Here is a 72,089-nt window from a genome sequence, read left to right as displayed (position 1 = left end):
TGCAATCACAATCCAACATTCATATAATCAATTAATTACTCACAGCTATTAATACTATTTGCAGTTATTCAGTAAACCTTGTTGGCATTCCTAAATTAAAATCATTTTAAACCCCTACCTCGATGTCGCATTAACCACACAAAATCGGAAATGCAGCAACCCTCCATGTTCTAACGCGAGGATAACAGCATCAACCACAACTCTAATAGCAGCAACAGCAACTTTGGGGGGAAAATTAATAATGGCTGTAGCAAGTGCAAGGGCAAAACAGAACAGATTATCAAAGGAGTAATAACCAGAAAAATGTTTGTAGAACAGAACCAACCGTACCAAGAAAAGACAGGAATGGAGCAACAGCTTTGGTGCTCAGAATAACAGGAACCAGAGACCAGAGCATTGTCCTAGCGGCCACAGCATCAATTCGGTCAGTTAGGACAGTAGGGACACCAACGAGATTGGAACAGCGGAACAAAATAGAAGTGGGACAGAATCAACGAAGGAAGAAGCGGGGTTACCGGTGAATCTGTCCCGGTTTTGGCATCGACAACAAGGAAAGAACACAGGTCTTCTCCCTTCTCGCGTTTCGTTCAACGGCACTCTCACTTCCTTTTCCCCTTGACAGCGGCAAAAGCAGCAAGGACGGGCTCCTCCCCCTTTTGTGTTAATGACAGCAGAGGTATTCTCCTCTTGTAGTGACTTGAATGGCAGCGACGATCCCAAACAGAACCAGCGGCGTCGTCTCCCCTTCTCTCCATGCGCAGCAGCTCTGATTGATGATGGTAGCAGCGACGGATGCACGAGGATGACAAAGTCGAGGCCTTCTTGATCATCCCAGCGTCTTCCTCCTTTTCCTTTACTCCCCGACTCCCGAGCTCTCCATCTCCCCCTCTCGATCTCTCTTCTTCCCCCTTCGAGCTCCCCCTTCTCTCCTCTATTTCCCCCCTCCTTTCCTTCTGTATGTATGTACGTTTAGGGATTTAGGTAGCAATTAGGGATTCAGGAATTTTATGATATTAGGGTAATATTATATATATAAGGGGAATATAGCAATTTTACAAAATATCTAAGATAGTATGATAACTTAGGATTCAAATATAATCTTGTAAAAATTAATTTTAGAACACATAACTTTATTAATTTATCAATAAGTTTAAATAATAATTATTTTTAATTTAAATCATAAAATGAACATACTAATCTCATTTTATAAAATACAGCTTGAACCTGAGAATATCAATTATTCAGATTATATGATATAATTTTTCATTACATTTTTATTACCAAAACTTTAATTCCAATTTATATAAACTAACTAATTATACATTACATAAATCTTAATTAATTTAAACACACAATATTTATAAAAATCAATTTAATCATTTTCCAGTAAATTAATCTCTAAAAGCTTAAACTAATAAAATAAATCATAATTTATTCATAATAAAAATTTCTTAAATTTAATTATATAACACTTTCATTACTGAATTCTAATTTGAAATTATATAAAATAACCAATTATAAAATTTATACAAAAATATTAATTAACTTAACTCCAAATATTAATAAAACTAATTTAATTATTCTTAATTGATTTATAAAATAAAATATCAAATTAATAAAATAAATCGTAACCTTTTCAGAATAAAAGTTACTTGAATTAAATTATACAATCCTTTCTAATTTTTCAATTACTAAAATTCTACAAAATACTCCATTATAGAAAATTACTTAAGAATCTTATTTGATTTAAAACGAAATTATCTCCGAATCTATTTAATTATCTCTAATAAAATAATTTCTAAAATTATAAAGTTTAAACTTAATAAAATAAAATCACAATTTATTCATAATTAGATTTTCAAAAATGCAGGATGTTACAAAGCCCAAAGGGCATCCTCCTGTATGCAAAGACTCCGAATGGACATGTAAAGGCAGTCTTTTCTTGGTCCTTGGGGTCCACCACGATTTGATTATACCCAGAATATCCGTCCAAAAAGCAATAATAGGCATAGCCGGCCAATCTTTCCAACATCTGATCAATGAATGGAAGAGGAAAATGATCTTTCCTGGTGGCATCATTCAATCTTCTATAGTCTATGCACATCCTCCACCCCGTCACTGTTCTAGTAGGGATTAACTCATTCTTCTCATTGGTGATGACCGTCATTCCTCCTTTCTTTGGTACAATTTGGACCGGGCTTACCCATGAGCTGTCAGATATTGGGAAGATTATCCCTGCATTTCACAACTTCATTACTTCCTTCTGGACAACTTCCTTCATCGTGGGATTTAGCCTTCTTTGAGGTTGAACCACTGGCTTGGAGTTGTCTTCCAAGAGGATCTTATGCATACACACTGCAGGGCTGATGCCTTTCAGGTTGTCAATGGTCCATCCTAAAGCATCTTTGTGAGCTTTGAGTACATCAAGAAGTTCTCCTTCTTCCTTTTTTGTTAAGGACGAATTGATGATCACTGGGAAGCTCTCTGATGCACCCAGGAATGCATATTTGATATGGGTGGGTAATGGCTTCAGTTCTTGTTTTCGTACTTCTCCCTTTTTTGTCTTGTTTTTCCTCTTGCTCAATAGACATCTCGGCTACTTGTTCCTCTGTTGTCTCTTGATTTTCTTCTTGCTCTTGAGGGTTATCTTCCAACATTTCTTCCACCAAACTCTCTATCATATCCACTCTCATGTAATCCTCTTGCTCAGAAATGTGTTGCATTGACTTGAAAACGTTTATGACCATTTGTTCATTGTGGACCCTGAAGATCATCTCTCCTTTTTCTACATCAATGATGGCTCTTGCTGTGGCTAAAAATGGCCTTCCTAAAATGATTGAATTGTTTCCTTCCTCTTCAGTATCCAAAATCACAAAATCTGTTGGGAAAATAAACTCCCCAACCTTCACCAACAGGTTTTCCACAATTTCATTGGGTGTTTTGATTGATCTGTCAGCCATGACCAATGACATCCTAGTGGGTTTAAGCTCTTCTATGGCAAGCTTTCTCATCATTAAGAGAGGCATTAGGTTGATACTGGCACCAAGGTCATAGAGAGCTTTGTTGAGAACCATTCTGCCAATAGTGCATGAGACTACAAAGCTTCCTGGATCCTTGAGTTTTGGTGGAATGCCTCTTTGAATCACAACACTGCATTCCTCGGTGAGTAACACAGTTTCCTTCTCAAGCCAGCTCCTCTTTTTGTTGATAAGCTCCTTCAAAAACTTGGCATACAGAGGCATTTGCTCAAGTGCTTCAGCCAAGGGAATGTTGATCTCCAACTTCTTGAAAGTCTCAAGGAACTTATGAAAATGTTGGTCCTTAGTTTCTTTGCTGAACCTCTGGGGATATGGCAGTGGAGGTGTGATGCTCTTTCCCACTTGCTGTTGTCCCTGAATCACTTTTTTTGAACTGTGTGGCTGGTTGTTCTTCTCTTTGAGTTTCTTAGTGTGCTTGTTTGGCGTCACAACTTGATCCTCGGCTTCATCTGCCTTTGTTGGCTTTTCATCTTCTATTGGTCTTTTGCTGCTCTCCATTTGCTTCTTTGTAGTGTCATTGTTGCTCATCAATATTCTCCCACTCCTTAATTGTATCGCCTTGCATTCTTCCTTAGGATTTGGGATTGTGTCACTCGGCAGGGAACTTGATGGTCTTTCTGTTGCAAGGTGTTTAGAGAGCTGGCCAATTTGCCTCTCCATATTCTTCATGGAGGCTTCCTGGTTCCGTGTTGTCAATTCTTGGTGCTTCATCATCTTCTCCATTAACATTTCTAAGTTGGTGATCCTCTGAGAGTCATGTGAAGTTGTTTGGTTATGGGGTGTTAATGGTTGATGGTAAGTGTTTTGGTTAGTGGGTTGGTTATTGGATGGAAAATGGTTAGAGTTGGGGAAGTTGTTTTGGGGTTTTCTGTAAGAGTTTTGGTTAGTTTGCTGCTGGTTGTGGTTTTGGTTGTTTCTTGAAGTGTTTTGGTTTGAGTTTCTTTGCCATGGTTGTTGGTTCTGGTTGTGATTATCCCCCCATCTGAGGTTTGGGTGGTTCTTCCAGGATGGATTGTAGGTGTCACCATACACCTCATTTGATCCTTGGTTGTGCATATACTGCACTTGATCTTATTGTTGTTCTTCTTGGTTTTCCTCATTCTGTCCCTAAGGAGTTATTGGGTGGCTTGTATTGACTGCTGTAACTTGGAGATTATCAATCCTCTTGGCCATTTGTTCAAATTGTTGCTGAATCTGCTGCTGCATCATTTTGTTTTGAGCTAGAATTGAATCCACTCCTTCCAGCTCCATTACTCCTGTTCTTTGTGATGGTTGGCGTTGCCTTTGATGAGCAAAGAAATACTGGTTATTAGCCACCATGTCAATGAGGTTTTGAGCCTCTTCTGTAGTTTTCATCAGTTGCAATGATCCTCCAGCTGAGTGATCAAGTGCCTCTTGAGCCTTTAGAGTGAGCCCTTCATAAAAGTTCTGCAGCTTGTCCCACTCAGTGAACATCTCTGGTGGACATTTCCTCAGCAGCGCCTTATATCTTTCCCATGCCTCATATAGATTTTCAGCATACAATTGTGTGAATGTCTGCACCTCTGTCTTCAACCTAATGATCCTTTGAGGGGGGTAAAACTTGGAAAGAAACTTGCTCACCAAATCATCCCAAGTGTTGATGCTTTCCTTCGGGAATGTTTCTAGCCATTGAGCGGCCTTGTCCCTAAGAGAGAATGGGAACAGCAGAAGTTTGTAAGTTTCAGGATTCACACCATTGGATTTGACAGTGTCGCAAATCCTCAAAAAGGTGGATAGGTGCTGGTTTGGATCCTCCAGTGGACTTCCTCCATAGGAACAATTGTTCTGGACGAGTGTAATAAGTTGTGGATTCAACTCAAAGTTGTTCGCATTGACATTGGGAGTGAGAATGCTGCTCCCACAATGTCTAGCATTTGCAAAAGTATAGGAGGCCAGTACTCTCCTCTGTTGTGGATTATTGTTAACTCCTCCGCCTGGATGATTGGGATTAGATGGATCTCCTTCCATCTCGTGATATTCTTCCTCAGATTCTTCCTCTCTAACAATGCCTTTCCCTCTTTCGGCTCTTCCTAATCTCCTGAGAGTTCTTTGGTCAGCTTCAGATAAAACAGGAGTAACTCTCCCTGTACTTGACATACAAACCACACAAAAGAAACACAACCAGTGACACTTCAATCTATTGCTAGAATAAAGTTTTAGTTAGCTTAAGCAAAAATTCAAACAGTTAGTGTGTTAGTCAGAAATTCAAGAAACAGAAAAGAAAAAGTGCTTGATCTAGATCTCCACTTCACTTAATCATTGTCAATCTATTTCAATCCCCGGCAACGGCGCCAAAAACTTGATGGTAAATTTTGGAAAATGAATTTCCAATCACCAAAAGACTCACCGGCAAGTGTACCGGGTCGCATCAAGTAATAAAACTCACGGGAGTGAGGTCGATCCCACAGGGATTGAAGGATTGAGCAATTTTAGTTTAGTGGTTGATTTAGTCAAGCGGATCAAGTATTGGTTGAGTTGTTTGTAGTTGACAGTAACTAAATTGCATGGAATGTAAAAGGGAATGGGTAATTTGCATGAAATTGAAGAGAACTGAAATTAAAGTGCTGAATCTTAAAGACAGGTAAAATAAATGGCAGAAACTTAAAGTGCAAGAAATGTAAATTGCAGAAACTTAAATTGCAAGAAATGTAAATTGCTTGAATTATAAAGGGAATTGGGAATTTGATTTGCAGAAATTAAACAAGGAAAAGTAAAATTCAACAAACGGAAAGGTAAAAGATGGATTCAAATACACCGGATCTCAAACAGAAATGTAAATAAACTTGGTGAAGCAATTAAACAAGGAAATTAAAATGGAAACCAATAGATCTCAGGACCCAAGAGACTAGATAACTAAGTCTAGATCTCAATGCCTTCCTAGATCCAAATTCAGAGAGCAATTGCAAAATTTAAGAAGATCAAGCAGTAGAAGAAAAGAAGTAAAATCGCAAATTCTCAATGATGCAGTAAATCAAAACAGAAAGAGATCTCAAGGTGAGATTGAGACAGAATTTCCCCAATTCTCAACACCCAAGACTCAAGACAAGTGTAATTGAAATTGAAAACAAGAAAACTAAGAGGAAGAGAATTCAATTCTCCTTCCCCAAGACTCAGAATCTCCAAATAACTCAAAACCAAAAGCTCTCCAAAACTACTCAGCAAAAACTAAAAGCTAAGCTCCCGAAGAACTTAAATTCTAAGCTATTTATACACTTTCTTCAAATGGTCCTCAAGCCTTGAATTGGGCCTTTGTTCTTGATGGAATTGGGTTGAAAAAGGCCTTTGTTGATTGCTCTTGGAGTTGAAGAGAAACCCATTGTGAACCGGGCCATGAATCACAAAAGCTTGAGTCAAAGTTTGAGGTAAACTTTGGCTCAAGCTTTTCATATCAGCTAAACCCCCCTTACTGTCATCCACGTTTGAGCTAAAGTTTGAGGTCAAACTTTAAGCCAAACGTGGATCCCCTTGTGTGCTTTGTGGTGCCAACGTTTGCCAAAAAGCTTGAGGCAAACGTTGGCGCAAGCTTTTGTTCCTCCAGGGTGTTGGTGTGTGGCGCCAACGTTTTCCAAAAAGCTTGAGGCAAACGTTGGCGCAAGCTTTTGCCTCATCCATGGTGAATTCAACTCTTCCAAAAGTTTGAGCTAAAGTTTGAGGCAAGCTTTTGCTCAAGCTTTTTGTTCTCTCTTGCTCCTTGCCCTTTCTTCTTTCTCTAACCTTCTTCAAAGCTCTTTTCACCTGTCATCAATCAACCAAACACATCAAAGCTATGCTCAAAATCATGAGTTTGTTATTCTTTCATAATATATGACAATCATAGCACAAAATCTCATGAAATTGCATTAATTCGTCCATGGTTGATTGAATCAAAGGAAACATGAAATTCTACCCAATTGGCTTGCTTATAGCTCAAGAAAGTGCATAAAATCAATTGAAAACGAAAGAAAAAGACTAGTGAAACTAGGCTAACATGACTCGTCATCACAATGTCAATCCAAGTCCATAAGTCCTAGTTCTCCACCAATTCAATTAGTGATATCTAAGGTCAATGGCTCCCAATCATCAATCACTTGGACATTAGCAACTCGAGAGTTCCTAAGTTACCTTCCCAAGCCAAGAGCATAAAATTCTACTCTAAAACCCAACCAAGCATTTTGTCAAACACTTGGTGGGTACAAATGGAAAGCATAATAAATGGCAGGAATTAGTGAAATCTAACAACTACCAACTGCAAGGAAGGTAAAATCTCAACTCAAATCAACAATAAAAGAACATCAAACATTAGATTGCATTAAAGAAAAGGTCCAAATCCAACAAGAGTTCATCATCACAAAAGATAGCAAAAAGGGAAATTAACATGAAAACTAAGAGGATTCAATAATAGAAACATGAAATTGTAGAGAAAACAAGATGAGAACATGAAATTGGAACTAGATTTAAGATGAAATTAACCTAATCTACCCTAATTCTAGAGAGAAGAGGGAGCTTCTCTCTCTAGACATTACACTACATGATGCTAATGCTACAACCAATTACTCCCCCATTTGTTTGGGCTTCAATTCTGCATGAAATACACTCAGAAATAGGTTGGAATTGGGCCTGGGCTGCTCAGAAATCGCCCCCAGCGTTTTGCCATTAAGTGAGTCACGTGCGAGTATCGGCACGTACGCGCCATGTGCGCGTTCGCGTCAATTGGCTATTTCTTCATCCGCGCGGATGTGTCATGAACGCGTGCGCGTCTCTATGTGAAATCAATTTTTCGCGTGCGCGCCTTGTACGCGTGCGCGCCCATCGATGCATTCCCAATTCTTATTTCCTCATGCATTCTCCACTTTGCATGCTTTTCTCCTCACGTCTTCCATCCAATACTTGCCTTATGAATATGAAATCACTCAGCAAACATATCAAGGCATCGAATGAAATTAAAGTGAATTAAATTTAGCTATTTTAAGGCCTAAAAAGCATGTTTTCACATTTAAGCGCAAATCAAGGGAGAATTGCAAAACCATGCTATTTCATTGAATAAATGTGGGAAATGTGATAAAATCTCCTAAATTAGGCACAAAATAAACCACGAAATCGGGGTTTATCAAATCTCCCCACACTTAAACTAAGCATGTCCTCATGCTAAAATCAAGAAAGAAGCAAAGGGGTATTAACATTTATTCAATGCAAACTACCTAAATGCAACCTATCTACATGCAATATATCTAAATGAATGCAACTACTTGGTCAAAATAGGTCAACTTCCAAGAACACATATATGAGTACAAGGGCTAAAGCCATAGCAGTCAAATCAAACCCACAATTGCATTGAATTATTGAAAGATTTTACAAACTTGCAAGAAAAGATGATCATGGGTGGAGACATGTAATAGAGCGATCGAACCCTCACCGGATGTGTATCCGCTCTAGGCACTCAAGTGTATGGGGTTGATTCACTCAATTCTCCCCTAACCATGCTTTCCAAGATTTGTTTTTCATCTAACAATCAACAATTATTTCATGCATGCATACAAATATCAAGAGGTCTTCGCATAGGTTGTAATGGGGTTAGGGTCAAGGTAGGATGCATATGGTCAAGTGGACTAGAATTTGAATCTTTGATTAACCTAAGCTTCCCACCTAACCTATGACAACCTATACAATTCAAAGCTAACCTAACTACCCATTCTTCACTTTTTCACACACTCATGCATTCCATTTTTGGTCACCACACATATGCATTAATTTTTATTGAACTTCACTTTGGGGCATTTTGTCCCCTTTTTATTGCTTTTCTTTTTTCTTTCTTTTCTATATATTTTTTTTGTTTTTCTCATTTTTTCTTCTTTTCAAACTAAAATATATACAAGAACATCAATGTATATGGTTTGCACATGATTAATACATGAGTATGTACCCAATTCCCAAAATTTTGACCAAAACACAAAAATACACTTTCATCCCAACCAATGTTTCCAACTCTCCCAAACTTGAGTGATAAGCACTCTCACTAGCCTAAGCTAATCAAAGATCCAAACAAGGGACATTTATTATTTTTCGCTTCAGACTTGTAATGTGCTAAGATTAAGAACAAGTGGGTTTAGCGTAGGCTCAAAGTTGGTTAACAATAGAAGATAAAAGGTAGGCTATATGGGTAAGTGAGCAATTTGAAACAATGGCCTCAATTATATAAGTGCATGTATACATAAAATAATGGACATATAGAATCAGACAAATCAAAGATCACAATCATAGAGAGAGAATAATGCACACAAGAATGAAAATAAGTGGTTATATGATGTAACCACACAATTAGGTTCAAATCTCACATGCTTGTTTCTTAGCTCAAGAACATGATCCACAATTGTATAATTCAAGTAAGTTCTAAAATTTTTTTTTTCAATCAATTGGGGTGCCCTATAGATAAAATCCTTGAAAAATATCATGATTTTGACTAAGCTTAATATATACATATGCAAAATAAGAAAATGCAACTAAAAATCCTAAAATGAAATGCAAAAGTGATGGGATTAGAAACTTGTCACCCAAAAATGCCAAGTAGTCAGATGACCTCCCCACACTTAAAAGTTTGCACCGTCCTCGGTGCATCCAAAGATGAGCAAGGGGGTACGGCGACTTTCCTAGTTGCTACCTTCAGCTGGTAAGACAACCGGTTGCCGCGTGTTCTTCCTCCCGCTTCCATTGTTGCTTATGATGACTTATCCTGAAAATAGAAAACAGGAGATAATAAGACAAGTAAATACACAAGCAAAGAAGCATGCATTGTTGGAATGAGGTAATTCACTAGAATTGAGTGGGTGAATTGGTGTGACATTAATGAGAGATAGGTGTGTGGGTTCTAAAATTGCGCACGATTTAGAATACACACACACTAGTACAAAAAGTTATGTCACAATTACACAAAAAAAAAACATGCACTTCACTCATTCTAGTGTGCTTGAGATACTTTAAAAGACTTGTAGGTTAAGGCAACCAAACAAGTAGTGAAGAACCATAAAAGCATTCAAGCAAAAATCTAGCAATTGTGAAATTGGATAATGCATGGACATTGATTGATGTGCAAGTAATTTAGTGAAAAAAATGGTATATGAAACTTACACGACAATCAATGACACATATTGAAGTTGTTGCAACACCTAAGTGACATAGAGGTGAAACACATGGGTGCTATGGAACTTAGGAAAAGAAGATAGAAGTGGAAATCAATCACATAGCAAGCATGGTCCACAAAGCTTTACAAAACTCAAAAATATATCACTAGGTAAGCTTTCGATCTAATTTCACAACTCTACAATCTCAATGCATGAAATAAGTGATGTGAATAAGGGTAAACCATAAACAAGCATCACCTAAAAAAATGCAATGATAATATACAATTACCTAACAATAGATGACGAATGCATGGTGGCCAAAACATGCATTTCAAAAGAGTTCAGAAGCTTAAACGCAATGTAACATGTACTTGGTGTTCACAAATGTTAAGCATGGAAAGTTCTAAACCAAGTAACCAAATATAACCTCAACAAAGAAATCCAACAATGACAATTAACAACAATGATGTTAAGATAACATCCTATTAATAATGATCAGCAATAAACAGTAGACAAGATTAGTAATCCAACACTTATAATGGAAACAAAAATTAAACTAACTAACTAACTAAAAGAAGTGGTGTTACATGATATTTGGTACTATTGGATGATGTTTGAAGGGTGGAAAGAAAAGAAGAGAAGAGAGAAGAAGGGAAGAAATGGAAAGAAAAGAAGACAAGAAGGTGGGTGAAACAGGGCAATCCACGCATGCGCATCATGTACGCGTAAGCGTGGATTGATGAAATGGAAGCGACGCGTACGCGTTACGCACGCATGCGCATGATGAGTTATTTGGAGCGGCGACGCGTACGCGTGATGTACGCGTGCGCGTGCCTTGGGGCACGCGTACACGTGGGTGACGCGTACGCGTGGGTTGGTGCTCTATTTTTCAAAATTTTTCTAGATTTTTGTACCAAACCAAGCATTCCAAACTTCCGAACAACTACCAAAACATCATAAAACCTTATTTAACATACTAAACTCCCAAATAAATATATCTAACCAAACAAAACATAAAATTAAACTAATTATTAGCAATATTTACAAAAAGAAAAAAGGAAAGATGTTACCATGGTGGGGTGTCTCCCACCTAGCACTTTTGTTTATTGTCCTTAAGTTGGACTTATGGGGAACTCTTATCAAGGTGGCTTGTGCTTGAATCCATCCTTGAACATCCACCAATGCTTCGACTTCCATTGTGCTTCATCATTCAAAGTTACTATCTCCAAGCTTTGATGGAGTTCTTCACAAACCATGGGCTCCCAAAGTTGATTCTCCTTGTGTGATCCGGGATCCCACACTTTGTTTTCACACCCGTCCTTGAGTTAATCATGGTGATTTTCTTTGGGTGGCAAGAGGGATGAATTCTCATGGAAGCACCAAACTACCCTCCTAGACCCATCCAATTGAGCACTAGTCCAACCCTTGCTCCTTGAAGCTTTAACCATAATGAGCCTAGACTTACAACGCCAACCACTAAACATCCTCCTCTTACGCTTAATTCCACAAAGCGCCCTAAGTTGGCCATCTGTCTCAAGCAAACCATGTTCAAGTGGGATAATAAAGCTAAGAGTTAAAAGTTTTACCCACTCAAATGAAAGATTAGATGACACCTAGGGCAGGGGTTCCCAACAGTCTTGATAAAGCATGTTCCACTCCCGTCCATCTCTTTCCAAAGTCTTCCACCACTTGGCAAGGTTCTTCAAGCTTCACCCCTTGCCAAGCTTCCTCAAGTTCCCATTCTTCTTCACCAATGTCCTCTAGCTCTTTCCCATCACTCAAATCATACATGGGAGGTTGAGTGAAATCTACCTCATCATCAATTCCAAGTATAATGGGAAAGGACTCTTCAAACTCAAAAGGATCATATGTTGATGCGGAATCATCATAAATAGAAGGACCTATTTCTTGGGTCACTTCTTCCAATTCTTCAATCACATTGTTCCTTGGAGGTTGTGCACTCTCCTCCTCAACATCAACTTCAAATTCCAGGGAAGAATGCTCTTCAACTTGTGATTCCTCTATGTACTCAACATATCCTAAGGTGCCAACCACTACTTTCTTTGGTTCAATCATCTCTACCTTCTCCTCTTGTTGCACTTCTTGCTTTGACTCCTCTTCTTCACCTTGGAGCTTCAAGTTCACTCCCTCACTAAGCTCTTTAGGTGCTTCTCCACATTCAACAATGGGAGTGCTTTGATCGCATAGGCTTAGGCGGGATGAGACTATGTTGCCAATGGCTTCTACCATGATAACCATTTTTGCTCTTAACTCCGCAAACTTCTTTTCATCTTTCTCTTGTCGCCTTAAGATATGAGATTCAAGATCTCTTAGTTCTAGCATGAGGGCTTCATCGGGAGGCGGTGGTGGAAGAGAGGATTCATTGTTCGAGGGAAGGTTGTTGTAATTGGAAGGTGGTTCATATTGGTGAAATTCTTGAGGTGGTGTATATGGATTTTGTGGTTCATGGGAGTATGGGTGTTGGAATGGTGGTGGTTCTAGATATATTTCATATGGTAGTTGGTATGGTGGATATGGGTTGGGATCATACAGAGGTGAATGGTGGTATGAGGCTTGTGAGTATGGTGAAGGGCTATATTGAGGAAGGGGTTTATATGCATATGATGATTGTGGTTGACAACCACAATGAGGGTCATCACATACATTAGATTGGTATGAATCAAGATTTGAATTGTACCCATAAGAAACCGGAGGAGGTTGTTGCCAAGAAGATTGCCCATAAGTTTGGGGATCCTCCCACCTTTGATCTCTAAATCCTTGATGCATGTTATCATTGTAAATTTCATCTCCTACAACATAGTTTGAACCACACTCATAGCCAAAGTCGTGAGAATTCATAGTGAAAGAGAAAATAAAAAACAAAAGCTAACAAGAAATAAAGAGAACAAATCCTAAAACTAACAAAACTAACAAACAAACCAAAAATCAAGCTATTCACAATATATACAATAGCCAATAACATAGCACCATTGCGCTCCCCGGCAACGGCGTCATTTTGATGAACAAATTCTTCACGATTTAGAATTTATCTGATGGAGTCTCGTTGTAAAGTATAGTTTCCAAACCAATCAATAATCCTTTCATACAAAAATTTTGGTTGTCACAAGTAACAATCCCCAAATGAAAATTAACCGGAGTATTTGGACTCCGGGTCGTCTCACAAGGATTGCAATGAAGTGGTCATTTATTGGCTATGAAGGGATATTTTGGGGTTTTTTTGGAATAAGAGACATGAAAAGTAAATGATAAGGAAATTCAAATAACAAAAAGGCCTTGGCAAGGGTTGGTGGTCAAGGATCTCTATCAAATTCTACTCTAAAACCCAACCAAGCATTTTGTCAAACACTTGGTGGGTACAAATGGAAAGCATAATAAATGGCAGGAATTAGTGAAATCTAACAACTACCAACTGCAAGGAAGGTAAAATCTCAACTCAAATCAACAATAAAAGAACATCAAACATTAGATTGCATTAAAGAAAAGGTCCAAATCCAACAAGAGTTCATCATCACAAAAGATAGCAAAAAGGGGAATTAACATGAAAATTAAGAGGATTCAATAATAGAAACATAAAATTGTAGAGAAAACAAGATGAGAACATGAAATTGGAACTAGATTTAAGATGAAATTAACCTAATCTACCCTAATTCTAGAGAGAAAAGGGAGCTTCTCTCTCTAGAAACTACACTACATGATGCTAATACTTCAACCAATTGCTCCCCCATTTGCTTGGGCTTCAATTTTGCATGAAATACACTCAAAAATAGGTTGGAATTGGGCCTGGGCTGCTCAGAAATCGCCCCCAGCGTTTTGCCATTAAGTGAGTCACGTGCGAGTATCGGCGCGTACGCGCCATGTGCGCGTGCGCGTCGATTGGCTATTTCTTCATCCGCGCGGATGTGTCATGTACGCGTGCGCGTCTCTATGTGAAATCACTTTTGCGCGTGCGCGCCTTGTACGCGTGCGCGTCCATCGATGCATTACCAATTCTTGTTTTCTCATGCATTCTCCACTTTGCATGCTTTTCTCCTCACTTCTTCCATCCAATACTTGCCTTATGAACCTGAAATCACTCAACAAATATATCAAGGCATCGAATGGAATTAAAGTGAATTGAATTTAGCTATTTTAAGGCCTAAAAAGCATGCTTTCACATTTAAGCACAAATCAAGGGAGAATTGCAAAACCATGCTATTTCATTGAATAAATGCGGGAAAAGGTGATAAAATCTCCCAAATTAAGCACAAAATAAACCACGAAATCGGGGTTTATCACCTTTCTACCATGCTCAGGATATAGTGCCAGTCACACTCTTTCTTGGTGCATCCTAGTGTATAATATCCAGCACTTTTTCTTGCACCCCCTGGATATAATTCCAGGAACACTCTTTCGGGTTATAGTGCCAGGAGACTACCACAACCCCTATGTCGGCTTACCGAATTTCAGTATATCATTAATATATATAATCCGTCTCGGCATTCCAGGTCTCAAACTCATCAAAATCATCAATTCATATTCTCACTCTATTCCTAACTTTTCATCAATGTACTACTTCACAACTCAACTCTCACTAATTTCATCCACCCGTCTCCCAAAACCAAAGTCGCTGATTCTAAACTCATAACTAATTCCCTTTTTAATTCACTTGTGTTCTCCTTTATTTCAAAGCCTAAATGCTAGCTAAGAGGTCTTAAACAAGCGTCAAGGAAGTTTACAAACTTTTCGGGAAGGTAAAACAGGTAAAGACAGATATTTTTGTGAAAACAGGATTTGTGTGTACGCATGGAGTGGGTGCGTATGCACGCACCAGAAGGCTTTATCAACCTGTGTGCACGCATGATGTTGAGCGTATGCACAACTTGCAAATTTCTCAGCGTGTGCGTGCGCACACTCTCTCGTGTGTACGTACGAGTTGCAACACTCTCTTTGTTCTGTGTGTGCGCACAAGCACACAAATCAGAGATTCAAATTTTCTACAACTTAACCAAATCAGTTTTTTGCACCTAACTTCCGACGTCCATAACTTCCTCTAAAAAATTTCAATTTCCTAAATCTTTAAACCGTTTTAAAGCTCTTAAAAGTATCTTTAATTTGAAATAAATTTTACTCAAATCCAAAATCTGAGGCTCAAGTTATGATCCGTCGAAATTGGTTAAAAACAAGAATTTACCCAATTTGTCAAATCCAACCTTCCAAGACAAATCCACCACACATAATACACATACACACATTCAATCAACCACAACATACAATCAAGTCCTATCATAAAGGCCACTAGCCTAAGTTTCACGGAACATTACATATTACCTAAAGAAAATCAAAACCATACCTTGATCGATTCTCAACACACTCAAAACACAGAAACAAGGCCACCAAGCTTAATCCAAAAGCTCTAAACTCAATCTCAATGCTCCAAGTAGCCAAAATAACTCCAATAATCACCAAAACTAAATCTAACATCATATAAAATACCAAAATCAACACTAGGAGTAACTAAAATATCAAACCACAAGGGTTTCAAAGAGACTTACCTTACCTACTAGTATTATGGGCAAAATCCAACAATATTCTAATGCTAGATCACCCTTAAACAACCAAAATCACAAAATTTATTCAAAAACCAAACCTAAAAACACAAAACTTTTAGGGAAGAAAACTGGAGCATGGATTTCAAGATTCTTACCATTTTATTTTGATAGAATCGAGGAGCTCGGCGAGAGCTTCTCATGGCCGCAAACGGCACGCAAATCGGAGCACCGTAACTTAAGTTATGAGCAATTGAAGGAGGAGGATGAATAGTAGAAAGGGTTTTCTTCTCTTTACAAGTTCCGCGCCCCTTTCTTTATATGTGTGTGTTACTAGCTGAATGCTCATTAAGTTAGTGTATTTATATGTTGGGTTTGGACCCAATTTGTCTAATCCGTCAGTGTTTTAGATTTGTTTAGTCCAACTTCGAGTCAAAATCTTTAGAATTAGAACCCGATTTTCAATTCTAAATATTTTCCTAAGCTTATCTATTGTTTTATTTTTCTCTCACGCAGTAGCAGACAAACATAAACCGGTACTACCGCCTAAATCACCGGTATGTATTTTTACGTAATTTTTTGCAAAAAATTACATTTTTCCACTCAAAAAAATCTACTGAATACAAATCTCACTGTTAAATTTTCTAATTAATATTTCTAGAATTTTAAATCTATTTCGAACAGTTATATTATTATTTTAAACCGGTATTAACATTCGGTTCTTACAGTATACATAGCTTTGTGGGGGTAAGTACTTCTACTACCATTTTTAAAAAGTGTTAAAAAATATATATGTATATATATTTATGTCCCATTATAAAATTGTATTTTTCCCCATATAAAGTTAAAAATGATCTTATTAACTTTTGTTTAAAAAAAATATTTTTTTAAATTTAATCTCACACAATAATAAGTTTTTCAATAAATTTTATCTTAAAGTACAATATATATTAAATTAATTTAATAAAAATAGAATATTATAATACTATTTAATTAAAAGATTTATTTAGTTAAAATTTATATTCCTGATTTTTTTTTTACTAAATATTAATATTTACTAGTAAATTGAAGAATTTTGCACTACATTTATATTTTGATAATTTATTCTCAAATATAAATTAGATTGAAAATTATTTAAAAATGAGTTAAAATAATAAAACATTTAGTACTATCTATCTATCTATTCGACTAATTTTGTTGTTGCCGTCGTTTTTTTTGTTGTCATTATTATTATTATTATTATTAGAGTTTAATTTTAATACATTGATAATGTTAAATATTTAAAAGTAGTCTTATTTTTTAAATGATATTTATAAAAAATTACATCAAAATCTAATCGTTTTAAAAATTATATATTTAACTTTGAATATTTTTATCATATTTTAAAATATTTTGAGAATATTTTTGTAGTTAATAAAAGTGGAAGTCATTTTTATCTACATTTTGAAAATTCGGATATGGAATTAGTGATTTAACCTTCGTATCTATTATTTATTATTAATTTTATAACTAAAATGTGTCATATATCATTTTTTCATTGCAATTGAAAATAAATATTTTTTTAAAATTAAAGAGTTCTCCTCTTTTCCTTCTCCCTTTCTCTATCTCTTTTATTCCTTCACTATTCTATCTCTCCTATATATCATTATTAATGACTAATTATAAATTTGACAATCAAATGTGCAACATCACATTCTCTAATTGCATTCAAATTAATATTAAAATATTAAAATAGAAATATAGCTATATTATATATTATATATTACTAAATAATTTAATAACTAAAATGTGTCACATGACACTCTCTTATTAAAATTGAGATGAAACATTTCCTTCCAAAATTAATATACTCTCTTCGTACATTCTCTTATCTACCTCTCTCTTTTTTCTATTTCTCTCTATCCTTCCCACTCTATAAGTCTATATATAATTTATAATTTATATTAGTAAATTGACAAATCAAAATATGTCATTAGATATTTTTCATTACAAGTAAAATAAAAAATTTTTCTTCTAAAATTAACAAACTCCCTCTCTCCCTCTTCTTTATCTTTCTTTATATTTTCTCTCATTCTCTATTTTTCTCTATCTTTCTTTTCTACAAAAAAATAAAATTAACAACATAATGTAATTCAAATAAAAGATATTATTATATGCATATTTTTTATTTAGTTTTAAAATTTTACTGTTTATCTTTCTAATCTATATTTTCACTTCTCTTTTTTTTTAATATTTATTATATATAATTTAGCGAGAATACTAATGTTGTGATTAAAAGTTATCAAGATTCAATTATTTTTTAAAAAAAATTAAATTAATTTTATAACTATTAGTATAAATTTTTTATGCTAATATTTAATTATATTTTTATATACATAAAGAGAAAAAATATTATTTTTAAATAGCAAATATAAAAATTTACTATTTCTATTTGTACAACAAACTTAACAGTTAAATAAATATAAAAGCATACACATTAAATTCTTTCAAATTTTAGATAACAAATGTTAAAATTAATTATTAGTAAAAAATTAAACTCTTTCACATAAAAATAATAATTAAAAATCTTGTTATTTGACTTTTTTTATCTACAAAAATTCCGTTTTTTTTAGTCGACGGGACTTTTATTCCCTACGATTTTTTTATAAAAGTAATTTTATAAATCTTTTGTACCATAATCTATAATGTCAGGACAAAACCGACATAATTTTAAAAAATTTATATTTCTATAATGTTATTACGGATAAAAATACTAGTATATTATATATTTATCCCCACAACTTAAAATTTTTAGATCCACTGTTTGAAAGAATCAGTCGTGTCATCATAGCAGAGAGGGTGTATAGAAGACACTCCCCAAGACCGCATTGTTAGGGAACTTCCTCAATAACAGGCTCCCTCCTCCCGTTTGAGATGGTGCCTTCCATCACATATACACCGTGTTGAGGAACTATATTACTCTCTTAGTTTGCTATGAATGCACCAATTTGGTCAATGTACAACTATTTCAAATAGAGTAAATTATAGATGGATGGTGATGCAATTAATCCCATGAAAATAAAAGGTACAATTCCAAAATAACAAAATTTAAAAGAATACCCTCCAAGGCACCACAAAATCTTATTATGATAAATTGTAATCAAATACATTGATTATTTTGAGACAGAGAGAGCAGACTAAAAATAAATCGTGATGGAGTTAATCTTGTAAAAAAAATAATAATAATAATAATAATAATAAAGAAATAGAAGAAAACGGCACAATCCAAAAATTAAAAAAAAAAAATTCTAAAAGAACCTGCAAGGTACCGCCACCCAAAATCCTAGTGATAAAATACGGATCATCGGTAACCATCAATGTCAACTGTGAAATATGAAAAAGTGAACTTAAATAATTGGCAATTTACCAAGAAAGAAGATGCAAGTAGCTTTGATCAAAACCTACCTATTTAGCCTCTCGAAAATAATCTTCTCCACGAACGGCGCTTTTTAGGCCTGGGCTTAACATCCTTGCCTGTAAGAAAGCCAAGAGCTTGGAATCAGATATTAGCTGGTTTAGCGGGATGTTGGGACATCTAAAATTCACAAAGAAACAACAGAAACAACCAAAGATGTAAGGACTGCATAATGTTTATTGCCATCTATTTTTCAAAGCGTTAATAAAGCTTGAAGTCTTATGGTGACACCTTGAAGTCTTCCCGCCTGAAATAAAGCTTCTTCTGCAATGGGTCGCCACTGTTCTGCACAAGAATAATTGATTCCCAGTCCAACACTAAGTCCCCTCAATAGATGCACTGTCCGAAGTACCGAAAACAGTTCTTCTGGGAAAGACTAGCATAACCAGCCACAAACAATTTTAGGAAATTTAGTTAGGGAAAGTAGAAGCATAGAATATTAAGAAGTTATCTCCACCTTGTTCTGTTACAATAAAAGCTGAAAACATATTCTTCCAAATTTAACGACCAGGAACTAAAAACTGAAAAAGATTTTGCCACCAACATTATAAAAGGATTGGAATTTTCCATCTCGTACATAGTGTAACATTCAAAGATATGACATTATGATCTATATAAAGGAAAAAAGACTCATCATGCGAGGAGCTAACCAACCAGGAGTTTTTGGTCCTGCCTAAAACCCATTAAAATTTGCCCCCATTTTCCCTTTAAACTTTAGTCATCCTGGAATTAAGTTTTATTTTTATCAATAACTGACACCTGCTGCATCTCAAACTAATGGCTCTAAATCCGGCTTCTAACACTTCATCTCTCCTTAGACTAGTGTAATCAAATTATCTGACATGTTATACAGTGACCTTACCCTGATTAATAAAACCAAATTGTTTTTCACAATAAAAGCATCTTAACACACGAATTTAGTAGCATTCTTACTAATACATAAGGAGGAACAAACAAATAAATATTTGGACTCGAAAACATACTTGAACCCCGATTTTCTTTATTGAAGACTCCTCTGAGAAAGGTTGCAGCATTGTGACCCCTGGAGGCAATTTTGTATCAAACATCGTCGTTGCTAGTCTAAACAATTCTTGTTGCTCATTTTCACAATTGCTAATGGTTTCTATACCAAGCTCCCTATAAAGTAATATTAAAACGAGTATTTAGATCTACAAAATTGAACATAACATAAATTGTTGACATTTTCATTTCAAAATCAGGAAGTTAACTTAAAAAGAGACATCTGTCATACAATGATCTCTGTATGTGCCAAAGCATATAAAATGTCATGGACATGATGTTGTGATAAAAATCTACCAATTTTGTTGAGCTAAATTGAGATTCAAGTGACAGTTTCTTTTAACTTTGCATGATGACAAATTTAGAAATTTTCTCAATAAAAAGACTAGTTAGGGTCATCAAATCTGATTTTACTAACAAAGAATTAATTACTTTAGACTTCCTTTCCCCCTATCTTATCTATCTCACTTTTGTGCTTCATACTCCACATATCAAGGCTTATCAAACTCATTATCTTGTGTTCATTTGTTCTTATTTTCAACAAACAACAGTAGATGAGACTTAAATATATACTTCAATACCTATAGCTTTCTGCAGCTCTTAATTGGTCACCGTCAGCAATTGCAAGAACTAGATTAGCATAACCAAGCCTCAATGGTTCTGGGAGATCCTTCACCTGCCCATAGTCCAGCAAGCCAACCTGACTACAGGAAATGCAAACATTAGGGAATTTACAAGATATACATTTATATTAGGGCATCAAGTTTTGAAACTAATTTTCAATATCATACAGAAGTCATTTCCATATTTAATTTCTTGATGAAGGTCGAATTGGTTGAGTTTTTACTTAATGAAAGAAAGTGACTATTTTAACTAGAAAGATCACATTTCAAAGATATGAGCATATTTAGATAAAGAAACATTTAAGAACATACAAGAATATATATACATATATGGCAGCTGACTTGCCTCTGATCCTTTACAAATCAGGATATTTCCTGGGTGAGGATCTGCATGGAAGAATCCACTTTTCAATATCATTTGACCATAAGCTAGAGTCAAGCTTTGAAGAATCTTCCTGCACTTTTACAGCATAGTTAATAGTGTGATATGCATAGAACTACGTGCATCAGAATGAAGAATTATCCACATTCAGAATCTCTAAGAAGAAGAGCTAATGTTCCTATTTATTAAAACTTCACCATCCCCTCTATGCTCCTGATTCTCTCATCTATATCCTCCCAAAAATTATGGACATGAATGAAATATATTCGAAGTTGAACAAGTGACAAGAATATCAAAATTCAGAATTTAGGTTATATATAAGTATTATTTGAGGCAATATTGTGATATAGTGGATTCATATAGGATAGCTGAGAAGCTTACTGCTTTGCTGCTGCTGCCGCCCTACCACGAGGGTTTATGCCTCTCTTTGCTATTTCATCACCAAGGTTCATTATTGGAATCCCATCAATAAACTCCATCACCAGTACCCTCCTGTACAATCAAGGAAGCATAACATAACCAAAAGAAGTTAACACTAACAAAATACGCATGGATCATAGCTTTCTTGGTCATTTGAAGATTATCAAATATGTAACAGCAACTATTTTGCCATACGGGATTTCTTATGTTCGTCGTTCTTTTCACTTCATCCTAGTTTTTAACAACAAAGAGGCATTTCATAACATACCATGCATGGTATAGCAACCATAAAATTTACTGTGCTTGATTCTCAAAGCACAATCCTCACAACTATATGCACAAAATACTAGTGCTCTAACATTCAAACTCTTAGATTATTTTATTGTTAATGTGTAAGAAACCTATGTTACCAATATCATAGTGCAGCAAGAAAGGGAAAATGGAGAAATAGACAGATAGCAATAAGGAATAGTGGGAGGATAATATTTGTGAACAACACAGCTAAGTTAGCAAAGGGAATGAGGCAGTTAGAACTATATAGGGTGCAGGAAAGTGCTGTGAATAATACATAGGGTTTTGTCTACATAATATTACTTAATTTATCCAATCAGAAAAGCTAGTTTACCTCAAAAACTCATTTTATTAGATAACATAAGTTAATGCTGCAAGCACCAAGACATTTGAAAACAATATACGGGTGACATCTCTTCAAAATAATACAATAAGTTACCAATCTAGTTCATTATTAATATTTCGAAGCAGATTATCAAAAATCCTTTTTGCTGCATAACATACCTAGTAACCATATCTCGTATTACCCGTGGAACCAAAACAGGAGCCCTTCTGTTATTTTGATACAAGAACTTTCTAATACATTCCATCGCAGCAGCTTCCCTCTTGAAATCAAATTCATAGCCAATCTAGAATGTCACATATTTTCATTAGAACAAGTCATAGTAGGTTGTAGGAAGTACCTTAACATTAACATCACTGAGTTATTACAAGTGAGATAAAGAAACTACATAAAAAAAAAAAAATGTGGTCTACAAAAAATTTACATGTTAACTGAAGAGAAGCTTGCAAAGATTTCTAATGAGAAGTAATATGTATCCTTTGTTAATATATGCAGCAAAAACAAATAAGATCCAGCTAAGTATTGGTTTTTCGTTCATAAATCTCATTAGTAACACTATGCAACTAATATTTTTAACCAAGTTATGTCAGATTTAAGTTCAAGAAGTTGTCAACAGTTCAACGAACTTCACTCTGGCATAAACACTCAGTCGAGATTTAATCACAAAATGCTACTTGTGAGAGTGATAATATATTGTATTCCGATAAAAGTTGCTGATACATGACTCATAAGAGTACAAGAAACAAATAAGCTGCATGAAGTCAGATATGACAGAAACTTCCTAACCACTCGATTATATAATATACTCCCCAGCATGTTTCTATTATAAATTGCATACACAACCCATCCATCAATCGCTTTCTATATAATAAAAGTACCTAATAAAGTTTATTCTTAATAGGAACTTCTATTTAATCGGCAACTGGGGAAAAATGCGAGTAAGTTCTGTCCTTTGATAAGAATCCTACTAATTAACAAACCAATAAAACAAAACAGGGGAAAAAAGGCATGAATTAATTATCAAATAATCCATGTAGTATAATAAAGCTAACGAACAAATCTAGCAAGCAAATAACGGGCACCTGTTTTTCCATTTCCTTTGTCACCGAATATAGATCAAATTTGATATCTGTCTTTTGCATGTACAGAGCGAAAGCTTGCAAGTTACGGAGATCTGTCATCATCAGATCCTGAACGCCAGGATGTTGAACCTATTATATGCTAAAGAAATCAGAATCAGAAGTTTAGTGGTGTCATGAGGTCACAAGACTAATCACTTATCAACCTCAATTACCTTGACAACAACATCACTTTTATCCCCTCTCAGTCTTGCTTTATGAACCTAGTATGAGAAAAATGGATTTGTCAGAAACATGGTACTGAATGTTCATAAGAATATAGGTCTGTCAAAATATACTTATTCCGAGTTATCACCAAACAGAATGAATTGCTTTGGCATAACAACCATAACATTACTCTAAGGCCCACCCTTAAAGAATAAACATGCGTAAGAGGGAAAATTTTTAAGAAATAGCACGCAACAGGACTTCTTTAAATTCCAAGATAAAACAGTGATTCAACATAAAACATGCATGAGTAACTTAAGAGCAAGTATCAAGGAAAAATCTAAGAAATGTTGAGAGGATCATAAATAACAATCCGTTACTGATATCCTAATATATCATATCAGCACAATCAGAAGCATAAGCATGTGTTCTTGAGGGCATTGCTGAGACAGCAGAACAGAAATTTCACACCGACCTGAGCAATCGAAGCAGAACCAAGGGGTTCCATATCAAATCTATCAAACACATCGTCAATACCCTGTCCTAGCTCATTCTCCAGTATCAACTTTACAGTTTGAAATGGGGTCGCAGGAGCCTGATCACACAGCGTGACAAGCCTTCTCACCCACGCAGCCGGGGCTAGGTCAGGCTTCCCTAAAATTTGTGCGATCTGTTCCACAATGTTATGTTCAAATCAAAGATACAACATCATGAGCACACCAATCATAATCGAAACTTAAAAACACCAGCTGAAAATGCAAGTCATAAAAGTAAGCCAAAAATTCAAAGCTGGTCCATAATTTTTCCAAGGACAATGTAAACCAATTGAACAAAAATGCGAAATCCAAACTAAAATACAACTATTCACAGTAACTAAAATGTGATTGAGAAAATAATCTGAAAGGGGAAAGAAAACCTTGAGGAAGAAACCACCGAGGTCGGCACACATGGCGTAAACCTTGTCAGCAGCGAGCTCGTGCTGCCTTTCCCACAATGCTTCTCGCTTCTGCACATCCCTCTCGAAATTCACTCTCACTTGAAACACCTACCAATTCAAAACCACTCGCAATTCAATGAATAAACAAGTAGACTACGCTACAGAGAGAGAGAGAGAGAGAGAGAGAGAGAGAGAGAGAGAGAGAGAGACCTTGTAACCAGTGTAGATATCAATGGCTCGAACCCAGAATTGGAAGGACCGTTGCAAAGGGCGAAACTGGTAGGAGAGCTTCTCTCTTATGTCGTTGATATCGACAGGGGGAAACATCACTCACTCACTTAGCTAACTATTTCTCTTCTCTTCTCTTCTGCTGCATATATGTATATATATTCGTTGTTCTTGTATAGTATACTGTATAAGCATACGGTATCAGAGATTGGCAGCTCGAACACAAATTGAGATATCTCAATGTATGTCAGTGGCATGCCATATTTGGGTTGCAAGGCTTTTTGTTTTTGTGATTCAGAAGCGTTTGGATGTTGTTATAGGTTGCACGTTATGTCACCTTCACTCATCGCTTACTAGGATAAACTGGTGGTGGGTGCACTTTCTTTCTTTTCCCTTCTTTTCTTTTCTTCTCACTCTGACTATGTGAGGCTCCTAGAGTGGATTAGGGAAATATTCTTCTGTGCTTTCGTTATCATGATTTATGCGTGCTTCACATTTCATAAATTATATACACAACTATTTATTTATTACATATTTTTCAAAAAGATATTTTAAATTAAATAAATAGTTATGCATCTTCTAAAAGGAAATCTATGAGTACAATACACAGAGTCATAGATTGCTTGGATTAGGGGACCATACATTGCTGCCTAAAACTTGGATTTTATAAATGACTGTTAAGCATCAAGAAGTAACTAATGAAACAGGTGAAGCTATAGAGCTGTACTATTTTTTCAAACGAACTTAATTGCTTCACATGAGATTCAGGCGGATAATTCTAGTTGTGCTGTCCATGGGACTGTTGACCTATTGTTTTCATCATCTCTTATTATTTTGCTTTTACTATGACTTTGTTTTATTTATGTTTAGTTTAGTTTTATCCCCTTTTTTTTTGTTAAGTTTGTATTAGACGTGGTTCGAATGAGACCTCTCAATAAAAAAAAAGGGGACATATGTTTGAATTCACTAATATGTGTTTTAAGAGTACCGAAGTTTTTAGTGAATCCAAGGTGAATTTGGAATGAAAAAAATACCTATGTGAAGGAGGTATTTATAAAGTACAAATGTTACACTAGGTCATTCTTTGGAACTTGGAAGTGACCCCTAAAGATCATGGGCAGTTACTTTTTTATAGCGTGGGAAGTTAGCCTCCTCAAATTCAGAGTGGTTACTACTAGAGGTGGTAACCGAAATAGTGAAAAAAGCGCTTAGTTTGCTCCACACGTTAGGTCGGGTATGGATTTCAGAAACCAGTATCTAGGTTAGTCTGACCCAGGTGAACCAGCCCTTTTTTTTTTTTTGAAAGCAAATAGCTCAACACAATAGCAGTGGAGCAAGTACAGTGTCACAACTAAACATAAACAGGGCTAAAACAGAAAAATACAAATCCGTCCCCATGTCATCTCCGGCATAGCCATCAATAACTAAAGGGATCTCCACCGCTCCACTCGTTAGTACTATCTGAGGACATGTTGATGATTTCTTCAACTCCTTTGCTTGTTTGCTGAAAAATCCGTCTATTTCTTTCCAGCCATAAGTTCCAGACAACTGCGCAGAAACACCTCAACCGGTGGTTTCGCTCTTCCATCCTCCTCGGTTCTTCTGTCCAACTAAGAAAGTGTTCTTTCATCAATCCCGGATAAGACCATCGTCGGCCAAATGCTGAGATCCAAGCACTCCACACCTGCCATGCAAATACACACCCTAGAAACAAGTGATGTATATCCTCCACCTCGTTGTTACAAAGAACACAAGTAACATCTTCCTGACTGATAATTCCAAACCGGCTCAACCTGTCCTTTGTATTCACTCTTCCTATCAGAACAAACCAGACAAACAGTTCCACTCTAGGTGGGACCAACCCCTTCCAGATAGTCCTGGTAAAGCTGTAGCTAGTTACCTCCGCTGGGACCAGTTCCTCCTGCATCACCTGCACAAATGAGTTAGTTGTAAAAACACCTCGCCTATCATATTTCCACACCACTCTGTCCTCTCTGTTATGAACTAAATTCACAGGTCTCAAAACCTCATGCAACGCACTCAAGAGTTCCAACTCCCATTGGAAGAGCTCTCGCCTCCATTGGAAGTTCCAAATCCACTCAAGCCCATCCCAAAATCCACAGTTTCCTATAACGGATCCACACTGGTTTGAAACAGAGAAAAGCCTCGGGAACCGGTTCTTTAAGGGTCCACCACTCACCCATGCATCCTCCCAAAATCGTGTCCTACACCCATCCCCAACCCCCATGGACAGGCCTGTGATCATCTTATCTCTTAAAGGTTGGTTCCTGATGTGTAGCTGACAAATATCCTTCCATGGTCCTCCTCTAGTAGGCGGGTCTTGAGTCGACAGTGGCTCATTGGGGTTTAGATTATGACAAGAAACTACGACTTTTTTCCACAATGGGCAATCCTCCTTCGCAAATCGCCACCACCACTTAAACAAAAGCGCTGTGTTGCGAACCATAGCATCCCCAACTCCCAGCCCACCTAACTTCTTCGGTGCCTGTACCACTTCCCACCTTACTAATGCCATACCAGTCCTACCCTCTTCTGAGCTCCACAGGAATGTTCTCTGCAGCGAAATCAGTTTCTCAGCAACAGCTTTCGGCATCTTGAACAAACTCAGATAGTATACTGGCAAACTGTTCAACACAAATTTGATAAGTACCAGCTTCCCAGCTTTGTTTAGCACATTGGCCTTCCACAGGCTGAGTTTCTCCTCCACCTTATCTATGATGGGCTTCCATGTCTTCACCAACCTCGGATTAGCTCCTAGGGATATTCCAAGGTATTTGACTGGGAGGGTATCCCCCTTACACCCCAGCAAGTTACACATACGATCGACCCATTGCTCCTCACAATTAATTGGAATCAGACTAGACTTCTCAAAATTGATACTCAGACCTGACATCAACTCGAAAACTCTCAGAAGCCTCTTGTAATTCCTTATAGTATCCTCTTCTGGTGGGCAAAAGAGAATAGTGTCATCAGCAAACTGAAGATGTGACAATGCTACACTATCTCTACCAACCAGTAATGGTGCTATACGACCATTCCTGACTACCTCTCCAATCATTCGATGCAGCACATCTACCACAAGTACAAACAAGAACGGAGATAGTGGGTCCCCTTGTCTCAACCCTCTTTCCATGTTGAAAGGCTTAGATGGCGATCCATTTATCAGCACCGACATAGACGCAGTGGCTACACACTCCATCACCCATGCTCTCCATTTATGCCCAAATCCCATCTTCTGCATCACAATGTTCACAAAGCTCCACTTAACCCTGTCATATGCTTTTTGGAAGTCAAGCTTGATTAGGGCAGCCTCTTTTTTCCTCAATTTAAGCCAACTAACTGTTTCACACGCAATAAGCGCCCCATCATGGATTTTCCTTCCCTGAACAAATGCACTCTGAGTCTCTCCTACCAATGTTGGCATCACTGACCTCATCCTCCTAACTAGCACCTTCGAAATAACCTTATACACACACCCCACCATACTGATAGGTCGCAAGTCTTTAATCTCCTTCGCACCTATGAATTTAGGAGCCAGCGCCACCCAAGTGATATTGGCATCCTTGGGTAGCCTGGCTGTCTGGAAGAACCCCATCACTGCAGCTGTGAATTCAGAGCCAATCTCATCCCAACATCGCTTGATGAAGTTCATGTTGTACCCGTCACACCCTGGCGCCTTGGAGGACTCACAATCCCACATGGCCTCTTTGATCTCCTCTGCCGACGGCATCACTTCCAGAGCCATAGCATCCTCCTCACCTATTCGAACCACCAGGCCATCTCTGAACCTCAGAACAGGAGAGGCTTCCTGATGGTATAACTCCTTATAAAACTCTCTGATAGCAACCTTTATTCTAGCCTGATTCCGAACCAACCTGCCGTTGATAACCAGAGTATCAATCCTATTGTTCCGCCTTCTAGCTGAAGCTATATTGTGGAAGTATCTTGTATTTCTGTCCATATCATTCACGTGTCGAGACCGCGACATCTGCTTCCAATGTACTTCTTTCCTCACATACCATCGCTCACAGCACTTAACCAGCGCCTTTCTTCTAGCCTCCAGTGTTCCATCATATACTCCATTGCTGACCATATCATCAATCTTCTTGATCTCTTCCTCAAACTTTACAATCTTCTTATCCATGTCACCAAAATTTGTCCTATGCCATCTTCTCAGTGGTTCTGTTAGCGCCTTCAATTTATCTGTGAATTGTAGCTCTCCCAATCCTCTCCATTCCTCCTTCACCATCCTACGAAATCCCTCATGTGTAAACCATGAATCAAGGCTCTGGAACGGCCTGGGTCCTCCTCTCAGCTTCCTACCCTCCACTATTAGCGGGCAATGATCTGACAAACCTCTTGGTCCACCTCTCAAGTGTGCCTCTGGGTACTCTTCTAACCACTCCAAGCTAACCAAGACTCTATCTATGCGACTGCAGGAACACCCTCGAAACCATGTAAACTTCCGATCAGTGAGTGGCAAATCCACTAAGTTCATGTCCTGTATCCAAAGCTTAAAGTCTTCCGCAGACCTTGTTAGCCTAGTAGTGCCTCTTCGTTCCTCTATATGTACTATTTCATTGAAGTCTCCCATAAAACAGCACGGAACCTGACATAATCCCGCTATATAGCTCAGCTCCTCCCATACCTGAATCTTCTCATCTCTATCATGTGCACCATAGACCAAGACAAACGCACAGTTGAAGCTACTTTTTAATATTACTCCCTCAACACATAACCACCTCTCTCCCTTATAACAGTTATTCAATTTGAACATCTCCTCATCCCAAATCAGCAATAGTCCACCAGACGCCCCATCGGACCCTACATATTCCCAACCTGGACTACCTTGTCCCCAAATTCTGGTAACATCAAACCTCGTCACTATCTGTCTTTTGGTTTCAATCAACCCTAACATTTGTAGCCTATGTTTATTCTTTAGGTCCTTTACCATTCTCAACTTCCCATCCCCCCTCAACCCCCGCACATTCCATGAACTGAAAATCATCTTAAAATTGTTTTACACACCTGTTTTGCATGTTTGGGTCTGCATCGTCTCATTTTTGCTTTCTGCTTTGCCATCTTTTTTTTGCGAGCTATTTCTTCGTTCTGTGCTTGTAAAATTGCCATAATGTCGTCTTCCTCCTCATATAATATCACTCCTGATTCGCGTGCCAGTTCCCAGGTCTTTCTATTTTCTACCAGCTGCTCCTCCAGATCGGTTTGCTGCTTGTCACTTGCTTCCACCTCATTCCTCCTTCCTTCTTGGTTCGGTTCAGTTTCTGCAAAATCTTCCTCAAGGTGCCCACAGATCACCCTACCAGTTCGTCCAAAGTAATTATGTGTCTTTTGGTCACTCCCGGTTCTATTCTCTGGTCTGGCGCTCTGTTCTCCGTGCCTCCCCTCTTCGTGATTAGCCCTCACTGTGCCTCCATGCCTGTTGCTCTCATGGATTCTGTCTCGTCGTTCTCCCCTTGCCACTTTGAAAACTGATGCGCCATACATACCCTGTTTGACCGCCGCCGGAGAGCCAGCTTCCCCACCCTCGACACCGCTCCCTGCATCGTCGTCAGCAGCAGTCCCGGTGGTTTGGAGGCCGACAGACCCAGCGCGTATGAATTCCCCTCCCAGGTTCTCGCCGGGACCACCCTTTCCGCGACCTTCCCCGTTGATCGCCGCCTGCCTGCCAGCGACTGGGAGCTCTCCCATGGCGCCGCGTTCATCTCCCGTGCAGGTTTGGTTAGGAGATTCGCGACCCGCGTCTCCCACTAGGGCCCGACCCGAATCAGATCCACATGGCCTCTGACCCGCGTTCGCTGGCTTGTGGGCTTGGAGTCCTGAGCCCAACCTTTGGTGCCTGTCCTCATGTTCTATTTTGGCCCAATTCTTTTCTAATTGTGGTTTTTTTGGTGTTGCACTTGTGGACTCTTTTTCCAGTCCAATTAGGGTACCAATTATTGTTTTTTCAGAATCTTCTTCATAGAGCATAACGGCTCTTCCCCCTAATTCGTGCATAAAATGATTATCCTTAATTAATGCAGGATACGTTCTGATTTCCTCGAGATTACGCTGCGCATCGCCATTATTCCATTCATTCAAAATTGTGTCAGTAATTACAATTCTGCCCTTGTCTTCTTCCTCATTCTGTGGAACCAACAACAACCGAACTTCATCCTGTATCCCTTCATGCAATGACCCTGCACTAGAATTCTGTATTATATCCCCGCCGGCGCTGTTGCTTTTGTTATCGGGATTCCCTTGTATATTTGACTGTTTATCTTCAGATTTTCCGGTGCATACCAGGTTACATGCCTCATGTCCAACCTCCTTCACCAGAACATCGAATCCTCCCGTACCAACTGTGACGTGGACCCATTCTTGAATCACATCCATTACGTAAGTGTCAATCTGAACACGACCTACAGTGAAAGAGCTACACATTTCCGTTTCTCTATCACATCCAACGACTTCACCCCATTGGCCTCCTATCGTCCTAAAGGTGTTAACTGACCAAGCGTGCAGCGGAACCCCAAAGCATTCGAGCCACACCCTTCGAGTTTCACTATGTTCCGACTCCTCCCATCGCCACACTCTATGGAATTGCTGTAAGAGTCTATTCATGTTAAAAGTGTAGGCATCGTCAGCGTTCCGTACACTGTCAAAAGTCAGAAGTGCTTTGTAGGCGCCCATCTCCCGCACCTGAACAGCATTAGGCACATTCTTTGCGATCATTTCCTTTAAAGACTCAAAGTTAATGGCTTTGGTCGTGCCCCCAACGATGCTCCTCTGCAACCATTCCAGATTCTCTGTTGCCACTGCTACTTTTACTTTCTTTGTCCGATCCTTTCCATACGGATCTTTGTCTCTTTCCCGTTTCCGCTCCTCATTTCCAGGAGCCTCAGACCCAGACTCAGCAACTTTCCTACGTGGCTGCCATGTAGCGGTTTGTCGCCTGTTCCCATCCGCACGTATATTGCTTGTCATTACTGCCCCTGACATCCTACTGTATTTTGCCTCTTCCACAAACAAAATCTTTCCTCTCAGTCTCTGATGATTCATTTCCGCAACCGCCTTCAATGCCCCTCCTTTGGTTGTGTATCGCACGAAAGCAATCATGTATATATTTCCACTTTTTTGTTTTCGTGATAAATATATATCATTGATTCTTCCCGTCCAGTTGAACAAATGGAATAATTCCCTCTTGGAAATGTCCTGCGGTAAATTACTCACAAAGACAGAAAATGATTCATGCTCCAGTCGCCGATACTCTTCTCGATTCCAAACCCTTGGATCCTTGTCATGTTCACTAAGCCTACCCCTCCCTGTGTTTCCCACCCCCTCTCTCTCTCTATCTCTCATTTAAATTTTTTTTTAATTGGTGAACCAGTCCTTTTGTGGTAAATTTGTCACCCTTGGGCCAATCTTCATAGGGCCTAATAATGAACGTAGCCTACATGTCAAAAACGGTATGGCCTGGGCTTTATAAGGCCTAGATATGGACAAGAGTATTATAAAAGAAAATATTTGATTCATATTCTTTGAAAAAAAGTCTTATATATTTTAAATACATTCAATACACACAAAATTTAAAAAGTTTCTACTTTTATATTTTTTAAAATGAGAAACCGATTTAGAAGAGACAAAGAACTTAATTTTTCCTTTGGCAAACTTGCAACATTCATAAGTAGTTCATTCTTTTGACTATTTTATTTAAGAAAAATGTTGAATGAACAAATATTTTTGCATCTAAGTCTTCAATCAAATTTTAATAAGTTGATGTTAAATTTTTTCAAACTAATCTAATTCATATAAAAATCAAATTCATCGAATATAACATAGAAATGTCTGAAAACTAACATATAAATTTTTAGAAAAATAATATAAAAATTTTGTTAAATAACACAAGACGTGAAGAGATGAAAAAAAAAAAAAGAAACGTACTTAGAGACGGATCTAGAAATATTATTATTGGGGGCCAATGACATATATAATATTAAAAAATTATGCAAAAAATTATATCATGTAAAATGTATTACAAAAATATATCGATAAAGAATATATTTTAAAGTGCAAAAAATATGTGTATACTTTTTACTAATGAAGTAGTCGATTCTTGGTATTATAAAATTCATCGGTAATAGAATCTGTATCAAAATTTTCAGCAATTTTTTTAAATATAATTAAAAGACAATTGACAAGAAATTCATTTTTTGTTTTATTTCTGAGTCATTCTTCACAATATTCGTAGCTAAAAAAGATCTTTCAGTTGTAGTAGTTGAAACAGAGAAAATTAATACCAAATGATAAAAAAAGACGATCACAAGAAAAAAAATACTTTGTGGGATTTAAAAAATTTTATTTAATTAAAAAATATTAATAATAATATCTTTTTTCATATTTTTTAATGTTGTTACTTATTTTTTAAATATTAGAAATCATTAATATTTAGGTAATTAGGTTGGACTAAACTATTATTTATAGGATAAAGTATACTTTTTGTTCCTAAAGTTTGACAAAAGTTTCAAAAATACCCCTAAGTTTTATTTTGTTTTAATTTTGTCCCAAAAGTTTTCAATTTGCATCAAATATATCTTCGACGGCTAAATTTTTAAAAAATTTAAGATCAATCTAATAATAATGCATGAAAATTATGTTTGATTTGCTTGAGTTGAAGGGTTGTTCTTATGAAATTGTTGTTGAATCGGTCTTAAATTTTTTGAAAAATTAGCCGTCAGAGAGATATTTTTTATGCAAATCGAAAATTTTTGGGACAAAATTGAAACAAAATAAAACTTAGGAATATTTTTAAAACGTTTGTTAAACTTCAGGAACAAAAAGTATACTTTACCCTTATTTATACTAGACTAAATATTAAATAAATTTTTTAAATAATTAAATCATACTTAATAACTTACTATTATTTTTTTTTTAAAAAAAAGTTGGGGGGCCAAGGCCTCCAATTGCCCCGTATATCCGTCCCTGAACGTAAATATGGAATACGGTACAATACATAAATTTTAAACTTTTGTTAGATGTCAATACAATATATATAATTTTTAGATAAATTATAATAATATTATGATATTTTATATTAATTATACACTTTTAAGAATATATATCAAAAATAAATTTTGACACATTGACATGTAATTTTATGTGGATGTGTTTAAATATGTCCAAAAAATATTTTTATATTTTGTTAATATATAGTTAAATACAAAGATACACATGTTGAATGTGTTTTTCTCTTTGATTAATTTTCTTTTTAAAATGTGTTTGTCACACAAATAGGACAATTCCAAGAAAGAAGAAGAAAAAAAATAAGAGAAGAAGAAGAAAAAAAAAATAAGAGAAGAAAACGTATTAACAAATAATAATTGTATTATGATAATTTTATGATGAAGAAATTTTTGTTTGAAGAGAATGAAAAGACTGTATAATTTATTTTAAAATATTAATAAAAAGAAAATGATATATTTTCCTAAATAAGTATCTAACTATTCTACTAAAGTGAATCTTCATCTCGACTATTTTTTCTTTTCATCATAATATACATTGTATTTTGTTGAGTATATCTAAAGTTTTTGTTGTTTAGAAATTAGAAATGTAAATAACATATTGTTCAAAGGAATATGTCATTACCCGATGCGTAATATAGCAGATTATTATCATACGTTACAAATGTTGGCCAATAAATGTGTTACTTAAGGTAGCGTTTGTTTTTAGAGACACGACAGAATAGGATACTGAGACAAAGACAATAGGATGGAGACATTAAAAATTATATTTTGTGTATCGTGTTTGGATACGATAGATAGGACACTAATGTAATGTCCAATATTATGTTTGGATACACATGGATAAGATTAAAATATTATATAAAATGACTAAAATAGCCATGTGATTCCAAATTTTCTAGTATAAACTAATTTAATAAAGAATGAGAGTACGTAGGAGTACAGACAGTAGAAACTTTAAAAAAATATTTGAAACAGTCAAAAATTTTAATAAAAAATTATATAATAGTATTTATATTAAAATAAAATTTATAAATATAATTATTTTTTTTAAATTTATTATTAATATGTAGGAATACATATGGTTAATATTAACAAAAAAAATAAATCTGAGTTTGATTAATAAAAAATTTTGTTTAGGTTAATAAGTGAAATTAATTTTAAATACAAAATCAGTTTTAAAAAAAAATTCAACTTTACATGAAAAAAAATTAATTTTTCACATAAAAATCTATTTTTATTTAGAAAACTATTTTTTTATCTAAAATTTTATTTTTCTTTTCAAAAAATTGATTTTTTTTAAATTATATAAAATCAATTACAACTTATAAATTATTTTTTAGCATTTTTAAATATCAATTTTACATTTATACTATTTATCTTTCAAAAATCTCAAGACTAATTATTTTTGTTATTATTTTTATTACAAATCAAATAATATAATATAAGGTTAAAATAATGTTGAAGTAAGAATGATAAGAAAAAAGAAATTATTCAGTACAATAAAAATTTCTATAAAAAGAAGAGTACCTGAGAAAAAAAAGAGAAAGAAGGAGAATATGGAGATAGGAAAAGAATATGGAGAAAAAAAAGTACTTTCTGAAAACAACGCAAAATAGGAAAGATAAGAGGGGTAACAGTGGAATAATAAAAAATAGCACGATGGACAAAAAAGAAAAAAATTCATAAAAACAGTCCGTGTTCCTCTTCTAAATCCCGTGTCCATCATTGTCCTTTGTAAAAGAGTGGACACAAAAGTATAAAAAATTGTCCCGGAGACAATATGTTCAGTGTCCATGTCTTTGCTTCCAAATGCTTTTTAAAGATGTCATAAACGCTACCTAAGTTCTTTTGAAACGGTTTGTTTTTGAAGTGTTAGATGTTCAAGGGGTAGTGCAGATCGTCCAGAGTGTTGACTCAATTTATTGTCATGTGGACAAAATAATTTGTATAAAATTAGTATTAATTCCTTAATACATTAGAATTTGGATCCTTTAAATTTGAAATTTGTACTTTAGAGGATAAACTGTAATCTTCTACTCTTGAATGGTTTCTCTCTCATATTTATTCTTGGTCTCACCTATAAAATAAATGGTAAAAAATCACACTTTATTCTTTAAAGTGAAATTCAAACTTTAGAGAATCCAACACTTTAGAGAATCCAAATCCAATACATTGATGACAACGAAATTCAACTTGACTTCATAGAATTCAAGCGCACACATTTTTTCATCAGAAATAAAATATAACTAAAACAGTTATAAAAAATGAATTGAAACTGATTGGGATCCAGAAACACTCGAATTCCCAAAAACAAGATTGTTCATTAATTTTTAAATTACGAGACAACAGAAATCATAAGTCCCACCTAGTAAAATTTAAAATCAAAAGGGATGCCCTTGAAATCTCAATATCTCAACTATTTCAGATAAATATGAACTTAGAATCACATGAAAGGCCTAAAGATCGATGACGCGTGACAACTTCTGTATCCTGTTCAATAGGAAGTCCCCTTGCTTAATAGTTGCTTGGTAAAGAGCATTCTTTGCATCAGGCCGGTTAGTTTCAAGAACTCCAGCAACTTTGTCAATCTTACAATGAAGCTTCCCTGCTGCAATAAATCGAGAGAGCTCCCTGAAACAAATTAAATACAATGAGTTGACTCGCATAGATTTCGAAAACCTTAGTTTTTTCCCCATCAATTAAAGAATAAATTACACTAGCCTCCTCCACCTAGAATTTAAGTGATATTACCCATTGATTTTGAAATGCCTATACTAACCTCCTTGAAAGCGAGGGCAGTATCATACTATCATCTTTATAAAGGAATTTGGGTTATGTTTTACAAAAATGTTGATTTTCATATAACCTAAATGTTAGCGAATAATTTTACAAATGAAGTGTAATGCTCAATATCACCTAATTACCATCTACAAGGGTGTCGGTTATTTGCCCTAGATTAAATTCAATACTAAACCAAGATTGAATACGTGAAATGTATTCACTTACAGATCAATAAAATCCACGGTCACTCCAAATGCTTTTGCCATTGCTTCAATTGTCACGCTCTTGTAAGATTCCAAAAATTGGGAATAGACAACAGTTCTGACCTCCCTCATGTAGTATCGGAAGTGTGGATGCAGATAGCGGTCCAACTTAATTTGCTCCGTCAGGCCAGCTGAAATTATTTCACGATGTAGTTACAATATGAACATAGGAACACAAGCATATAATTGAAATATTTGCCAACACTTTGTAACCCCAGTTCTGTATCAGATTAATTCCTCAAATTCTCAAATTATAACACATCAATCACAAGACTTCTAGCATGAACACGGTGAAGAACCAAAACTTCAATAAATCACTACAAATTAGTCAGATATGGCAATGTATGCTTACCAAATGCAGAGAAAAAAGACTTGTATCGACAATCATACAAGGAGTTTAGGAACTCTGACAGATATTGGATTTTGCCAATGACTGTCAAGATCTCAGGAGCATCTACTACCTGAAATAGATTATTTTAAGTTATGATAGTTTGGAATATGCAGAGCACTCACCAAGAGGCAAAATGCAGAATAAGATACAACAGCAGAAAAAGAACAGAAGATAGAATTAATATACCTTTTGTTTTAAGGAAACTCTATCCAACGATATAATACTTGTCAAAACTGTGTAAAATATAAAAGTGTCGTAGGGGAAAAGTTCATAGGTTGTAAAGGTCGAAATAGAATCCAGAAACAATTTGGCAGCCTTCTTGAAATTTCGGGTGGACATGCAGTACAGGCCTTCATATACTTTCAGCCGATTCTTCCTTTCCCAATCACCACCTTCTTCAAACAAGCTGTCAATATGGTCCAACAAGTTAGAATTTAAAAAACCAATCCGGAACAGAAAATAACGAAGGGAGCATTACTACAGACACTTGTAGTTCAGATGATTACTTTTTGGCTTTGTCAATGCTTTTGGCAATGAGGTCAAAATCCATGTCAAAGAAACCAAGCTGCAATGTATAAAACACCAGATCCATCTTCTGGCCAACTGCAACTGTCTTGCTTTCTGTAAGCTTGAGATGTTCCAAGGCTTTCTCCTAGAATAAAAGGTAGTGTTTAATAAAATTTTGATTCCAGCAGAGGACAGGAAAGGATCAATAAATTTAAGTCATCTGCGTACCTTGTCACCAATCCGGATGAAAAACAAGGATTTTGCCAAGTGAGCCTCTCTAACTTCACTCTCACCTAGGTTTTCCTCAGCATCAGCAATCCTGAAGTGAGGAAAGGGTTATTAAAATTGCCGCTTTCATATAATAGTTTCATTTCAGAGAATCACAAAACTTCAACAACTTCAGTGCCAGGTATTTAGCATTTTACATCTTTTTCTTTCAGTAATATCATCTCTAGCTTTCCATCCAAGTATTATCATTCTGGCGAACCACAAAGCAAAGCAAAACAATGTGCCCACATGCTAAACTCTAATGGTATGTCATACATCAGTTGCAATCCAACTAACAAAAATATTCAACTTTCAACCCCACACTAGTTAGATGCGCTTAACCAACCTAAGTGATGATAATAACATTAATCATAAAAGTAATAATGAAAGATCAAGTAGAACTTCGTTACTACATACTAACCAAAAAATCAAATACGCTTACAAAATTTACCAGATGCATTTGTTCAATTCAAACTAGCAAAACACATACAAGATGGGTAATTAAAAGACAAACCTGAAGTAGTTATCAGTATGCAAGAAAGTGACATACTGCTAAGTTACATATAATCCTCATTAGACCCTTTCAAAGCCATGTTAGTCACAAATGTGCAAGTGCGCGCGAATCTGCTCATGAATTGTCTACTTAGTTGGATTTTAAACTTATAATTCACAAGCTTGTATGCATGCTCATTCTGCTCACTAATGGTCTACCTAAATGGACTTCAATCTACTTACTATTCACAAAACTGTGGAAGTTCTTCCTCCATGTAAGTGCAACATCTCTTAAGTCCAACTTTTGATAAGTTTGAGCAAAATCTACATACTCTATCAAACAATTTCACCTAAACTCCTACCCCTTTTTTTCCCCAAAAAGAAAGTAGCCAACAATTATAACACATTAGTTCATAACCCTCAAACTCCAGACTGCAAAACAAAAGAGCACCAATTAGGACTACCCCACTCAATATCCCTTATCACAAACCCTAACTCATTTCAAATTTCAAACACGATGCATCCAAAATTCTCAATAAACCCTAAAAACAAATAAAGAATAGGAAGAGGAAAGATAAATGAACTGACTTTTCATCAAGCTTCTTGAGCTCATCGTCAATCTTAGCACGCATTGAATCCAAAAGGGCACGATCCATGTCCAACACCGAATCAGCCACTAGGGTTTCGTACAAAGGAACCATATCTGGAAAACAAAAATTACATAAAAACAATCAAAATAAGAAACAATACCGTATTGAAAGAGGTTATCGAAGTGGAATTGAATTGAATTACGAATAATACCGTTTTCTTTGACGAAAGAGAAAACGTCGTCTTTGAAGCGAACTTTCTCGATGTCAGGGACATCGGGTTGACGGAGAAGGAAGAGCTTGTCGGCGAGTACAAGCTGTGGCTGCTGAGACCCTTCTTGACCTTCCATGGCTTCTTTGCTTCCTTCGCACTTCAGCTAACTCGGTTGCTCTTTCCAGATGCAAAACGCAGCTTATGCTATGTACTATTGTAGGCTTGTAGCTCTCCCTAAACCAAAGTCATTACTCATTACTATTTAGTATTTATTCTCCTTCATTTAAATTAAAAATTAACAAAAGAAAAGGGAAAAAATCTTCGTCTGTTTATCAAGTTAAAAAATACTAAAATAGTGTAAAACTCCAAACTGGTTTCTTAAATTGAGTCATATACTCATATTGATTATTTTTGTAAGTTTCGATAATATAAAGTAATAATTATTTTTAAAAAAAATTAAAGATTAATTTGTCATATAATTTAAAAGTTTATAAATTAAAATCTAATAACCAAATATGAATATCTAAAATGGCCACTCAACAAAATATATGATAACCAATTTGACATAAAAAAAAAACTCTCTTTTTTTCCCTAAGGTGGAAATACTTCAAAAATTAAAGTATTTAGGTCTTTAACATTATTTATTTAATTTTTTAATCTTATTAAATTACCTAACACTTAAATATATGGACATAACTAACTAAACTAGAAAGATACCCGTGCAGTGCGCAGACAATACAGATACAAACTATAATGACATGAATGTCTGTTTATATTTTGTATTTTATTTGGTATAAAAAGTAAAAGAGATTTTGTATGTTGTAACAAAAATTTATTAAAATTTTAGAAAAAATGAAAAGAGTTTCTATAAAGGAAAAAGAAAAACTAATGAAGTTTATGCGATGTTTTTGTCCGTAACTAAGGATGTGATGAATTGAATATTAGATAAAAATAATTCATATATATTTTTATCATTTTGATTGATTAGGATTTGATTTGCATTAAATATGAACACTTAGAATGAGTCTAACAAAGAAATAGGTAGCAAGAAATGAAATAGAGTTTTAATAGTGTAAAAACTACGAAAAGGATAAAGATTTAATGCAATAGAGGTACAACAAAATAGTTAGAATGACATATCTAAAATAAGCCATGCAAGTCTTAATCTTCTGTAATGAAAGGATATGTCATGTGGTAAGATTGGTAGTATTTAATATTTAAGATGTCGGTATTGTTGCTGGATCTGCAAGATTAAGAATAATATAAGAAAATTACAGGTTATTATATAAATTCCAAAAAGAAAAAAATGTTGGTCAAACGTATTATCATGGCCGATAATAAATCAAAGTTGGAGCAATAGGTTTGTATAAGGAACTATGGATGTATATAAAAATGAGAAGATAAAGAAGAAAATACCTCAAGTTGAACCCATTGTCATATATTTTTGAAGACTTCGGGATAAACAACATTCTCTGTGTTGTTAGTGTTTTCATCATGAGCAATTAAAATTTTCAAACCTTTTTTATTTGTGACTCTTGAGATGGCAACATAAAGTTGCCATGTGTAAACACTGATTTTTTCAGTAGCAATCCGATGTGGTCTAGCGATTGTCCTTGACTTTTGTTTATTGTCATTGCATAAGATAGCATAACAGGAAATTGTCTCCTTTAAAATCTAAATGGTATCCTTACATCTGATGGTGTGAGTGTCATTCTAGAAATGAAGACCTTATCGAGACAGTGGTTAGAATTCAACAACTTTGCCTCGATAACTTTATCTCCAAGTCTTGTAATTATCAACCTGGCACCGTTGCAAAGCCCTGATGAGTGATCAATGTTTCTGATAAGCATAACAGGACAACCGACCTTTAGCTTTAATTCATGATTTGAAAGCCCTGAACACCTAAGTGTTGCTAAAAATTCTGGTGTGTGGGTGCCTTCAATTTTATTGTTACCTCCTTCAGACAGAGACTTATTGGAACTAACATAGGTCCTGCATTGATTGTTGTTCATTGCAGTCATGTAATCATTTACCTCATCTACAACATGAATTGTAGGAGCTAAAATAGCTCGACCTTTCAAGTGGCTTTCGTTAGCCATGTCAGCAATGTAATCAGAATAGATTGCTTTAATCATTGCTTATATAGGATCATTATAATTAGTGATAAGCAATTTAGGAGGTATGTTAATCATGTTGCATCCATCACATATTCCTTCAGATGTTCCATTGCCGACCTGAAGAATCCATTCAGCAAATTGCTATAAATCTTCTGCCAGAGTATCTGTAGTCATACATTGTAGTCGCATGTTTACAGTGAGCTTTAATATTTCACAATGCTGCCATAGATATGATGAGTTTAAAAACGCATTTACAATATCTTGTCTTGTTCCTTTTGGGATCACTGGTAAGATTTGTCTAAAATTTCCATCGAAAATAATTGTTTTTCCCTCAAAAGGCAATTTTCGATTCTGATCATCTTTGAACCTCATTAAATCTCTCATTGTCTTATCCAATGCCTCGAAGCAAAATTTGCATATCATAGGAGCTTCGTCCCAAGTTATGAGCTTAGCTGTTACAATCAATTCTGCTAACGGACTTCCTTGCTTGATGTTGCAAATTGAGAACTCATCTGGAGTTAATGGTATGACAAATCTAGAATATGCAGTCTGACCTCTAGGTAGCAATAGAGAGGCAATGCCGCTAAATGCAACAGTTAAGACTATTTGTCCCTTTGATCTTAGTGCCGAAACTAAAGTTTTCCAAAGAAAAGTCTTTCCTGTACCCCCATAGCCATACAAAAAGAATACACATCCATGTTGACTTTCTGCAGCATTGATGATCTTATCATAAACCTTTTTTTACTTTGAAGTTAAATTGGAGAGGCACTCAGTGTGTTGCTTTTCTAATGTAACACAATCATAATTTAACTCATCAAAGATCATTTTGTTTCGGGTTCTGAGATGGTCAGTATCTCCTGATGGAAATGGCATGGTCGGGTAATCTCGTAAGCTTTTTCCATTACTGTTCAAGATTTGCTCGATCTCAATCAATGTTAGATTCTTTAATTCTTCATCACTCAAAGCTAGTTCTGAAATGTTGAGAAGGTAAAAATATCATTTACAATTGTACACAAAAATTGATTATGGATAAAAAAAGACAACAAAAATATATAGGCAACATTTTAAAGATTTTAAATTTAATTAAAAAGATATTTATTGCAATCGTTTGGTAACTATATAGGCCAAACATGGCTCTATGATCATGCAAAATTCCATCACTCAATAGCATGGCTGTTTTTTCCCAAACAGCTTCGGGTCGCACTGATGCACTACTATTCGTGGTACATCTTGTGCTTAATTGAGTGCATTTTATCCACTATTCTCACACTTGTTCATGTAAATTGCATGTTTTACATTTTTCTTCCTGATTTTGAGCTATGATTGAAAACATGCTTCTTTGGCCTTTAATTCACTATTTTTAATCTTCTTATATTACCATTCAATGCCGTGATATGTGTGTTAAGTGTTTTCAGGGTTTAAAGGGCAGGAATGACTTAGAGGATGGAGAGAAAGCATGCAAAAGTGGAAGGAATACAAGAAATTGAAGGAATTGCTAAAGCTGTCAGCCTGACCTCTTCTCACTCAAACAGTCATAACTTGAGCTACAGAGGTCCAAATGAGGCGGTTCCAGTTGCGTTGGAAAGCTAACGTCCGCGACTTCAAAATGATATATAATTTGCCAAAGTGGCCATAAATCTAGACGACGCGCATGCGTGATTCACTATTTAGATGTAGTTTCTAGAGAGAGAGAGAGGCTCTCTCCTCTCTCTAGGATTTAGGATTCCTAGTTTTATGCTTTTGGATTAGATATTTACAGAGTCACTACTTCCATTGAAGACTTCATCATTCTAGTTTGTTTTCTTACTTGTTACTTATTCTTCCATATCCTTAATCTTTGTTCAGAGTTTCAATTGGATTGCTTTTATGAATTTAATTTTATTATTTATTTAATTGCTTCTAATTTTATTCTAATTATCATATCTTTTTTCTACTCTCTTTTCATGAATGCGGAATTGGCATCCATGTCAGTGGAGTAGGCTTTTAATTTAACTTTGGAGTTGATTAATATTTGAGACCCTTGAGTTGAAATACTCAAGAGTTAATTGGCAATTGGAAGTTGTTGGCCAGCTCTCTAGTTACTAACGCTAATCCTTCCCAAGGGAGAGGATTGTGAATAGAAATTGGCTTCCAACTTACTTGACTTTCTTTTACTCAGTAAAGGATAACTAAGTAGAACAACAACCTATTACTAATTAATCTTGAAAAATCCAACAAGGATAGAACTTCAGATCAATCTTCTCCTAATCAAGGCTTTTTATTATTATTATTTATTTTCTCTGCAATTTTCTCTTCTTATTTCTCATCCCCAAAATCCTAATTTACACAACTCATAACCAATAATAAGAACACTTCCCTACAATTCCTTGAGAGACAACCCGAGGTTTAAATACTTCGGTTATCAATTTTATTAGGGGTTTATTACTTGTGACAACCAAAACTTTTGCACGAAAGAGATTCTTTGTCAGTTTAGAAGCTATACTTTTAACAAAGATTTATTTGTGAAATTCTAGACTGCGCGAGAAACTCGTTCGTCACGCACCATTGAGTTAGACCATAATAGAGTCGCAAACAACTTTCACAAATAATGACCCGAGCCCCAATGAGTTGCTTCCTCAATAGCATTAATGTATTCTTTGTCGTCATCAAGCAAGCCGCATGCATAGCATGCATCTCAAAATGATGAGTAAATAACACCATTGTAAGTTCGAATGTCTGCATAGCTTGTTGGTCCCTTTATAATATTTAACATCCTTAAATAATAGAGCTCAACAGATGATGGTGGAACAAAGATCATCCTTCCAATGACTTGATGACTTTTCCTGGGTGCCCAACCTCTAGGTGACGATTTTCAAACAAACTTGCTTGGAAACTCGTTGTAGGTTAGTTCTCTAGCTATAGCATATTCTTTGTTAGCTGTAAACCAAGCTAGAAACATGGATTCTTTAACAGTCACCTTTGCAACTGCTTCAAGTAATGATTCGTCATCTGTAAAGACAACATGTTGTTGATCTGTCAAATGAAAGCTAAGCCTTTCCACGGATGGATTCCTGTAGTGAATGTCATAGGAAAATATCCTCCAAGCAGCTTCATAGGGAGATATATATCGGCAATCGTAAAACATTTTCACTTCATCAACTTCTTTAGTTGGTTTTTCATCGGTGGAGTAATTGCAAAAAGAGGTTGTAACATGATCACTCCCTTTGTTTACATATTTGAATAAATACTTAATAGATCTTGACTGGTTACACCATTCGACATTAATGTGAGCACGGTACTTTAGTAACAACAATCTATTATGTGGCACAACACACCTGTTATCAAGATGAATTCCTAATACTTTGATTGTGTCTCCATTGTTTCGACACTTATAAACTGGGTAACCATCTTTGTCTACCGTGGTAACTTCATTAAACTTCTTAGGGAAATGACGTATGCAACGCCCTTCATCCATGCAAGGCAAAGTTGGCCTGCTAATACCACATGGACCATGTAGCATAAAAGTCTTCACAGTTTTGTAATATGCATTGTCCACATTAGGATCTAAAATTTTAGCACAAATAATTTTGTCTATATCTTCCGGAGTTGGATATTTATCTTGTTCATGCAAGAATAGTAGTATATGTGCGTGTGGGAGCCCTCGCTTTTGAAATTCTATTGTATAGATAATTGAGAAAAATGGCGGAAACTCAATGGTATTAACACCACTAAGCTAAGATATGATGAAGTGTTTTCATGGTAGCAATAAAAATTCGAAAGATATATTTAAGTTGCATACCTGCTTTTGTCGCCCCGAATAATTTGTTGTATCTAAGATCCTTAATCATCTTATCCAGTTTTACTTTGAATAGTCTACAAACCATATCTGGCCTATCCTCTGGTTTGAATTTATGTTTTGCACAGTACCGTTGTATTTCATCCCATTGTGGATTGCAAGTAAAGGTGATGAATAAATCTGGATAACCAACACATCTGCATATTGCCATAGCGTCTTGATAATTTTGTATCATGTATCTTGGGCCACCAGTAAATATTGCTGGTAGTATAATTCTCTTTCCTTTTGAAACAGCATTTGTCTCACTGTTGAATACAGCATCTCGAAGCCCATGGTATATCTCAGCTCTAAAATCGATTTGGTGGGTGTAAATGTATTTCAACCTAGCACTTTCAACCATTGAGAAGGCATCAACTAAGAACTGTTGGAATAAGCGATAGGATTGTAAAAGGACACCATTGTGTGAACCCCGATCTTGGATTCGAAATGCGAAAAACTCTTGCATTGTGACATGCTTGTCTTCCTCTATTGGGTTTTTCTTAACTCGATTCAACACAATATCTTCTCTCCATCCATCTTCACCATAGGGGAATAAAAGAGGATATTGTAAGCCTAGATAAGATGGGTGGAGCTCTATTATTCTTTGAAGTGCTCCCGACTTAGTTTCGATAATAATATCTCGTTCTTTTGTGGATCCATAAAAAATCCCTGACAATTAAGGTAGCAACCTCAGATACCGAAGGCAAATTGTATCTCCTTCCATCTTGTCCTCTTTTACCTATGAGTCGTAGGCAAACTGAATCGGTAGCATTCTCTGCAAGTACATCGTGAGCAAGTCGAAAAGACTTTGCAAGGACATTATGATCGTCCAAGATAGTCTTGATAGTAGAGACTATATCTGCATGGAGCTTGTTCAATTTATCCTTTGAGCTACAAAGAATCAGCAAGAAAGGATGTTAACATGACCGTGTGTATAACATTTTATCCAAATCATACTTTCTTTATTCCAAAATGTAATTAAAATGTATTGAATTTACCTCACAGCATGTATTCTATTTTTTATCTCATTTTTGGTGTCATATATGTATAATTGTGCAAATTTTTCTATTCCTCCATTTGGTGGAAGCAAGCTCCCCATTAAATGATAGTTTTGACCGTGCAAAACAAACATTGGGGGTCCACGGCTTTCATTAATGGACCTGTATATCTTGCCTCCAAATGATGTGAAAGCTAATATAATATTCTAGCTTCTAATATTTGATCGAAAATATTTGGCCTTTTGATTATTATCAAAGTAAAGCCTCCTCAATGGCTCAGGAGGATCTTGCATCATAGGGTTGAACTTGACCTTGTCGACAGCATAGGCTGAACTTTGGTAATTTAGGATTGTAATGCTTTTCTATGCGCTCTTCATACCAGAATAGAGCTTTCGAATATTGGCAAGTATAGTTGGGATCTCCGATATCCCAAAAATCTATGAAAAAGGAAAAGGAATTAGCAAAGGAAAGTAGCATGATATGACAACGTATAGTAGTTTACGCAAAATAAAAATAAAGTTTTTCAAAAAATTAAGATGTAGTCTTGAATAACTTTAATTATAAAAACTCGTTTTTTAAATCTAGAAATCGATTCAAGATGTTAAAATAGTAAAATGAATTTAAGTGTTTATTAGAAATTAGTTGAATAATTAAATGGAATTGAGTCCGAAAACTTAAATCAATATTTTGCAATCTACTTTTAATATATGACACATACATTTAAGATTAATGTATACTTTAACTATATGCAGGGGGAAATTTAAAGGGGGCAGTGGGGCCATGCTCCCCCTTCCTGGCCAAAAGGATTTAAAACTTTATATATTATATGACGATATATTCAACTTTAAAATTGAGCTTTTTCTATCCCATGACTAAGGTACAAATTCCAATTGTTATATTTTGAACATTAATAGTGTATTATATTTTTTAGAACAATTTTTTTTTATCTATAAATCTTTTTTAATTGTTCTTTCAATTCTTCATTTTTTCATTAACCATTTGCTTTAATGAATTATTTTTTTATTGTTCCTTTTATGTTTTTAATTTTTTCCTTACCTTTCAAATCTATTATCATATAAAAAATACTTTAATTTTTATGACAAATTCTAATTGAATGGTAAAAAAGTATACACATAAATTAAATAATTTCAACATTTATTTATTTTCTTACGATATTAAATTAATAACATATTAAATAAATTATATATTAATATGAATATTTTACATATTTTGTTTGCTAAATTATTTTATACTCATATATAAAAAATATAAGAATAATGATCTATATTATTCATGTTATATTCTTTATAATAATAAAGAATAATAGTTATTATAAATGATATCAAATATGACATTATTATTTTGGAGTAGAACTTTCTATTTTAGTATAGTACTTATTAATAACTTTTTATTAAAAATAAAAATAATAAAATGATATCATCAATTATATAATACAATATTTAATTAAATAAATATTTTTTTGGCCCCTTTTCAAAAAAATTTTGGATCCTCTCCTGACTATATAGATAATTAATTTTCAGTTTCGCAACAATATAAGATAAAGTAAATGATGCGTGCTTGTTAAATAAATGGAATGTAAACTAATGATAATATAACTTTCGTGGTGAATCTGCGAATTGAACTATGTAAATGAACTCAATAGCAAGCTTTACCTATTTTAATCTTATATCTTAATGAATGAAGCTGATAATTTCATAAGTTTAATGGTTATATTGAGACATTTCAAAGCTTGAAAGTTAGATTCTCAAATCTTTTTACAGTAGACAGGTCCATCATCGAAAAGTCGGGTGTGGCAAAAATTTACTCAAAAAGCACAAACCTGTATTGGAGACGTCAGTTGTACTTGTGTGCAATGTTTCATTCAGTGTTAGGTTCAATTGTATGTTGCTAGTTGTGCATTCCAAGTCTGTTAAATTCAAAAGATTCAATTAATTATGTTATAATGAATGAATATTTTGCTAGCTCACATCTCAATATTTAGAACAGATGCTTTAATTTTGTTACCGGGAAGAGATTCTCCAAGATTTTGTTGGTTACCTAAACGAGAACTGGTAATTGTGCTAGTCTGAAATTCATGTGAATCATCTCTAATGGCTTCATCTGGATTGGGAAAATGCACTGCAGAAACAATTATGTTCTTCATGAGAAAAAGTTGTACATGCTTTTGATTTGCCGTTAAGCATTCTTTGAAATACTTTGCCGAGTGAAACTTTTATATATTTGTGTACATGAATAAGTAGCCTATTTAAAAAAATTAAATGTAACCTTCACTGGGTTGAAATGAGATGGAGGTATGCAAAGTGGTTGATTCTAAGTTGGCTCTACCATCTAATGAGGCATTGAGCACCTCGCATATCAATGCTAGACCTCTGTAAGACCTGGCAAAAATGACACCACTTTGACTTTCATTTGAAGGAATCTCCTGGGACATTGTTGGATCTGAAAAGGGAATATTGTGGTTTCATCATTTTGTTCTTTGATACCATTCAACAAATACATTGACGTCGTTAGGGATAATCTATGTTGAAGAATTGTGAAAAAGAATGGAAAGAGATTTGTACCATCGGTTGCAAGCAGATGAGAATTTATTGGTAGCAAGGATGATTTTACATTGGTAAGGTCATGTGAAGATGGAATCAGAATGTGTCGGCCTGCGCCCACACTTCTTGAAGGCTTTTGAGCATAGCAGCATCGATGACTTGGATACAAAGTTGGTTGCATCATGTTTTCTGCACCTATAAACAAATAGTGTATATATTTTGGTTACAATTGGATTCTTTGTTAAACATTAACAACGTGCATAAAATTTGTAAGTCTCCAAACCTTGAGTTGTTCTCCTTGTAATGGAGGAATCTAAACCCGAGAAGTTGTGAGGAATGTTCAAAAACTCTATACTCAATGGTTGGTTAGTGGTGTCCAAAATTCTTGAAATGGCCAATTGTGATATTAACTTGTTTTTGAAGGTGGCATTGGTTGATGGGTTTAAAGAAATTGGATCGATTGAGTTATAGTTGGAGTCTGAAACATGCATGTTTTGGGTAACCTTCATTAGCTAACAAAAACAATTAAGAATAACATGATGGAGTGGTCGTAACTCAAAGATGCCATTTTGTGACAATTCAACATGATAGGCTTCTCTAATTAGTTGGGGTACCCAATTGTTAAAGCAAGAAAGTTTACTTTACAACATAATTAGAAGATTTATCTGAAAAAATAATAAGCAATGGAAAGATATATACAGTATAACTGAAGACAACATTAGTTATTATTTTGCGTTAATTATTTTTCCTATATATATAAACCACGAACATGACATACCTTGTAGCAAAGATAAAGGCAGCTGCTTGAAGGGGGTTCTATGTTGCCATTGTTGAGCCACATACTCAGAAGATTGATGCATTGTGGATAGATCTTGCTTCTGCAGAAGGTCCTGTGCTACTTCATTATTTTTTGCAACGTGTTAGCACATATGAGATAAAGCTTGGTAATCTACGAACAGAGCATATAAGTAACAGTGAAATTGTTTCATCCAATCTAAACATATACTTCAGAAGCACCTTTGTGGCGGGAATCTATTAGCTTTCTTTTTTTTTTTGGTTAGCTTTTCAAATCTGTTCCACCTAGCTTCTTTGGCATTGGGAAGATTTTGCTGTCTGTCTCATGTTGTGTTTCAATGCTGGAGATCTGAATGCTCAGAAAAAGAAATGTTTAAAAGTAATTGAAGATAATTGTATGGTGTTTATGAGAATTAGTGATATTTATGCCATTTTACATTTAAGAATAGAAATGCAATTGGAATCTTCATGTTGTGGTTCAGATGAAGTTCAGGCGTGACCCTATGGTTTGGTTGCTTTGATGTGGAGGCCACATCCGTAGCTTCTTAGGGAGAAATATAGAAAATGAATAGTTTATTACGTTAGTTGCACTTAATTGGCACGAAGCCGCATTTTTCACTGCTACAGAAAAGTAGTGGCAGATGTCTTTGACTACAATGCTGAGACTAAACATAGTCCATTCTTTTGGTGCAGCTCTTCGCATGTATAATTTAATATATACTTAGCTTGAAAGTTGAAATGACATTACTTTGCACTATAGAAAATGTAAGGTCCAAGATGGAGTGCAACCTTTTGTATGTTTAATTAGATTATCCCTGTACAGACTTTAGAAATTAACTATGTTTGCAATTGAATCTTATCCTCTATATTAAGCTTAAGTCATGTGACAGAGAAATTTTCTTTCAAGGAGTACATATGGTTTAAAGTTTAGTGTAACCTTAGTTTGGAATGGCTTATATTTGCCTTTATCTGTAGATATATTTGGGACTTTTTGTAAATCAATTGAGGATGCAACAAGGTTTTAGTAGCATGAAAACTAATACTTAATGCATGTAATCTAGTTTATCATACCAACTAATTAGAGAGATTTATAGTATAAATTAACCAAAAAATATAATTGAATAATTTACTTTTTGAATCAATAGAAGAAAAAAATAGAATTCAATTTTCAGGTATTAATAGTATAAAAAAATCACATATTTATTTAATTAAATTTATATATTTACGTGATTTTTTAAATTATAAAGTTGATGATATTACACTTATATTCAACTTTCAATAAGTTAAAAAGAACATTAAAAATGAATCTTTTTATTAAAGGAGTTGCATATCAATCATAAGAGATGACATTATTAATTTTTATTCTTAAAAAATTGTAACATATGAATTGTCATAGTATGACACTCCCGTAGCAATAAGTAAATTGTCTCACAAAATTCTTAATCTTGTGAATAATATAAACAAAAATAATGACTTAAATATAATTCCAAACAATGGTAGTCAAGACCTAGTCTTATTTTATAATAAAGAAAGTCACATTTTTTAATTTACTTTATTTTGAGCATTTTTGTTTTGGGTTAGTTCTAATTTGTGAAAAATCTATTTGCTTACATTTTTATTTGTACAAATGTGTCAATATATATAAATTTCAGCAACTATTACTTATCCATTTACGTAGATAGATGGGAGAAACTATATTCAAAAGAAAAAAAATAACATGGTCAATATACTAAGACCAAATTCTTTTTTAAACTATTCTGCAACCTGATATTAATCAAATCGAGAATTGCTCATATTAATCAAAGCAAAAAATGTAATTGCAACAAAGTAAATTAATACTGAATGCATGTAAGCTACTTCGAAAGGCAAGGTTATTTCATTCTGTTGTCACATTGATGCCTAAGCCAATTAGTATAACAAAAGAATTGACAGGATTCTTTGAATAAATACTAAGTCCTTTCTTAGTTTGAACCAATTCATGTATATTGTTAACTTTATTCTCCTACAAAGAGAGCTGGATAAATAGTAAACTAATGGAAGCATGTTAGCAAAATTAGAGAAATATTAGTCCAACCAAGATGTAAACCTCATTAATGTATGTGATGGAAAAGTAGTCATTCATGGACTCGTATACAAATAATATATTGTTTGCTAGTAAAGTGTAACAACCACAAAATTCGAAACTAATTTAACAGTTTTTTTATAGACATGTCTTGTTTAGTAGCTTTAGTGTGTCCTTTGCATTCTATTTTTGTCACTCATTACAGAGCCATGTTCTAAATAAAGCTCTCGTTAAATTAATTCTGTATTAGAATTTATGGTGAGTGGCATATAAGGAGAAATCCAATTTCCATGAGTTTTTTCCCAGAAATGGTAGATTCTATGACATGAAGCTCTCTTTACTATGTTGTATTTTGCCTCAAATTGACTTCAACAAACAATATATGACATTGACTAAATCATTCATTTTTTTAACCCATCTTCATGATTCAAGCATAAAGTGAGTGACTTTAAGTGACAATGATGAGTAATGCATTTAAGGTGATTGTAACAACATTAATCCATATCACTTCATAGCAACCAAACCTTTGAATTACATGACATTGTAATAGATGTGCCATACAAAAGATGCATTAACATGCCACTGCATAATTAGATTTAATATATACCTTGTACTACTAATAAGGACGCTTAGACCATGTGATTAATTACTAACGACATAAACTAAAGACTAATATGAGACATACACCATACTTAGGCCTAAAACTAAGATCATTACAAACAATAGAGATAACTTAGAGGAATTCTAACATCTGTCTTCTTATAACCTTGCTGAAACTGAATGCAATCTATGAGATCGGCTTCACACTGGGTATATTGTCTCATAGTACACATGTAGAGACCTAAGTCTTACTTGATCTTCATATTCTACCCAATGAAAAATTCTCCTTGTGTCGTTCATTGGAGTATATCAGCAGATATGAAAGTCTGAAAAGTGTGATTCATTTGCACCCTCGGTTTTAAAATGTCTTGATTTTTATTATATCTTCATCAACAAACATAGTAGGAGTAAAGAGAGAACCAATGCCATTATACATGAACAACCTAGTCCATGTTGGATCTTCCTCGGTAACATGAGCATGCCAAATAGAAGTGTGGAACACTTTCTCGTCATGATCAAATGCAGCAAGGCAAAGCTTTTGGTTGAGAATCATGAGCATGTAGCAATGAGCCAGAGCTTGTTTTGGAACAAAAATCTATTGAAAAGTATTAGATAATATTGAGAAGCATACAATATAAAGGTTTGTTCTTTCAACATCCTCATCCGAGTATGTTACCGAATAAATACATCCATCAAGTGTAACGTAAGTTGCATCTATAGTTTGCACATATGGTGGACATGCCATTAACACACGCCAGTCTCTTGTAAATCTTGTAGACATAGCTAGTGTGCATGCAGTACTTTTTGAATTGTGCTTGAAGACATGTACAATGGCATAATAAAGAGTGTACGGATAGTACAGAAATGCATATAGATATACCATGTCAGGTTTGTAAACATAAACAGGATCTTGAATGATTTTGGACCTTGGTTCCAAGCTAGCAGGTAAGACTTCCTTCCCATGGAGGAGTATCTTATGCAGAAGATGTCATTTTGAACGCCAATAATTTGGAACCAACCTTCATATGTTAGTAAAAAAGGAAAGTGAAATGCAATAGTGTAACCACTTGAAGAATCCATCCTCATAACCCAATCAAGTGACTACAGGAGAGAGGATGGATAGAAAAAATGCAACATCAGTGAGCAGCCATGATATTTTCACTTTTTAGCAACGATTGACACGAATTCATAGCTGCTAAGCTTCAATCTTCAGTAGCGAGATGTGCAGCGGACATTCAAGATGGTTGAAGTATCAGCAAGGTGAAATATGTCTAAGAGAATATCGTCAGGAAATTCTGGCAGAGGAAGAGAAATTGGAAGAATGTCACTCATCCTCTTTGAAAAATAGGATTGTACAAATTAGATTTGTGGGAGTAGAGAGATATAATTGTTTGGGATAGAAGTTTTAGCTGAATATGAGATGAGTTCCTCTGCTGTGAGGACTGATTTTTATTTATAGAAGAGTATAGAGGAGTTTAACTTTAATGCCATGATTGAATTTTTTAGATGTATTTACCGAATTTAATTTCCTTTAAATTCAAGTATACATATATTGATGAGTCTTTTTTAGATAATGTTGGAAGTTGGAAAATAAAGTATATCTAACAACAAATAGTGAGAACAACTTTCATCTCTACTACTATCTGTGGAGTGAGAATTTGTGAAGCCAATTTGAGTGAGGCAAGGAAACCCATTGAACATCTTCTAATGCTCATTCAGTAAATAGTATTTTGGCACGTTCCATTTTTAGCAATCAATGAACTTTTCATACACTTTTGACATTTTGCATGTTATGATCACACTGATCTCGTAGTCATGATGGCAAAATGCATAGAGAGAAAGTAGAGTTTTATTATCCGCAAAAGCAAAAAGATGAAATCTCAACATTTCCAAGGCATATCTTGAGACAATAAAGAGAAGTTTTAATTTTAGCTACAAGTATAATCAAAGATAATCTTGGTGAAGATTCACCGTTAATGGTGACATGACTAAGAAATCAGGCTTAAGTGTGTGTATTCTCTATTCTATCCTTTGCTTGGTTTATTTACTTTCCAATGAGTTCTACTTTACAAAGAGGGAAGTGTATTTTCATTTAGAATTTTCCTTGCCATCTGATTCCTCTAACATGAACAGATAAGTCCTCCATTACTTTAATAACGTCAGATTTCTATAATAAATCGGTGAAGGGACTTCTTAGACATGACAACACATTATGAGGTGAAATTTTAAAAATCTAAGTATAGGATATATAGATAATTATCTATGTAATTAGAATGCCATAAATGAAGCAACCAAAATAGGATTACAATTTGGTGGAGGTTTGAGTTCTTCATTTCATTCCAATGTATTTAAATGAAGTTGAATCAGTAATTAATTGAAGTACCGTGCTGCTCAGTTTAACTAGACTAATTATGAAAGGTTCAAGTTTAAATTAAACAACAAAACCACAATGAAAACTCTAAATCTTAATTTGAAGTATATTTAATTAACTCTACATTATTGTGTCCAGGACATTTTTTTAAAGAGTTTTTTATCAGATGAAATTGAGCCACTTAAAAAATCGAAGGAATATATAAAGTTGTTGGTTATGCAGAAGAGTGGTCTAATTAACTTAGTTGAGGTACTATAAATAGCAACAAAGTATATACCGTTTAATGTATATAACAATGATACACTAAATGGAAATTCATATAGCATTACTTGTATGTATTGTCCGAAGGAGATTATTATATAATATGCATGATGAAAGTATAAGGTGCTAAGTAATAATTGTTTCATTCATTATTCATGTGTTTTTTGTTTTTTTTTTAAAACATTTTTTCTTCAATACACTCTTATGCATATTATTAATTTTTTTATAACTTCAATTATTTTTTGTTTATAAGACACTTATTACTGTTATTTTTATTTCTTTTTTTATATGGAATGTATTTTTTGGTGTTTTCTATTATGATTCTATTAATTCTATTAAAGTACTAAAGAGTACTGAAAGCACTAAAAAAAAGAATATAAAAAATTAATTAAATATCTAAAATTAAATTTTACGATAACATCAAATAATTAATTTAATTTAGTTTAAAGATAAAAAGCTTTGCAGTATGGCAAAAAGTTTTTGCAAGAACTGGTTTAGTTATGATGGTTGAGTTAGGCATCCTCTAAATCAAGTAACATTGCATTTATGTTAATGAGCAATAAGTGCAAGGAATTTTCTGACACATAGTAAAATAGAAAATTTTACTTGTAAAGTTTAAAGGCTTTAACAACCATAGTATTTGCCAATTAAAAAAGCAAACTAATTAACCATAGTGAATACATAATCACTACCAAATTGCAGTTACTACATATACTAAGCTAGAATGCTAAGAAAACATCGGTCTCATCACAGCTTTTTAAACACACCAACACTATAACTAACATAAAAAAATTTTCAATCCAGCTTTTTTTTCCACAATTTCTCTTAAAAGTTTTGTTAGCTTATGCTTGCACATCTAAAAACACAAGTGCTTCTGCTGTCGAGCCATCACCTATATCACGAGAGGACCTCTTGGCTGGAGTCTCATAGGAGCTATCACAGTTACTCTCAACAGCTGAATCCTATTCTTGACAAAAACTCAAGAATTAGCAAGTAAAACATGAGTGACCTCTTGATCAAGTCCAATCATCTCTATATAAGGTGGATAACAATAAAACAAACACAATAACTTCTTACCTTGGACAGAGAAACTGCCTCATGTCCATTGCTATTATCACCTGTTTCAGTTGTAGAGGTATTAGGTACATGTTGAGAGCACTGCAGGAACCAAGATCATTTGAAGGCAAGATGTTAGTTTGAACGATAAATTGTTTAACACAAATCAGTTCTAGTTCCAATCGCAACATGCTATACTTACAGAAGCATTGAAAGAAGAATTGGTAGAACCAAAAATGAACATGAGGTACTCATCATCTGAAATCTTTATAATGTTGTATACCCCCTTCAATGGCATTAATATTCTTATAGGTGATATTGAGTTTGAATAAGAACCTTTTATCAACAATAGTATCCAAAGACTTAGGATACGACTCTCCTTTTTCCCACTTCTTTACATGGACATAATAATTTTGTTATCAGTTTGGAAAACATACAATATAGAAGCAAAGTATTTTAAACTCTCATAAGTTAGACTTACAGATAACTCCTTAATTTTCTCAACAGCCTTTCCCACTATTAGCTCTGCTTCTTTGTTCCATAGAAGGAGCTTCATACAACCGCTTCCATCAGTCACAATTACTTGCAGCCTATACCTGGAATAACATATCAGTAGCACATGATTGATAACAATAAAAATATGGCCATATGCAACTACACTGAATTTCATAATTCAGATATCAAGCAGACCCTAAAAAGATCAAACAAAGACTGGACACAAAACAACTAACCTTGAAACCTACACGCCGACAATGATCACACCAGTACCTATCTTTGCTCTCTAGAACTTTCTTTGGACATGTCTTACACGACGTATAGGATCAGTCATCTTTACCGACCTCTAAAGACACAATGTTTCCCACAATCTAGCAAGAGGTTCCCCATCATCTCGCTCGAGGTGTGGAAGCACTTGGTCCACTAATTCTCCAAACAATGTACATTTAATCTTGTGCTTCCTGGAATGAAAGGCATAATACAATTCTAACTATATTTTTGGACATTTAATATCCAGCATATGCCTAAATTAAATGACAGCAAAACACAAACAAAATGTACAACTGAAAGGAGAGAGGAAAAAGTAAATATTACTCTAGGTCTTCCAACAGTAGTGTAATACGCTTGCTTTCTTTACCCGTGCATGTAATCATCCCCATAGCCTCTTTCTTTCCAACAACCTCTCCTATATAATCTGCATGTCACAGTAAGGCCATTTAAATCTAAACCTATAATAAAATCCAAGATCATATCTCAACAAAATAAGAAGTATGTTGATGTAACGTACCAAAAAACTAATTCCCATCCATTGGAGCATTTGCCTCAAGGTCAGCAAAGGGGCAAAATTTGAATGGGTTAAAAGCGAAAGTCTCGATTAGAAGGACTTCCACCTCTGTCTTTGTATAGAAGCTAAGCTTGTACTTATGAGTAGTTGTCCTTACCTTCCCATTGTTAGTTTTCACAATAAAATTCTGCATACTATACACGGCACCAAAACACACATTTTTACCATACCAAAACACCCAAAATCAATACCACACCCCTCTCAATTATTTCTCAGGCATTCCGACTGCTAAATCATTCATTCCTCACCTTAGCAATTCATTCAACAATTTTAAATCCAACCTAATATCACATCAAAAATCCTTAATTTCCATCAATTCTCATTAACACCAATATTTATCATTCAATACTCATCTTATAAATCATAAATTACCATTCATTCCATATCATCACCACAACCTCCATCATATAAAGTCATTCCATATTCAATCTTCAATCAATATTCACACATCATTCATATCTGTAATTCTCAACAACAATTCAACCATTCATGCAAATTCAACCTATCTTAAGGCAACTAATGTAAACCCCGTTAAATTAGCAAATAATAAGCCAATAAATTAATTTTTAATAAAGAAGATTAAAAATTGTGAATATTGGAACATGGAGGAAGCTGAGCCTAGAATTTATTGAGCTTTAGAGGGGCTGTCTTGGTTTTAATTAAATTGTTTTGGTTGCTATGTGAAAATCGGCCAAGGTATGGTTTAGGTTTCTTGCATTTAATATGTAAAGTTCTGTGAAAACTTAGTCTAGATGACCATATGATAGGCTGGAACGAATGCGTATATAATTATTGCTTAGCATCTTGTTAATTAGTTGATTTGGTTGGATGTTTGTGTGAATTGAATAGCTTGTTGACTATAGATTTGAGAATGTAAGTTTATAGTTGATAATGCTTGATGAATTAGTGGTGATTGGTGAATTTGTTGATGATTTAAAATATGATTATGGTGGTGATTATCATGGTGATGAAGAGGGATATGCAGTGTTGAAATGGTAGGTTTGGAGGTATATAAAATGAAACTTTGAATTGAAAATGAGGTTGGAATTTGTTTGCAAACTTTGGTTTTGGACTGAACTTCGGGGGGCTATAACTCGGTTTTCGGAATCCCAAATTGATTTCAACTTGCTTTAAATGAAAATTGGGTTCGTGAAATTTGTGCTGTTTGAAGAACGGAGGAAAAATGATTTAAGATGATTGAGTTATGTCCGTCAGAAATTTTGGTATGAATTATGTAATGTTGTAGGTGAGATTTTCATAATTGTGCAGCTCTCTGGTTGATCCTTTTTTTTTAAGAACGTATGACAAACGGATTTTCTATCGGTAAAGAATTTTAAAAATATAATCGCATTGTAAGTATAGTTTCTAAACCAACAGAGAATCCTTTCGTACAAAAGTTTTGGTTGTCACAAGTAACAAACCCAATAAAATTTATAGACCGAAGTATTCAAACCTCGGGTTGTCTTCTCAAAGAATTGCAGGGAAGTATGACTTATTATTGGTTATGTAAAAAGATATATTTTTGGGTTTTTGAAATAGGAAACAGGTAATGTAAAATAACAAGTCGTTAAAATAATAACTAATAAAGCTCTTGGCAAGGTATGAGAATTGGAAGTTCTATCCTAGTTATCCTTATCAATTGTGATAAGAATTGGCCTTTGCTCCTACTTGGTCACCCTCTAACTATGAAGGTATGTTAAGTGGATGAATAAATTTGATTCATCAGGTCCTAGTCAATTCTTATGGAAAAGACTAAAGTTATTGGAACTCAAATCAATTAGCAAAGATAACAATTATCAATCACAAGGAGTTTGATAACTCAAGTGTTACCAGTTACTCAACCAAAGCTAAAAGGGAAGAAAATCTATTTGAATGAAAATAATTTGGATAAAGCGAAAGCATCAATAACATAAATTAAAGAAAGCAATCATAAGTCTGAAATACCTCAATGTGTATTACTAAAAGAAAATCAATCAAAACATAAAAGGTTCATAAACTAAATTGAGAAAATAAATAAAAGGAACATTGAACCTATGATGAAGAAGAAATAACCCTAAATCCTAAAACTAAGAGAAATTCTAATTCCTAAAACCTAAGAGAGAGGAGAGAACCTCTCTCTCTAAAAACTACATCTAAATTATGAAAAGTGAATTATGAGTCATCTTCCTTTATTCCTCCACTTTGCAGCCTTGAATCTGTGTTTTCTGGGCTTGAAATTGTGCCAAAAATAGCCCAGAAATCGCTGGGACTGAATTCAAACATGTGCAGGTCGCTAGAATTTTTGCAGAACGATGCATCTACGTGATACCCGCGTGCGCGTCCTTTTGCTGTACGGCCAATATATGGAATTATATATGAAATCGAAGCTCCGGACGTTAGCTTTCTAACACAACTAGAACCGCATCATTTGGACCTCTGTAGCTCAAGTTATGATCGTTTGAGTGCGAAGAGGTCAGGCTGACAGCTTTGGCAATTCCTTCAGTTTCTTTTATTCCTTCCACTTTTGCATGCTTCTTTTCCATCCTCTGAGTCATTCCTGCTCTATAAACTCTGAAATCACTTAATAAACATGTCAAGACATCGAATGGTAATAAGAGATGATTAAAATACACAAATTGAAGACTCTAGGAAGCAAGTTTTCAATCATAGAACAAATTCTAGGAAGGAATTGTAAAACTATGCAAATAGTATGAATAAGTGTGCAAAGGCTTGATAAAAACCACTCAATTAAACATAATATAAACCATAAAATAGTGGTTTATCAACCTCCCCACACTTAAACATTAGCATGTCCTCATGCTAAGCTCAAGAGAAGCTATAAAGGAGTGAAGAGGAATGATAGAGAGTATGCAATGCAACCTATCTATGTGAATGCAACTACATGCAAAATGTTTCTACCTACATGGTTAAAAGTAAATAAGTTCTCCAAGACAAACATGAATCAAATTCCACTAATTCAAATTACACAATAAAAGACAAGTAAACTTGTAAGAAGATAGCTCATGGAAGCAGGGAATATAGAATCAAGCATTGAACCCTCACTGGTAGTGTATATCATTCTAACTCTCTCAAGTGTCTAGGGTTAATTCACTCACATATTTCCTAGTCATGCTTTCTAAAACTTTATTCTTCATCTAACCAATCAACAAAAATTTAGTATACCAGTGCAAACATCATGAGGTCTTTTCAGGGTTGTAATGGGGCTGAGGTAAAGGTATATATATATATATATATATATATATATATATATATATATATATATATATATATATATATATATATATATATATATAAGGCTAAATGAGCTAACAAAGTGAATCCTTGATTAGTCTAAGATCTCACATAACATATACATACTTTATATAATTTAAAATGCTTTACCTAGCTACCCAAATTTTTTTCACTTTTGTATTAGATGCTCATGTATCAAATTTATTTTTTTTTTAATTTTGTCCCATGTGCATTGATTCTTTTTATTTTGCATTTGGGGTAATATTTTTTTTGTATCCCCTTATTTAATTACTTAATATTTTTTATTTTTTATTTTTTTTATCAATGCACATGGTAATTTAATTATTTTGATTTCACATGAGCATGCTTTCCAAATTTTCAAATAACTTATTCAATTTAATTCCCTACTTTTTCCTATCATGTTCCCATAAAATTCCCCACACTTAAATTATACACAATATCTATCTTAAGCTAACCAAGGATTCAGCTTGGGATTTTTATTTTGTTTTTCTGTTTAAGGCTAGTAATGTGGTTATGAAATAGAAAGGGGTTAAAAGGCTCAAGGGGCTAACAAGGGTGACATAAAAGGGTAGGCTTATTTGGGATAAGTGAGCTAATAATCAAATGATGGCCTCAATCATATGCAAGCATGTAACTACACTAAATAGTGGACATATAGAATAGAACAAAATAAAGATTGCAATCATAGAGAAGAAAACACACAAGAATAAAATATTTATGGTTAAATAATGTAACCATATAAATAGGATCAAAATCTCACAGGTTGTGTGTTCTTTGGCTCAAAAACCATGTTCTAAATACAACTTCCGACAAGTTTAACACAAAAATTTTGATTTTAAATTAGGAAAATTTTTTTTTCAAAAATAGGGTCTTAAAAAGAAACTTATTATTTCTCAACCAAGCAGTAGCTAAATGCATAAAATCAAACAAACATGCAATTAAACATGCAAATGCAATAATGAACAAACAAAGAAAATAAAACAATGGTGTTGAAAAGAAGAAAATAGCTAACCCATGGAGATCGGTATCGACCTCCCCACACTTAAAGATTGCACCATCCTCGGTGCATGCTAAGATTTGCAAGTGGACGGGTTGCTACAACTTGATGCTTTTCTCTAGGGATTGTGCAGATGGACTTGTTTGTCTCCCCATTAAGAAGCTTTTCCTCTCCCTTCGTGGTGGCCATTCTGAAAGAATAGGGAAAAGAAGAAAAGTAACCCAAAAATAAAGATAGAAAACAAATAAATATGGGTGTTAATGCCAGATAATAAAGGTCTCAATTACATGGTAGCTACAACATACAAGTGAGGAAACACTATAAGCACATGACAAATCAAGAGTGCAAAAATTTGTAATAATGGGGGAAGAGTGTGGGCAATGAAAGACAGTGTAAATGCATAGCAATGCAAATAGAATGCAAGTATCACAAAAGATTAGCATTGACTTATCAATAATAATACCCAATCAGAATAAAACAAGTCATGAAGCACCAAAGGAATACTAGAAAAGATACAATAGTTGAATAAGAACATTTAACACCAATGAAAAATAATAATTTTAGAAAAGAAAAGAAAAATATGCACAAAAATAAAATGCAATGAATGAAATATGCAAATAAATTAAGTAAAATAGAATTGAAATGAAGAGGGATGAGAAGTTAAAGAGATAAAGTAAGAAAGAAAAGAGGAAGAAGAAAAGATAGAAGAAATTAGGATTAGAAAAGATTAGATAAGATAATTGGCGCTGATTTGGATAAGTTGTGCGGCGCAAGCGACGCGGACGCGTGAGTGACGCGGTCGCGTGGTGTGTGATAAGGTCAGGTGACGCGGACGCGTGGGTCATGCGATCAGGTGGCCTGATTTGTGCGATTGGTGCGAGTGCAGCCTTGCGTTCGCGCAACTATCTGTTTCAAACGCGTTTTGCCAAAAATCTGGGTGACGCGGTCGCGTGGGTGACGCGATCGCGTGAATGGCCAGTTTTGAAAACGATGCGGACGCGTGAGGCACGCGTTCGTGTGGTAGGGCTTGTGCTTCTAGCACGAGTCCAGCCCTACTCCATCATAACTCTCTGCCATACACCCATTTACGTCAATTTTACAGGGTCATGCGTTCGCGTGGGTGATGTAGACACGTGGGGAGGCTATTTCGCAAACGACGCGAACGCGTCAGCGACGCGGTCACATGGGCGTATTTGTGCCTGAGGCACGCCTCCAGCCACGCTTTCGCGTGACTCTCTGTTCACTTTTCTTTTCTTCCTAATGCACTTGTGACGCAGACGCGTCAATGATGCTTACGTGTCGCGTGCGTGTTTTTTTTAATGCAAAATGCAGAATGCAGTATGCAGATGCTGATGCAGATGTTATGAATAATTTCAGGTTCAATAAAATAAAATAAAACTCAAAAACAAACAAAACTAAATAGAATTAAATTGAAAAAGAACAATCATACCATGGTGGGTTGTCTCCCACTAGCACTTTTAGTTAAAGTCCTTAAGTTGGACATTTGGTGAGCTCCTTGTCATGGCGGCTTGTGCTTGAACTCGTCTTGAAACTTCCGCCAATGCTTGGACTTCTAATAAGCTCTATCAATACCACGTAAATTCCTCAAGCTTTGATGGAGTTTTTCACAAGCTTTGAGCTCCCAAAATTGATCCTCATATATTCCCGAATCACAAATCTTGTTTCTACACCCGTCTTCAAGTTGATCATCAGTGTTCCAGCCGGGTGGCAGGCAATTTGAATTATCACTAAAGCGGCCAAACAACATCCTAGACCCATTCAATTGAGCTATGCACCAACAGTTGTACTTCAGTGCGGAATGCAGAACCTTAATGAACTGTACCTTAAGAATTTTACCCACTTGAACGTTGTATTGGACGGTAATAGCCTTGGGAGAGGTGTTTCTAATGATCTTGCAAGCTCCACTCCCTTGTGCTCTTCTTTGACAACTTCCACCTCGTTGTAAGCTTCTTCAATATCAACCTCTTCCTCTTGATAGCTTTCTTCCAATTCAATCTCTTCTTCATTGCTCACCAAGAGCATGGGAGGTTGTGTCTCTTCTTCTTGAATCTCCATCTCTTGATCAACCTCCTCCAATCTTCAACTATGATATGCCTTGGAGGTTGTACACCTTCCTCAACATCAACATCAAACACCTTGGAAGGAGGCCTTATGACTTGACTTTTCCATGGAGGTTCCGCATCTCCTAAGTCTTCAACCACTTTCTTTTTAACTATTGCGGCTTCGTCCAGTTGTTTTAGTATAAAATCGTACTCCTCCTTGATGATTTCTTTTCTATGACAACTTCCTCTAACTACTCCTTCATCTGCAAAGGTCTCTTCTACCTTCACCTTTAGTGCCTCCTCTAGCTCTTTATGAAGTATGGATTCGCGAAGATGATCCCTTCTCTCTTGTTCTATGTCAATAGCATCATCGGGATTATGTTGCTCTTGGATTGATGGACGTAGGTGCTCTTCCATGGATGGTGGTAATGGGATGAAGAGATCATTCTGTGGTTGAAAAGGAAGTGCACTAGAGCTTGAGGGTTGAGTATTCGAGGTAGAGGATTGGTCCATGTAGGATATAAGATTTTGGAGTTTAGAGGTGAGACCAATGAGAGAGGTAAGTGTGCTCTCCATGGAGGTTTGGGGTGGATAGGAGGGTTCATTTGTTGGAAGAAAAGGCTCATAACACCGAGGTAGTTCCTCTTGATAAGGATATGGAGATAGTGTGTGTTGAGGTGGCGGTTCTAAGTATGGCTCATAAGGTGGTTGGTATGGTGGATAAGGATTAGGGTCATATGGAGGTGAATGGTGGAAAGGGGCTTGTGAGTATGGTGGTCCAAAGTCATGTTGAAGAGGGGGTTCATAGGCATATGGTGGTGGTTGTTGATAATCAAAAGAGCGCTCACCATAGCCATTGCCCTGATATGCATTACGGAACGGTTGTTGATAGTCCATTGGAGGTGGTTGTTGCCATGAGGGTTGATCAAATCCTTGTGGCTCCTCCCATCTTTGATTGTTCCAACCTTGATGCATGTTTTCATTGTAATCTCCTCTTTCTGTAACATAATTGTAACCAGACTCATAGCAAAAGGGGTGAGAGTTCATAGTAGTAGGAGAAAATAAAAACAAAAACTAACAAAAAGAAAATATTTTGAAAAAGATATGATTTTTGGAAAAAGATACGATATGATTTTGAAAAAGATATTATTTTTGAAAAAAGATAAGATAAGATTTTGAAAAAGATATGATTTTTGAAAAAAAAATTTGATTTTTGAAAATTAAAACTAAGATAAAATAAGATAAATTTTTTTTTAAAATATTTACAATAACCAATAATAAGGCACACGTTTGCAATTCCCCAGCAACGGCGCCATTTTGACGAACGGATTTTATATCGGTAAAGAATTTTAAAAATATAATCGCGTTGTAAGTATAGTTTCTAAATCATCAGAGAATCCTTTCGTACAAAAGTTTTGATCGTCACAAGTAACAAACCCAATAAAATTTATAGACCGAAGTATTCAAACCTTGGGTCGTCTTCTTAAGGAATTGCAGGGAAGTATGACTTATTATTGGTTATGTAAAAAGATATATTTTTGGGTTTTTGAAATAGGAAACAGGTAATGTAAAATAACAAGTCGTTAAAATAATAACTAATAAAGCTCTTGGCAAGGTATGAGAATTGGAAGTTCTATCCTAGTTATCCTTATCAATTGTGATAAGAATTGGCCTTTGCTCCTACTTGGTCACCCTCTAACTATGAAGGTATGTTAAGTGGATGAATCAATTTGATTCCTCAGGTCCTAGTCAATTCTTATGGAAAAGACTAAAGTTATTGGAACTCAAATCAATTAGCAAAGATAACAATTATCAATCACAAGGAGTTTGATAACTCAAGTGTTACCAGTTACTCAACCAAAGCTAAAAGGGAAGAAAATCTATTTGAATGAAAATAATTTGGATAAAGCGAAAGCATCAATAACATAAATTAAAGAAAGCAATCATAAGTCTGAAATACCTCAATGTGTATTAATAAAAGAAAATCAATCAAAACATAAAGGGTTCATAAACTAAATTGAGAAAATAAATAAAAGGAATATTGAACCTGTGATGAAGAAGAAATAATCCTAAATCCTAAAACTAAGAGAAATCCTAATTCCTAAAACCTAAGAGAGAGGAGAGAACCTCTCTCTCTAAAAGCTACATCTAAATTATGAAAAGTGAATTATGAGTCGTCCCCTTTTATTCCTCCACTTTGCAGCCTTTAATCTGTGTTTTCTGAGCTTGAAACTGGGCTGGAAATAGCCCAGAAATCGCTAGGACCAAATTCAAACACGTGCAGGTCGCTGGAATTTCTGCAGAACGACGTATCTGCGTGATTCATGCGTGCGCGTCATTTTCTGTGCAGCCACTATAACGAATTATATATCAAATCGATGGCCCGAACGTTAGCTTTCCAACGCAACTACAACTGCATCATTTGGATCTCTGTAGCTCAAGTTATGATCGTTTGAGTGCGAAGAGGTCAGGCTGACAGCTTTGGCAATTCCTTCAGTTTCTTGTATTCCTTCCACTTTTGCATGCTTCCTTTCCATCCTCTGAGCCATTCCTGCCATAGAAACTCTGAAATCACTTAACACATATATCAAGGCATCGAATGGTAATAATAGATGATTAAAATACACAAATTAAAGACTCTAGGAAGCAAGTTTTCAATCATAGAACAAATTCTGGGAAGGAATTATAAAACCATACAAATAGTATGAATAAGTGTGCAAATGCTTGATAAAAATCACTCAATTAAACACAATATAAACCATAAAATAGTGGTTTATCAACGTACGTCCACGCGTACACGTGGCACGGGATTTTGGCGATGCGTACGCGTCTGATTCTGTGCGCACGCGTAAAGGGTTAGTAAGCATGTCCACGCGCACACGTGACATGATGTTTTCACCCACGCGTACGCATAACAAAGGAACTCGCGCGTGCGCGAGTTGCACTTTTACACTCCTACGCGTACGCGTGGCCCCTATTTTAGCAAACATGGTTTTTAGCATTTTAAACTGTATTTCAAATTTCTAAACCTCTATTTTCATTCCTTTAGTCATTAATAATAGTATTAAACCTGATAATCAGATGAAGTTAGGAAATGAGGATAACTTGGAGGTGAAGTAAAGCTGAAAAGTGATGAATAGATTATGAAATATTACGGATGAACATATATGATATTTGGCTTGATAATCAAATGAATGATTATGTATGATACTTGGCTTGAATGATTAAATGATCTGAGATACGAGATTCCCTGGATAAAGTACAGTGGCTCGCCACCACGTGTACCAGGTTGAAAGCTCGATACTCTGTTGACCCTATGACGTAAGGGTGACCGAGCACTTATAAATTCCCGGGAATGTTAACCCCCATTGAGCAATATTAATTATTTGAGAAAAAACTATGCATAGACTCTTGGGGATGCACGTCGAGGGACAGTCTAAGGTTTTTGGACTTGTCGGGCTGGCTGGATAACCGATAGATGAGCCTCATCAACCATAGGACAGGTAACAAGGACCAAAAGTAGGTTAAGAATTTCAAAAAATAGATTTTTGTTGCAAGTATAGCTCCGAACCAACAATTGATCCTAATCAAATTATAATCCTAAAGATGTCACAAATCAAAGCAATTATAAACCGAGAGTATTTAGACTCCCGGGTCGTTCTCCCTAGGAACTAGTGCCAACAAGTACATACAATTTTGGTTGTGAGAAAGCAAAGGGGTTTTTCAATAATGATAGTAAACAAAATAAAGGAATTAAAGAATAAGACAAAATTGCAATTAATAAAGTCATAAAGGAATAAAAGAACTAAGTGTGTGATATAAACAAGTAAAACTCAAAATGATGGAAAAGGTGGTTCAAAATATAAATGAAGCCTTGTCTTGGGATAAGTTATGGAATCCCTTCCTTACCATAACCACAACTATGATAATTATGATGGATTAATCTCACTAAGTCAACCCTTAACATCGAAGGATAAGTTAAGTGAGCATAATTGTCATTAATCCACAAATCCTAACTAACTTATGAAATTAATTGGTAAAAAACTAGCGTTAGTGGAAACAATAACAAATAACAACCCAAGAATTATCACTAAATATTGGACATTATGGCCTAGTAACCCATAAACTCATTTTTCTCAAGCTAAGGGGTGGAAATTTACCTTATAACTAAGATTGGCATTTCATCAAACATATGGAGGGTATAATCATAAAACATGATAAAATTGGGAAAATGATAAAAGCTATGAACCATAAATGATCAAAATCAATAAAAGCAACTCAAACAAACATGTAATAATCATCAAACATCAAATTAACAACTAGGAATCAAGATTGCAAAACTATATAAATTGGCAAGAGAAATGAAAATATAACAGGTGTAGAACAAGTGTAGTAATTAAAAGAGAAATTAAAGAAATACTTACAACAAGATAGAAAAATCCAAGACAAAATTGAACTATAAAATGCTACAAACCCTAATTAATCCTAAGGAAACTTTGAGAGAAAACCTACACTAAACTACCCTAAAACTACTCCTAAAAACTATTCTATGAAGTATGGTAATGTATGGTATGATGTGTGGTTCCTTCCCCCTTCAAATATGCTCTAAAGCCTTCAAAAATGGGCCAAAAAGCCCCCAAAACGTGAGTCCACGTAACTTTTTAACGGAGGCATGCGCTGGTACCTGTGTGTACACACAGTTCTGTGTATGGGAACACTTGCTGATTTTCCTCCTATGCGTGGGCACAGACCTGAGCATGGGCACAGGTGCTGATTTCCATTTTGCCTTGAGCGTGGGCACAGTCTGTGCATGGGCACAGGTGCTGATTTCAACCCTGCCTTGTGCGTGGGCACAGACCTGTGCGTGGACACAGGCTGAAATGCTTTTCTCCTTTGTTTTCTTCATGTTTTCTCCCTTTTTGCATGCTTTCTTCCACTTCTACCAGACCATTCTTGCCTCTAGGACCTGAAATCACTCAACAAGCATATCATGGCATCGAATGGAATAAAGTGGGATTGAATTACTCAATTTAAGCACAAAAAGCGCATATTTTCACATTTAAGTTCAATTTAGGGATCAAACACAAAAGTATGCTATTTTGGTGAATAAGTGTGAGTTTATGTGATGAGATCCATCCAATTATAGCCAAAATATATCATCAAATATGGATTCATCAGCAGGCATGCATCATGTGCATACTACTTGAATTACTTGTTTGTGCATTATCTGGGTGTGCCTAAGTATACTTGCCATGCTAACTGTATATTTGGTACCTGCAATATTTGTAACCTTCTTGTGCTTGCCTTTATCTATTTATTTGTCTGTGAAATACTGACGGAGATGGAGGTGTGGAGGAATGGTTGTGCTTGGCTTTATCTATTTATTTGTCTGTGAAATACTGACGGAGATGGAGGTGTGGAGGAATGATAGTATGGGGCTTAGATTTTAAGGTTAAGTTAAGTTAGGCTTAGATATTCTTAGAAAACCACCTTTTATGGCTTCTTTTTAATACTTTAAGCTATATAATCTGAGTCTCGGCGTTCTAGGATTGGCTTTGGCATTCCCAGGACCTTATATCTTATATGTGTGGCACCTTTACTATACTGAGAACCTCCAGTTCTCATTCCATACTATGTTGTTGCTTTTCAAATGCAAGTGGAGAGGCATTTTGTTAGGCGTCTGGGCTCTTGAAGCGAAGTGGTTACTGGGTTATTTTGTTGTACAGTGATATATATATATATATATATATATATATATATATATATATATATATATATATGTACTTATCTTTCCCTCCGCATAACTTGTTCTTTTGATCCTCTTAGAGGTTTATGGAGAGGCAAAATTTTGTTTATGTACATTTGGGTTTTGGATATGTGTGTGTGTGTGTGTGTGTGTGTGTGTGTGTGTGTGTGTGTGTGTGTAAATATTCTCTGGCCAGCCTTGACTTCACGGGCTGAGTTAGGAGCTTATTATTTTTTATCTTTGGCACTCTATACCTACTTTTATTATCTTATGTCTAATAGTTATAGTTTTCTTAGCATGTAAGTTAACTTGTTCCTTAAGCGTTGCGCTTTTATTTCGTGATTTTTTTTCCTCTATTCTTCAAGGCTCCTAGAATATTATAATCTTTCTGCTATTATATGTACACATTTTATTTTAGAGGTCGTAATACCACACTACCTCTATTTTACGACTTAAGCGTAAAGCTCAGTATGGTAGGGTGTTACAACTAACCTAAGTCTCACGCAACATTACATATTAATTAAAGAAAACCGAAACGATACCTTGGCCGATTTCTTCCAAGCTTGAAACACCAAAACTCAGCCACCAAGCTTAATCTAAATACTCCAATCCACCATATCAACTCCAATCAACAAGAATTCAAGCTAGTTTCATAGAAATTACCAAAAATTAACACTAGGATTCACATATATGACAAACTACAAGGGTATAGAGTTTTCATACCTTATCACTGTGGATTGGGACAAAATCCAACAATTACCAATGCTAGATATCACCTAAACAACCAAAATCACAAAATTTACTCAATCACCATACCCAAAAATACGAAATTATATGGGAGAGAAAACTGGGCAAAAAATTGAAAGTTTCTTACTATTTTGTTTGAATGAAATTGAAGAGCTCGACGAGACAAATGCGTGATCGTAAACAGCATGCCAAACGGAGCTCCGGATCAAAAGTTATGATCCAAAGAAGAAGATGATGAATAGTGGTAAGGATTTGTGTTTCTCCTTCCACTTCTCAGCTGTTCCCTTTCCTTGTGTGTATGAAATGGAGCTGAAACATAAGCCCCAAGGCTTATATACACTTGGACTTGGGCCCAACTTGGATCCGATCTAATCGATTTGTGTTTTTGGTTCGTTTGGCCCAATTTCAGAGCAAAACCTTTAGAATAAGTGTCCGATTTTTATTTTAAATATTTTTCTAAGTATTTCTATAGTTTTTATTTTCTCACATGCAGTACTGGACAGACTTAAACCGATACTACCAACTAAATTACTGATACGCATTTTTACGCAATTTTCGCAGAAAATTACATTTTCCCACTCGAAAAAAATCGTTGAATCTAAATCTCAACTTTAATTTTTCGAATTAATATTTCTAAAATTTCTAACTTATTTTTAACAATTAAATTATTATTTTATCCTAATTAAATGGCTAATAAATTTTTTATTCTTACAAAGGCAAGGACAATGCCACTACTGCCTTGGTTCGTTTTACATTCCTATGGACAATGACAATTTTGGATTGCCAATATTTGACGGTAGATGGGTATATTTTATTATTAAAAAATCAAAGTTAAAGCAAAAGAAAATCATATATGAAAAGGAAGAAAAAAAGAAAACAGCGCTAAAATAGTAAGGAAAATGAAAAGATAATTCTTATCATTTTGTCTGTCATCACTTATATATAGAAGTTCAGGAGAAAATGATTTTTTAATTAAATTTATTTATATTTATTGCATTCAATTTGAATAAGTAACAAATTATTCTATTTTAGTCTAGTCTTTATTTAGTAAGAATCATCTTTCAAATAGATTAATTTATAAAAATAATTAGCATCCAGTCAGGAAGGTAGATAAGATGGAAGATAGATAAGGGGTGAAAAGTAGAGGAAGACTTAGGAAGACCATCCATAAGATGATCAAACGAGATTTACATGTAAACAGTCTCTCTATAGACATGATATATGATAGAGCTTAATGACGTCGTTTGATTCATGTAATCGACCCACCTAGTGGGACAAGACTTTGTTATTGTTGTTATTGTTGTTACACCTCTAATATAATAATTAAACAATATCTATATTGTAAGTTTTATATATAACTTTATTATACACCTAATAAATTAATCAATTAATTAACTGATATAATAAATTATAATTAATTGATTGATATAAATTATAATAAATTGTATGGTAGTTAAATATTTAATTAAATTAATTAGTTAATATAATTAATTCATCATAATGAATTGAATTTAATGAGTTAAAAGAAATAAATTGAAAAATACTCTTGCAAACATATCACGTCAACTTCATTATTAAGTGCATAAATAATAGAATAGATATAGAATCTTGTTGTTGCTATTATATTCTGTTGTTCTATTTTGTATTTGTTTTAAATTTGAGAGTGCTTAGTTGTTAATTTTTGAATACATGTAACTTATTTCTCGGGTTAGCTATAACTAGGAAACATTTTATATCAACAATGTAAGAAGGTGTTAGAGCATTTTCAATTGATTAGTTAATTATATAGCTAACTTGATCCGTATATATAACACCAAGATTTGGCATTGAAATTGATATTTTAGTTGTTGGCCATTACACTTTAAATTCATAACTCATTAATGCATTATATTATTCATATCTTATACTATATATAAGCTTAAGTTTTTATATGAAAATGTACTTGATCCGTCACCTTATAACTCAGTCTTTATTATGCATTATGAGTTATAACTCGGCGTTAACTATCATTCATTCTTTTGCTTGTAACTGACACCTTCATTACCGACTTAATGACCATCATTTCTATCTTAATGACCAAACGG

The 72,089-nt window shown here is 34.9% G+C and overlaps 3 protein-coding genes and 1 pseudogene across 6 annotated transcripts; all 4 read right to left on the bottom strand.

Moving 5' to 3' along the window:
• Positions 1-2,423: 2,423 nt before the first annotated feature.
• LOC130980739 (uncharacterized) lies at positions 2,424-3,566 on the bottom strand. The gene has a single exon (XM_057904391.1). It carries the CDS (start codon positions 3,564-3,566, stop codon positions 2,424-2,426), a length of 1,143 nt encoding a protein of 380 aa, XP_057760374.1.
• Positions 3,567-18,785: 15,219 nt separating this feature from the next.
• On the bottom strand, positions 18,786-25,107 carry LOC130962020 (protein ACTIVITY OF BC1 COMPLEX KINASE 8, chloroplastic). 4 transcript variants are annotated; one of them, XM_057888116.1, is made up of 13 exons: positions 24,666-25,107; positions 24,435-24,563; positions 23,994-24,188; positions 23,527-23,574; positions 23,315-23,443; positions 22,394-22,518; positions 21,560-21,670; positions 21,143-21,251; positions 20,755-20,873; positions 20,137-20,290; positions 19,385-19,529; positions 19,144-19,273; positions 18,786-19,062 (listed from the first exon to the last, which is right to left on the bottom strand). In XM_057888116.1, the coding sequence occupies exons 1-12, from the start codon at positions 24,780-24,782 to the stop codon at positions 19,254-19,256; spliced, it is 1,401 nt and encodes a 466-aa protein (XP_057744099.1). In that variant the 5' UTR covers positions 24,783-25,107; the 3' UTR covers positions 18,786-19,062; positions 19,144-19,253. The 4 variants fall into 4 exon arrangements, with proteins under 4 accessions (XP_057744099.1, XP_057744091.1, XP_057744105.1 ...); XM_057888108.1 differs by having other exon boundaries at positions 19,144-19,212; XM_057888122.1 differs by having other exon boundaries at positions 19,144-19,212; positions 20,137-20,195.
• Positions 25,108-35,872: 10,765 nt separating this feature from the next.
• Positions 35,873-39,471, bottom strand: LOC130945907 (26S proteasome non-ATPase regulatory subunit 6 homolog). The gene is made up of 8 exons (XM_057874600.1): positions 39,227-39,471; positions 39,014-39,128; positions 37,895-37,985; positions 37,666-37,811; positions 37,346-37,565; positions 37,121-37,229; positions 36,731-36,899; positions 35,873-36,355 (listed from the first exon to the last, which is right to left on the bottom strand). Exons 1-8 carry the CDS (start codon positions 39,360-39,362, stop codon positions 36,181-36,183), a joined length of 1,161 nt encoding a protein of 386 aa, XP_057730583.1. The 5' UTR covers positions 39,363-39,471; the 3' UTR covers positions 35,873-36,180.
• A 15,936-nt stretch (positions 39,472-55,407) lies between these two features.
• On the bottom strand, positions 55,408-57,351 carry LOC130980728 (uncharacterized; annotated as a pseudogene).
• Positions 57,352-72,089: the final 14,738 nt, after the last annotated feature.

This window comes from Arachis stenosperma, chromosome 1 (assembly GCF_014773155.1).
Source record: "Arachis stenosperma cultivar V10309 chromosome 1, arast.V10309.gnm1.PFL2, whole genome shotgun sequence".
Taxonomy (NCBI): domain Eukaryota; kingdom Viridiplantae; phylum Streptophyta; class Magnoliopsida; order Fabales; family Fabaceae; genus Arachis; species Arachis stenosperma.
This window is presented reverse-complemented; position numbering and strand designations above follow the sequence as displayed.

What these genes read in the sequence shown, in the direction of transcription:
- LOC130980739 (XM_057904391.1), bottom strand. Translation starts at nt 3,566, where the DNA reads ATGAGCAACAATGACACTACAAAGAAGCAAATGGAGAGCAGCAAAAGA.
- LOC130945907 (XM_057874600.1), bottom strand. Translation starts at nt 39,362, where the DNA reads ATGGAAGGTCAAGAAGGGTCTCAGCAGCCACAGCTTGTACTCGCCGAC. An exon ending in CTCTTTCGTCAAAGAAAACG is followed by an intron (nt 39,129 to 39,226) that starts GTATTATTCGTA and finishes TTTGTTTTCCAG; the next exon opens with ATATGGTTCCTTTGTACGAA. An exon ending in AGCATTGACAAAGCCAAAAA is followed by an intron (nt 37,566 to 37,665) that starts GTAATCATCTGA and finishes CCATATTGACAG; the next exon opens with CTTGTTTGAAGAAGGTGGTG.
- LOC130962020 (XM_057888108.1), bottom strand. Translation starts at nt 24,782, where the DNA reads ATGTTTCCCCCTGTCGATATCAACGACATAAGAGAGAAGCTCTCCTAC. An exon ending in ATATCTACACTGGTTACAAG is followed by an intron (nt 24,564 to 24,665) that starts GTCTCTCTCTCT and finishes TTGAATTGGTAG; the next exon opens with GTGTTTCAAGTGAGAGTGAA. An exon ending in TCAGGCGGGAAGACTTCAAG is followed by an intron (nt 19,213 to 19,384) that starts GTGTCACCATAA and finishes GCTTTCTTACAG; the next exon opens with GCAAGGATGTTAAGCCCAGG.